We start from the raw sequence: 72,089 nt of genomic DNA on the forward strand, positions 1-72,089 counted from the left end.
TTTCCAGCTCTGATCTCCAGCATCTGCAGTCCTCACATCCTCCAAGACAGAATGAACTCAGGATGGGTGTTCCTGATAACCGGGGTGTCCAGAACCAAGGATCACAGAGTAAGGATATGGGGTAGGCCATTTAGGACTGAGGTGAAGAGAAATTTCTTCACCGTGAGAATGGTAAGCCTGTGGAATTCTCTGCCGCAGAGAATGGTAGAGGCTAAATCATTGAATATTTTCAAGAAGGAGTTAGATATATTTACTTGAGCTGAAGGGATCAAAAGATATGCGGTATAAAATGAAAACAAGATACTGACATAATGATCAGCCATAATCATATTGAATGGCGAAGTATGTCCCAATGGCCCAAATGGCCAACTCCTGTTTCCAAATTCTTGTTTCTGTGGGTTTCTTATTGAAATATTCAAAGCTTTTAACCTGGTCTTGAACCTGTTGTAATTATTTTGCTAGTTCAATTAATTTTCTGGTCAACAGTAAACTCCAAGATGGTGATCGTATAGAGTCCTAGAGTCATGCTGATACAGTATGACAAAAGTAACAGCTAAAAAAGGTCCTCCATTTTTACAATAATTCAATAATAAAAATTACTTTTATAAAAGGCTATGAGAGGTGACTATGAGAATGAATGCATCCTGACAAAGAATCAGTTGTTCTGTTACCAGTCAATTGCCATAACAAGTTGCTATGAAGCTATGTTGCAACAATCAGGATCAGACAGTTCCCTAACTTCTGACGAGCAAAGACTTGAATAGTCAGTTTGTTTAACATGTGTGAAAGAACTCTGATAGAATTAACAGCTTTGTTTCTTATATAATTCCCATACATTTACGTGAATAACAGAAAACGTCAGCGGCTTTGTTTGACATACCAAGTTTATTAATTATCTAATGAGAACCTAATTAATATGGTGTGAATTAGAGGAATAAAAAAGATAATAGAACATGCTAAGGGTGCAAAATGATGCTGTGTTTTACTATGTTTCAGAGATCATTTACTAACATATTCAAGGTAATCTCTGATTGTTAATCTAAATTCATTGTCTATTGATCTCTCAGCCAGTTTGACAATAATAAAAGAGTGCTATTTTGTAACCTACAAGTGCTCGGAGAATTTATAATTTTACATAAGGTGTCATGACTCGCTTTCTATTATAGAGAGGGTCTCTAGGCTGATTCATCAGTAGAGTGCTTGATTCGCACTCAACATTGCGGTTTAGGGTACCTTAGGTTATTTTTAACTCTTTGACTGCCCCTTGGGTCCTTACATATAATTTGTCTCTGGCCTAGTGGGACTAGTACCTTGAAGGAATAGAACTTTACCACTCAGATTTAAATTCGGATTTTCTTCTGCTTTATGTTTATACTGTTTTTTTTTAATCTGGTCCAATTTCTTTTTGCTTATTTTAAATAAGACGTGAACATTTGAGTTTCTTTTCTCTGTATATGGCCTATGTCAATTACAGTTTTTTTTTCTGTTTTGTTTACTGTGGTTGATCTTGGCTTTTCTGTATTCGGTGTAGAGAGCTGACTCCTTCAGATATGACCTGTGGAAATTATGAGATATTAGAAAAAGGATAGGTTCAGTAAATTTCTCACTCCGTCATGTTAATAGGCCAGTGGAAATAATGAGATATTAAGCACACCATTGCGTTAATATGGTCAGTTGAAAATTATGAGGTTATTGACAAAGAAGGATAGGGTCGGCTGATTTTTTTTTTGTAGAGCACAAAGTCATAAGGTACAATGGGACAGTCTCTCGATATAGTTGGAAAGGGTTCTCCCTTAAAGACAATGTGCGTGATAACACCTGATCGGGAAAATGATTTGTAGTGTTTGAAGGCCCCTCAGATAAATTGGACATTTTGTTAAATCTTTTGTGTGAATTGGGCAACTTGTTAAATTTTATTTTACATTTTAAAAGACGTCCTGTTTGAATCATTGAACGATTGTGATTGTGTGTGTGTCAGATACAACTTTAATTGGATGGGGAGCTGATTACAAAACTATGACTTCTTCAAAAAAAACGGGTGAAATGGATCCAATAAACTGAGAAGCCACTTCTCCCTGATGGCACTTTTAATTGTGATCACATAAAACAATTGGAAGGAATTTTGAATTCTTCGATTAGGCTAAGGAAACCCAAAGAGAGAGAGAGAGAGGTAGATAGAGAGAAGTACAGGGAGAGAGAGAGAGAGAGAGGCTGCTAAGTAATACCTCTTTGTTGCTTGTTATGAACATACGTTTTGTTCATTGGCATTTGCATGTGGTCTTATATAATCTTTGTTTTTTGTCCCCTGGAACTCGTCATTTGGGAATGTTTTGATTTAAGCCTGCATTTTGGATATTTTTGGTGATTTTAAAGTGTTGTCTGTGCCTTTTTTATTATGCATGTTTAAGGTTTTTTTTTCCTTTTGAAGGACTTTCTCTACTAATATCTACCAGGAAAGGGTTCATTTAAATAAATTGATTTCTGATCATTGGTTTAATTTGTCTCTTGGAATTTGATTTTCGCACGTTTAGAATTTCATTTCCTGGCCAGAGTGAATTTCCAAAGAAGATTAGCTAATTATGTTTGTCCGGGGAAGCTATCCCTCTTTAACTCGACTTTGGTCAAATTTTCAAATATCTGATAAAACCATTGTAAATGTCAGGGTGATTTTTAACGAGATTTGGGTTCTTGAGGAAGATGTGGGAACGCCTGTGTTGTATGCGCTGTTGCAGGTCTATATTCATTTATGCTATCATAATAAAAATCTCTTCAGGCTATTCCTAAAATAAAACTCTCACTTCTCTGGAAATAAAAGGTAGTCTCTTGCTGTGGTATTAAGATTTCGGTTTTCATCAAGAATTCAGGTATTTTTTTTTTACTTTTTCAGTTGTTTAACATGCAAATATTTCACTTACACAAAATATTTAATTATGATGAATATGATAGCCAATGAAGCAGCTATTTTGTTTTTATTGGTATATTTATACAATTCAATTCCTAGAATGGACAAATTGATGTGATGATTCTAATCATAATCTGTTTAATCACTTGTTTAATTTATTTTCAAATTTATGAGGTGTGTAACATTATTAATCTATTATTTCTTTCTCCATCTCTCTCCTTCACACATTATCCTCCTCAACATGCTCCTGTCCCTCTCTCCTTCTTGCACACACACAGACGCGTGTGCGCGCGCGCACACACACACACTCTCCGTCTGACACCACTTTTCGTTCCTTATATGCACTAAATCTCACTCTTTTCTGTTCGTCGTGGCTTCCCTCCAGTCTGGCAGTCTCTCCAGAATTGAAGGCTTGTTTTCAAGACTTTATTGCACTTTGATTCCACATTCCAGGCTCCATCAATGCTTGGAGTGGTAGAATGTTGAGGAATCTGGGTGCAGCTCAGCATGCTCTCTTGCTGCCTTTACTTTGCCTCATGAAATCCCCGGACCACACCAGTATCTTGTTTGGATTCAGGAGCTGCATCCTATTTAATGAACCTGATTGAAACAAAAGATAAGTCATTCATTTGCACAGGTTTGTTACCAATCTAACCAGAGCACGTTTCTTTTCCAGACCGGCTGCTTATAGGCACTCTGCTGTTAGGAGGAAGCAGGCTGTGATTGGATGAGGAGCTGTACAGCAATTTGTAAAAACACATCATTTTCTGGTTGTCTGTGTATTTTTGGCAGGATCTCACAGGCTGCCCACCCACCCGAGACAGCCCTTGGGGTTTCATGTTCTGAGTGACTTCTATTCACAACAATTCACCATCTGTGCAATCATCCTTCACCAAACTGGAATGACATTGACAGCAATGGGTATCACGGGCCTTTAATTTCCTATGTTCAATTTGGTTTCCTTCATTTCAGCTAGAGTGAAGTGAGCTGGTAGTATCTGATACTGTTGAAATTAGAAATATCAAGCCTTATTTTAATTCAGACATATCATAGTAATGAAAAGGCCCACAGACATTTCACAGTGAGGTGTGAAGTAGCTATTTTACCCTCACTTGCATTCAATATGTTATTGATTCGGAAAGGAAGATGAGAAAAGAGGAAATAAAGATATCGGAATGATCTCTCGTTTTTTATTGAGCACAAGGTATTTTCACTTATTGCTTCTGTTCTGTGTTGTTCTTAAATTCAGGTTGTATGTTATAAACTAATAGAAATTATCAATGCTAAGTAACCTATCAACTTGTGTGAAAATGTTCTCATCAATTCATAGTGGGATTCTGGTTGTGTAAGTTGCCCAATGTAAGATATTTGCCTGAAGAATTCAAAATAGTGCACTCACTTTCATGAAAAACTCATACTGTTATATGGCACTTGTAAGAAATAGGAAAAATGTGCGTCATCCACATGATAACTATTGAAAGATATTCTGCAGATGGATTGTAGGCATGAGCTGTTTCACAGAATGGGTAATTTAATATTAATGCTTCCAATGATATTTAGTCTGTTAGCATTTTTCTTTTTCATTAACAGAGCTGAAAAATAATTATTTCTAAGGTCCCAAGGAAAGGTCATTTGACCCAAACCTTTAACTCTGATTTATCTCGACAGTTTGTGCCAGACCTGCTGAGTTCTTCCAGAAATTTCTGGTTTTGTTTGTGTGTGAGAGAAATAAATATTTCTGTCCATTTGTCATTCAATTTTGAGAATTGGAAACAAAATATGGGTGTAATTACATGAAAAGACATGATAGAAAATACAGTTAACGTTGACCATCATTTTTGAAAGGTTGCTTTAAATTTTTCCTGAAAAAACATTTGTTACTGAATGAAATCTTATGCAATGGGCATTATTACATTGAAATTATTTCATTTAGCAGTGCTCAAATGTAACAGAAAAAAATTATAGAAAGGTCCAAGACTCTTCAGCTGTGACATTATCTTTGCACAGCAGACAATACTTTCAAGAAATGAAAGAATCCTGACAACAGAGCAAGCCTTACACCAAGTCTAATGGTGTTATTTTACGTGTTATTTTATGAAATGCCATAGTGTGGAAACTACTCGCGTTACAGGAATGACTTTGCAAAGGTTCAGTCTTAACATATACATCTCCAGTTGGTATGATCAGTGAAAATGTTCTCAGAAAAGTTGAACATGGAAGCCACATCCAAACATAATTGTAAACACTTTGGTATGTAATTTATAACTTCCAAATTGGTGCAATATTTTTGTGAAATTGAAACTAATGAGACAAGTCACATTATATGAAGTTTTATTTTAATTCTCTCCTAGAGCATGGACATCGTCACTGGACCACCATTTATGACCTGGCCCTGGTTGACTATGAAAGTTTGGTAGTGAGCTGTGTTCTTGAACTACTGCAGGCGGACCCACAATACTGTTTGGGAAGGAAGTCCAGTTACAGCAAAGGAATGGTAGCATATTTTGCAAGTCAGAACAGTGCATGGCTTGGAGGGGTAGGGTTTTCCCATGTATCTGCCCTTTTCCTTCCAGATGGAAAAGATGGTGGATATTGAAGTTGCTATCTAAACAACTTTGATGAATTTCAGCATTGCATCTTGTACATGATACACACTTTTTTGTTACTGAGTGCTAGTGGTAGACAGGGTGGATACAGTGTCAATCAAGTGGGCTGCTTTGTCCTGGTTGGTGTCAAGCTGTTGAAGCTGCACTGATCCAGGCAAATGGGGAATATTCCATCACACTCCTGGTTTGCACCTTGTAATTGGTGGAAAGGCTTTGGAGAATCAGGAGCTGAGTTACACACTGCAGTATCCCTAGCCTCTGATCTGAACTTGTCGTCACTATTTATATGGCTAGCCCAGTTCAGTTTCTGATCAGTAGTAACTCTGAGGGCATTGACATTGGGACTGTCAATGATGGTAATGCCACTGAATTTCAATAGCCAGTGTTTAGATCGTCGCTTCTTGAAGATGTTCATAGCTTGTCATTTGTGCAGTACAAATGTTACAACACGGGTTCAATCCTCCTGCTTAATTTAAACACAGAAAAGATTTATCCCATGCAGTAATTGTGAAAATTCTAGAGATTAAGAACTGTTTAAAGTAAAAATGAACAACTTTATTTCTTAAAGTATAACTGAGAATGATTAACGAACAACTATTTACAACTCCTTCCTCTATCCTATCTTTAACTTTCTCTTTTCTCTGATACGAGTCTAATAAAACCCCCGATTAAAGTTTACTGAAAAATTCAAACTTCAAAACCATCCAGCAGTCGAATCTTCCTCTGTAGAGTTGCTCTCCAGGTCGGTGTTGATGTTTTTTTTCTCTGTGCAAACTTTTTCTCTAGGTATTTACCTCTCAGAGAGTTCTGATGAGCAGCCTACATCTGTTGGTCTTCCGGTTAGTTCCCTCCAAACTGTTCAATCTTTCTCGGTCTTATGCCCCCAAAGCATTTGATTGTGTCATTGGCTTTTAATATTGTCAACATTCAAAATTCATACATGATTGGAGTTCGGATTTTTTTGGGGATGTAATTTAAGTTGATTGGCCGAATTCAATTTGTTTTAGTCTCCAGGCAACCAGCTACCCTGGTTGCTGGACCACATGTTACATGTATCTTATTCAGAACACTTGGTGCTGTCAGGTAGTTCTGCAAACTTCGAACTCTCTGAAAGGTACAGTACACCCACATCTTTATAACATTTGTTAGTCAAAGCCTGGATATAGTCCAGATCTTGTTGCATTTGGGCATTTGCTTCAGCATCTGAGGAGTTGTGAATGGTGCTGAATATTGTGAAATCACTGGAAAATATTCCCAATTCTGAGCATATGATAGAAAGGAAATCATTGGTGAGGCAACTGAATATTTTTAGGCGTTACAACTTTTCAAGCTATTGCCGGTCTTTAATAACCTTTCCTTTCCAATTGTCTTGAACATGCTGTTGTGTCCAAATGTGTTCTCAGTTGCTGAAACAAAAACCTTTAAATCCACCTTAATTAATGTGCCTTCCCTTGGTCCTTCCACTGGTTCAAAACAGCTCTTTTCAAAGTTACATATGAAATTAAATATGACTGTGACAAGTTTCATATTTCTCAGCAATACACTTAAGAATCCTATTTTCATTAACTATTCTAATTTATTGTCCAATTAGTAATGATATCCATTATATTTTCTTATACCATTACTTAGAAAAAAAGAATCCTTTATGCAAAACAGCACTCTTCAATGAGATTCACAGTTATTGAAGTATTTTGATGGATAAACAATTTAGTAGTGGATGGCATACAAGAATTGTATTTTGTTGAACAAGTCCAACAAATCAAGCTGAGATAATATCTGAATGTTGTCTTTATATGCATTGAGGTGCAGATATTTTCCAGGACACTCAAGATAACTGTACTGCTTAGAAAAAATATTGTCAAGGGATAGTTTACAGCCATCCGAGGAGCTTATCAATTAACAACTCAAGAGACTGCATCTCCAATTACGCAAGCTACACTCAATGATGCACATATGGACGGTAACAAATAAAATAGGAATTTAAAGCAATCACAATCATTAGATAATAACTATTAGGAAAACATTTTTTTTTAAAAAGGCCAAATTACCTAAATCCATGTTGTTCAATGGATGGATGCAGAGATAATGGATGCATTGGTTGGAAACTTCCAACATGGACAGTGGAATAGGCCAAATGGATGAGCAAAATGCAAGATAATATTGCTGTGGAGAAGGAGAGAAGCAAGTGAAAAAAACTTATAAATCAGGTTGTCTGAAATAGTAGATTGGTGATCTTCCAAATCAAGTAGAAAAGAGGTTGGAGCCGGACATTTAGAAATTTATACTATAATTCGGCAGTGTTGACATGAGTGTGTGAAAGGAAAATAGCACTGGATAAAGTTATGAAAGCTTTTTTTTCATGTAATGAGTAAGTGGATCAACAAAAATGAATAAATGTGGGATCCCTAAAGTCCAAAATGGCATCTGTGCAGTATCACAGAAAAGATTTAGGCACAAGATATGAGCTTATAGCACTGGAGGTTAAATGTAAGTGTGCATAATTGACTGGCTTATCTACAGGACTCCACACATCAAAATTTCAGCATAATATTTTTTATTTGACAATCTATAAGTAGCAGGGTACTGGTTTGTTTATGACACATTTCACTGGCTTCGATCAGCCAGACTTCTGCATGCATTAAGCAACATGATGTTCCTTAATCTCCTTGTGGAAACTGTCAGAGTGACCTGGTCTTGAAACACCTGGCCTCCACAGGCTTCTGTGGTAATGAAATCCACAGATTCACCACTCTCTGGCTAAAGACGTTTCTCCTTATATCCCTTCTAAAAGGTATCCCTTCACTCTAAGGCTGTGTCCTTGGGTCGTCATCTCTCTTTCCAATGGAAACATCTTCCCAACATCCAATCTGTCCAGACTGTTCAGCATGCTGAAAGCTTCAATCAGATTCCCCCTCATTCTTCTAAACTCCATCAAGCATAGTCCCAGGGTCCTCAGGTATTCCTCATATGTATGTAAGTTAGCTCACTGAGTTGGAAACTGCTATTCCCCATGTGTTAAGTCTTTTATTCCTAGAACAATTCTCCTGAACTTTCTCCAGATCCACTCCAGGGCGAATACATCTTTCCTGAGGTATGGGGCCCAAAAGTGCTCACAAAAATCTAATTGTGGTTTGACCAGAGCTTTATAAGGCCTCAGAAGTATATTCCTGCTTTTATATTCTAATGCTGTCAAAGTGAATGACAACATTGTACTTGCCTTCCTAAGTACCGACTCAACCTGCAAGTGTACCTTAAGAGTATCCTGGACTACAACTCCAAAGTCCCTTGCAGATTTCTGAATTTTTTTCCCTGTTTAGAAAATAGTCCGTGCCTCTAGTCATCTTACCAAAGTTTATTACCTCACACTTTCCCACGTTGTGTTTCATCTGCAACGTATTTGCCAACTCTCCTAAACTGTCTAAATCCTTCTGCCAGCTCCCCATCTCCTCAATGCTACCTGCCCCTCCACCTATCTTTGTATCTTATGCAAACTTAGCTGTAATGCCCTCAGTTCCTTCATCCAGATCATTAATGCATAAAGTGAAAAGTTCTGTATTCAACACTGACCTTTGTGGAACATCACTGGTCACTGGCCTCCATCCTAGAAGGACCCTTTTTTCCCCACTCTCTGCTTTCAGTCAGATAGCCAAGCATCTACCCATGTCATTACCTGGCCTCAAATACCATGGGCCTGAAACATGTCCATTTTTTAAAAAATCCCGTGTAGAACATGGGCATGGCTGACTGGCCAGAATTGTATTGCTCATCACCAGGTGTTCTTGAGCTTCCTTTTGGATTCTTCCAGCCAGCATGTTTTTGTTTGACCCACAATGCTCTGAGAGAGGGAATTCCAGGATTTTGACCCAGTAATACCGAAGAAACAGTGATATATTTCTGGTCAGGATGGTGCATGGTTTGGAGGAGAATTTGTAGGTGGTGTTGTTCCCATGTATCGAATGCCCTCGCCCCTCTAGATGGAACTGGTCATAAGTTTGGCGTGTGCTGTGTCAGGTTCTTTGGTGAATTTCTGCAGTGCATCGCATAGATAGTACACACTGCTACTCCTGAGCATTGGTGGAAGAGCATTTGAATGCATGTAGATGTTGTGTCATTTGAGTAGACTGCTTTGTAATGGATGCTGTCAAGCCTCTTGAGTATTGTTGGAGCTGCATGCATCCTGGCAGGTGGAGAGTATTCAATCACATTGCTGAGTTATGCCTTGTAGATATGGATAGGCTTTGGGGAGTCAGGAGGTGAGTTACTCACTGCAGTTTTCCTAGTTTCTGAACTGCTCTTGGAGCCATTGTGTCAAGTCTAGTTGAATTCTGATCAAGGGTAACCTTAGTTTTCCTAGCCTCTGAAATGCTCTCATAGTCATTGAATTTACGTGTCAAGTCCTGTTGAATTCTAGTCAAGGATAACCACCAGGATGATCATAGTAGTGGATTCAGTAATGGTCACACCATTCACTGTCAAGGGGTTGTGGTTGTGTTGTCTCTTATTGGCGATGGTTATTGCTTGGCATTGTGTGGTGTGAATGTTACTTTCCACATGTCAGTCCAAGCCTGGATCTTATCCAGACTTTGTTGCAGTTGAACATGGACAACTTTGGCATCTTAGGAATCATGAATGGTGCTGAACGTTGTGCAATCATCAGCAAATATCCCCACTTCTGATCTTATGATAGAGGGAAGGTCATTCATGAAGAGATCCCAGCATGGCATCAGATGGAGGAAGACTAAAAATTTGCAACCCCTGAAGCCAGTGAGTTTCCATTCTGACCTTATACGGTGGACACTGCCATCATAGTTCCATCCTTCAGGAACTTGGCACATGCTACTTGATGCCAAGAAATCACTGAAGTTATTGACTGCTGTCAATGATAATGGCACGGAAGCCATTTCCAATCAGGGGACTGAACATGTCTGTTGCAGAACTCACAGGTGAGGAAGGCAAACCTTTCTTCTGCCACAGCATTTCCAATGGAAAATTAGCAACTTACTAATCTCTTCTCAACCATAGGGAAAAAAAACTGAGGGAAGATTCAGTCTATGTAACTCAGACTTCAATAGTGTGATCAGTAATATTTAGTTTGGGATGCACAGGTGACCATTGCAGTTTCGACTTTGCTGCATTTATGGCCCCAGCACAGACAAAATTATATGCAAGATTTAAGACTGACTTCCCTTGACATCAAGGCAGCAATTAGACATCAAGGAATCCTAGATGATTTGAGTTCAATGAATAATAGGTGGACATTTCACTTAGTGCTTGCATTTATACTTCAGGACTAAGGAATATAGTTAAAGAATTTACAGATCAATTATATAAATCCCAAGTTATCACTGCAGAAATGTTTCAAAGGAGTATTCTAAACCAAATAACTTTTAGCTCTTTCTTCAATGATCTTCACTCTGTCTGAAAGTCAGAAGTGGGATTTTCATTAATAATCTCACAAAGATCAATATCATTCATTACTTTTGAAACACTGAAGTGTTCTCTGTTCTCACAAATAAATGGCTGGAAGTTGTTTGATTTTTAAGTGATAGCGGTCAGGCAGCATGACTTTCAGAAAAGTACAAGACAATGGCAATCTCCGATAAAAAATATACAAACAGTCTCCAATAAATTGTTGAACATTATTACGACTATTGAATTCTCAAGTGAGCACACCAAGGTTACCAGTGCATGGAAGTTGACCTGTAATGTACAAACCTTGGCTAAAAGAAAACAGTTAGAAGGTAAGAACTTTGCAATGTCTATGTTACCTCATAACTTTTCTTTGCTAAGTTGGAGATATTTGAGTGTTTCACTGAGCCTGAGACTAATACCATCAGCAGTTCTCAACTCATAGTAAGGTCAGAGGGGAGGAAACAGACAAAATACAACCAAAAACTAGTCCTCAACCGTGAATCAGGTGATAATATTCATATAATATCAATGGCTGCAGTGGCAGACATCAACTCCGGTAGTTAGGAGATCCCCAATCTCTCTCTCTCTCTCTCTCTCTCACACACACACACACACTCACACAGTCAACATAAGCACGCGGTGATTGGCAAGAAGTGACCGGCAAAGGATTTTGAATCTTGGAAATATTGCGCTTCAGACCGGCACAAAGGCTGTGGAGATTCTCTCTTGTAACACAAACAAGCTAGCATTTTGGCAGGTTCCTTCCTAACTGAGCTGCCCTCTTGAAGATCCATTCTGCTCATCCTGCATGTGGAAGGGATAGAGAAGTTACCCTAAAAATAGTCTGTTCGATCACCATCCTAGCTGCAAAACCACATCCAGCACACTCATCAATCTGTGGCCTGAAAATCAAAATCAAATTCAAAATCAGAACCAGGAATTTGCAAACCCTCATGGAGAACAAGCAAAACAACTGTTTAGTCTCACTCTCTCTGAAAAGAATCTTCAAGTTTTTCTTCAAGTCTTCACAGAAGCATACTGTCGAATTGGTCTCAGCCTCAACTTCAAGAAGACTTAAATCCTTACTAACTCATTCTAAGGCAAGTTCTGGTCCATCCCTCCATTAATATCAATGAGGAAATCCTCCTAAATATGAATAATTTCCACCACTGGGGTATCTCCCTGTCATCTAAGGTTGACATTGATGCAGAGGTCAAAAGCCACCTTCAATATGCAAACGTTGCCTTGAGATGTCGAATGATGAAATTTTTTGACAATCATAACAGCAAAGATCCTTATGTAGAAGACAGTTATCCTGTCACTCTTCTATTTGGATCCAAAATTTGAACTATGTAGTGACGCGATCTCAAGATCCTTGAGAAGAGCCATCAATGCTTTTTCCAAATGATTCTTTGCATCATCTGGGAGGACAGACATATTAAGGTCAGCATTCTTGAAACAACCAATGGAAGCAGTGTCAAGGCCATGATCATCCGAAACAAACTTCGCTGGGCTGGCCAAATGCTTAGGATGCCGGAGTTCCAACTGTAGATGCAAATCTTCTTCACCTCAATCAAGTAATGCACCTGAACAAGAGAAGGACAAAGGAAGCATTTTAATGACTCCCTGGTGACTTCCCTCAAGAAATGTTCCATAGATGTTGATGTGTGGGAAAGCCTCATTCAGAAGAAACCAACGTGAAGGAAGATCCTGTGTGAAGGGACACAATATTTTGAGACCACCTGTCGGCAAGAGCAAGTATGGAAAAGGAACCGAGAAAGGAATGCCAATGATAACAAAGTCAGGGACAAATTCCATCTCCCGGAAACACACCTGCCGATTATGTGTTCAGAGATGTGGCTTTTGGAATGGGTTCATTGGCCATGTGAGGACCCAACAGGACCCAGTAATGTGGAATTTCCTAGGCAGACAATCATTGACATTAAAAAGTGATTACTGATAATCTTCTAACTCATCCAATGTCAACTCAGATAAAAAATTCTCCACACTGTTCCAAAAACCTCAACACCATCCAGGAAAAATATCATCTTAAGGTTTCATAAAAAAAGGTTGCATCTCAGCTCAAACAATATATTAATGGTGTGAGGTTAGAGTCTGTCAGTGTCCCAATCTTGTGTAAGCCTGTTTCTATTTCCAAAGTAGGAATATATAAAATGTCACATGCATTGACTGCCTGCAAACTAGAATGTATCTGCAATTACAATTCTGCAAATGCACATTTACCCCATAGACTTATATGTGTTTGTGCATGCATATAAGAGAGAGATAGAGTATGCGTGTGTGTGAGTGAGTGTGTGTGTGAGAGATATGAATATGTGAGGTATGAAGGGGACATAAATTTAACGTGAAGGGTGGAAGGTATAGGGGAGATGTCAGGGGTGGGTTCTTTACCCAGAGAGTGGTGGGGGCATGGAATGCGCTGCCTGTGGGAGTGGTAGAGTCAGAATCTTTGGTGACCTTTAAGCGGCAATTGGATAGGTACATGGATGGGTGCTTAAGCTAGGACAAATGTTCGGCACAACATCGTGGGCCGAAGGGCCTGTTGTGTGCTGTATTGTTCTATGTTCTATGTTCTATTAGGTGTGAGTGTGAGTGCATGTGAGGGTATGAGTTTGTATGTCTCTGTTCTCTTATGTCTCTCAATTTGGTATTTCCCTGCATGACAATTTTAACTAATTAATACCTTGGTGTCGATCTGGCATTAAAAATCTCAAACTATCTAAAGATCACTACTGAAAGTGTAATTTGAACTTTGGAACAGGTGTAGGATATTCAAGCCTGTTCCACCATTCAGTGAGATCATGGTCAATCGGTGGCTGAACTCCACATAGGTGCCTTTGGCCTGTATCCCTGAATAAATTTGCTCAACAAAAATGTTTAGAATTCAAATGTGCATTTAACAACTAATCCAACATCCAATGCTGTTTATGGAAAACAGTTTCAAGCATCTCCCACTCTTTGCTTCAGAAGCTCTTCCTAATATCTCACTTGAATTGCCTGGCTCTAATTTTTAGATTATGCCCTTAGTTTTATAATCCTTAAAGAATTTCCATTGGTTATCTTTTCCAACATGTCTTTTCCTGCTAATATCTTGTAGAATTCAAACACATCACTCCTTAACCTTCTAAATTCCAATGAAAGCTGGCATAATTTATATAATCTCTCCTCGTAACTTAACCTAAAGTCCAGTATCATTCTTCCACCTATTTTTAACCCCCTCCAAGGCCAGTATATCCTTCCCAATATGTGGGAAGGGCTTCAAATGGGGTTGAACCCAGGTTTTATAAAGCTACATAGTAATTAAATATTATGCTACAAGTCTTTGTTAAAAAGCTCATCATTCTTCAGAACCTGTATAGTTAAACTTTATGTTTCTTTCTCTCTGTCTCAAAACAAACAATTATTTAATTATTACAATATGATTTAATTTGCATTCAGCAATGTGAACATTCAGCCGTGCGAGTTTGTAACAGTGATGACCTTTCGATTATGTTTGCTCTGCCAGAAATTTCAAGTTCTTATGAAGTATTGCACAACTTATAAACATATTATGAAGGAGGAAGTGGTTTATTTCCACCTCCACCGACTTATATCATTGCTCCAAAAGTAGCACTGTGGTTCAATGGAAACATCTGACATTGCTATTTCACAACATGTGATGGAACGCTAATAATGACCTACTTGCACCTTTTTGTTTGTGAACTTATTGCTAATTTGAACATTGTTTCCACCATCCTTTAAGTCATGAACAGTTCATTACTGGGAAAAGCTTCATCATGCCATATGATTATTCAGATGCTCATCTCCATTTTATTATCTCATTAACTTGTGTTTTATTTTCAAACACTTCATATTCAGTTTTAAGTAAGTTTGTAAATTCTTTTGGTATATAATGAAATGTCCAATCATAACATTTATGCATATTACAGACCATGCAATTACTGTTAGCGTCCATATTAAAGATATAAATTGTTAATAACTGGTTTTGAACCACATTTGAAATAATTATCCAGAACAGTTGAACAGAATAGTGACTCGTCTGGTATTCAAGTATCAGTTATTAAAATAGTAGAAACACAAAAGGAAGGAACGGGGTTAGACAATTTGACCCTTAGAACCTGCTCACCTTTCAATATGTGCATAATTGATCATTCAAATTAGTACCCTGTTCCTGCTTTCTGTCGATACCCTTTCATTCCCATAGCACAATAAACTATATCTAACTCCTTCTTGAAAAGATTGAATTGTTTGGCCTCAACTGCTTCCTTTGGCAGAGAATTCCACACTCTCACCCCTCTCTTGGTGATGAAATTTCTTCGCAACTCAGGCCTCAAAGACAGAGTCTACATTCCAAGACCGTGACTCCTGGTTCTGGAGCCGAGGTCATTGGGAACATGCTTTTTGCACTTCTCCTGTCTAATCTTGATAGAATTTTGGTTTCTCTGAGATTACCCCTCATTCTTCGAAACTTCAGTCAATGTAATCTAGCCAAACCAGCCTCTCTTCACACATCAGTCCCACCTCCACAGGAATCAGTTTGGTTAACCTTCACTGCACTCCCTCAGAAAAGGAGACCAAAACTGCACACAATCCCCCAGGGTGTGGTCTCATTGAGGACCTATAAGATGCAGCAAAATATCACTGCCCCTGCACTCAAACCCTCTCATTATGAAGGCCAACATACCATTTGCCTTCTTCACCAACTATATGCTTAATTTCAAAGACTGTTGTACAAGACAGAGACCTTGTTGTAGTTCCCCCTTTCTAAATCTATAAGCTTTCAGACAATAATCTCCTTCCTGTCTTTGCGGCCAAAGTGGATAGCCTCACAATTTTCCATATTACATTTTATCTGCAATGCATTTGCCCACTCACACAGCCTATGCAAATCACTCTAAAGCATCCTGCATCTTGTCCCCAGTTAACACTCAGACCCAGCTTTGTATCAACTGCAAATTTGGAGAAAGTATATTGAAGTCTGTCATCTAAATCATTAACATTTATTGTGAATAGTTGGAGTCCAAGTACTTATCTATGCAGTATCCCACTTCAGAAGAATCAGAATCAGAATCCTGACAGTGTGGAAACAGGCCCTTCAGCCCAACATGTCCACACCGACCCTCCAAGCAGTAACCCACCCAGACCCATTTCCCTACCCTATATTTACCCCTGACTAACGCACCTAATCTACATATCCCTGAACACTATGGTCAATTTTAGCATGGCCAATTCACGTAACCTGCACATCTTTGGACTGTGGGAGGAAACCGGAACACCTGGAGGAAACTCACGCACACACGGGGAGAATGTGCAAACTCCACACAGACAGTCGCCCGAGGCTGGAATCAAACCCAGGTCCTGGGACTATGAGGCAGCATTGCTAACCACTGTGCCACCGTGCCACCCCACTTCTGAGTTTGCCACTCAGAAAAAGACCCGTTTATTTCCTAACTTTTGTTTCCGGCCTGCCAATCAGATTTCTATCAATGTTAGTAAACTACATCCAATCAAAAGCACTTTTATTTTACAGGCTAATCTCTTATGTATTTTGTTGTTATACAGCAAGGTATCCACAACCTAGACTGATCACTACTTATAGGGATGACAAGAAACCTGGCTCTGTATGTGCTCTAATCAAAGCATCCAAGGTCATTGGCAAAGAACTGTAAAATGGGATTAGAACAGTTAGGCGCTTATTTATAACTGGCATTTGATTGGCCAAAAGGCCTTTTTCTGTAATGTAGACGTCAATGCGTATGGGACTCAACCATAAGTCAGTATCGCAAGGTGGCGAGCCTTTACGCTCTGGCTCAAGTGCCAATGCACTGAAAGATAAGGTACAGCAAGGCACATAAAGGCATGTAAAGGTAAAGTAAGGCAAGTATGGCATGGCAGGGATGTGGAGCAATCAGTCAGTGCACTCATTCCTGGAAATATTGAGGAAAGGCTAAACAAGCTAGGCCTCTACCCTCTGGAGTTTAGAAGAGATGGAGGTGACTGAATTGAAACATATAAGATTGTGAGGGGACTTGACCAGGTGGATATCGAAAGAATGATTCCTCTTTGTGGGAGAATCTAGAACTAGGGATCAGTCTTTAAAAATAAAGGATTATGGATTTAAGGCAGAGCTGAGGAAACGTTTTTTGTCTTTTACAGGTTTGCGAGTAATTGGAATTCCTTTCTTCCTTTCTGGAGGTCATGGCGCAGAAACTTTAAATATTTCTGAAGGCAGATATAGATAGATTCTGGATGTGGGTTTGCTCGCTGAGCTGCAAGGTTCGTTTCCAGATGTTTCGTTACTCTACGAGGTAACATCTTCAGTGTGCCTCAGGCGAAGCAATTCTATTTACATGTTTGGGTTTCTTTGGATCGGTGGTGTCATTTTCTGTGGTGAGGTTATTTTCTGTGGTGAAATCACTTCCTGTTCCTTTTCTCAGGGATTCTTGTTAGATTCTTGATTACCAAAGTTAAGGTTATCATAGATATACAGGAACGTACAGTAGAGTTGGATAGATAGATAGATAGATAGATAGATAGATAGATAGATAGATAGATAGATAGATAGACAGATCAATAGAAAGAAACTTATTGTTACTTGTGTTTGTGAAAATACAGTAAATATGTATTCATCACTATAATAACAGCACTATTTAGTTATATAAATAATATATAAAAATTAGAAATAAAGTTAAGACAAAGTTAAGTTCATTCCATGGCCTCTGGATTTCACTGCCAAAGACTGGGGCCTGCCCAACAGCAGAGGATGGAGGGCTGCTGTAACTGCTAAGGACGAAAAATCAGTTCAGCTTGAAGCAGCCTTGAAGGATTGAGTGGCCAACCTTGTTCTATGTTTGTACGTTAGATGTGGCACCTTATCAAAACTTTCTGAAAATTTCAAATAAATCACATCTGCTGGGTTCTCCTCATTAACTGTACTATATATATCCTCAAAACAAACCAGTAGATTTGCAAAGCATAAACCTTTCATAAATCCTTTCTGATTCTCTCTGACGCTTTCACTGTTTTCCAAGTACTGTGCTTTTAAATCGTTTGTAATGGACTCTAACATTTTCCTACTAATGGTATAAGTGTGATAATTTCACAGATCATAATTTCCTATAATGTTATTTCTTAAAAACCAACATTTTCCCAGCTGCCATCAGTTCTGAGGAAGGGACACTGGACCTCAAATGTTAACTCTGATTTCTCTCCACAGATCCTGCCAGACCTGCTGAGCTTTGACAACAATTTCTGTTTCTGTTGTTGTGGTTGTATGTAGCTTCCATCTCTTTAAATTCCTTTTTTTTAAAATTGTGGGATATATTGCTGCTCGCCAATTCCTAGAAAGTGTTCCAGGATCCATAAAATCTTGAAGAAATGATCCCCAATGCATCTACTGTTTCAAGGGCCACTTCCTTAAATAATCTGGGTTGTAGATGGTTGACCATTTGGGATCTATCATCCTTAAATCTCATTCAGTTCCCCAGAACTATTTCCCTACTAATGCTTATTTCCTTCAGTCTATTTGTCTCATTAGGCCTGTCTTCCCAACTTTATTGAGACCTTATTCGTGTTCTGCTTTGTGAGGACAGAACCAAACTGTGTATTTAATTGGACTGACATTTCTTTGTTCCCCAATATGACTTTCTCTGTTTCTGACTGTGAGTGACTTAAATTTGAGTGAGCTACTTTTTCTTTCCTCTTCACATAACTCTAGAAACTTTTACAATCATTTAGCATGTGCCATGCGTGCTTACTCTCCAATTCTACTTCCCACTCATGGTCAATCCCTTTGTCCTCCTTTGCTGAAATCTAAAATTTTTCCAGTCCTCAAGTCAGCTAGTTTTTTTGTTTAATTTGTATGCCCTTTATCTGATTATAATATTACCCCTAATTTTCCTTTACAATATATATTAAATTTGAAGGAACAAAATGTAACGTCTCAAAGCTTGCAGATGATACTAAGTTTGGTGACAGGATGAATTATGATGAGGATGCAGAGATCTTTCAGTATGATCTGGAAAAATTGGGTGAGTGGGCAAATCAATGGCAGAAGCAGTATAATTTGTATTAATATAAAGTTGTTCACTTTGGAACCAAAAACAATGTGGCAGACTACTATCTGAGTGTTTGTAAATTGGGAGGGGGAGTGTGCAATGGAACCTGGGTGTCCTTGTGCACAAGTTGCAGAAGTAAGCATGGAGGTACAACTGGCGGTACAGAAATGCAAATCTTATGTTTGTCTTCATTGCAAAACGTTTCACGTACACGAGCAAGGATATGTTGTTGCAGTTATACAGGGCCTTGGTGAGGCCACACCTGGAATATTGTCTGCAGTTTTGGTCTCCTTTTCTGTGAAAGGAAACTCTTGCTCTTGAGGGCGAGTTGTGAAGTTTATCCAGTTGATTCCAATGACGTCGAGACCGACGTATGGGGAGAGATTGACCAGGTTAGGATTGTTTTCACCGAAGTTCAGATGAGTGAGGAGGGATCTCACAGAGACTTATAAAATTTTAACAGGACTAGACAGGGTAGATGCACAGAGATGTTCCCGATGGTGGGTGTGTTCAGAGGTCACAGTCTGAGGATTCAAAGTGGACCATTTAGGATGGAGATAAAGAGACATTTCTTCACCAAAGAGTGGTGACCCTGTGGAATTCATTACTGCAGGAAGTAGTTGATGACAAAGCATTGAATGCATTCAAAATGTGGCTAGATATAACATGTGGGGCGAGTAGGATCAAAAATTATGAGGAGAGAGCAGGATTAGGCTATTGAGTTTTACAATCAGCCATGATTGGGATGAAAGGCAGAGCAGGCTTGAAGGGCCAAATGGCCTCCTCCAGCTCCTATCTTCTATGTTTCTGTGTTTCTGTTTCTGAGCAATGGTTAGGCCCTAGTTCCTGTTTTATTTTCCTGCCATACTTAAATACAACACTGCAGAAATATTTACTACTAATACCAGCAAGCATGTATGTGACAGTACTGCTGTATTTGAGCATCAGAAAAGATCATTTGAGTTCAATACGTTTACAAAGTAAGTTGGAGCGTCATTTGGGGTGGCACGGTGGCCTCAGTGGTTAGCACTGTTGCTTCACTGTACCAGGAACCCAGGTTTGCTTCCAGCCTCAGGCGACTGTCTGTGTGGAGTTTGCACATTCTCCCCGTCTCTGCATGGGTTTCCTCTGGGTGCACTCGTTTCCTTTCACAATCCAAAAGATGTGCAGTAAGGTGGATTGACGATGCTAAATTGCCCACACTGTTCAGGGATGTGTAGGTTAGGTGCATTAGTCAGGAGAAAATGCAGAGTAATCAGGTCGGAGAATGGGTCTGGGTGGGATACTCTTCAGAATGTCAGTGTGGTCGTTTTGGGTCGAATCGCCTGTTTCCACACTGTAGGAACTATTTCTTTGGGTCATTCTTTGTACTGACCCGTCCAGAAGTCATGCTATAAAGTGCTTTTCTCCAAGTTATGTTTGTATACAGAAAATTTTAAAAATATAAAAAAGGTATTACGTACTATAAATACAATTTTCATTGACTGTTTTCATGGAAGTGGAATTTAACTTTTTAGATTAGATTAGATTACTTGCAGTATGGAAACAGGCCCTTCAGCCCAACAAGTCCACATCAACTCGCCGAAGCGCAACCCACCCAGACCAATTCCCCCACGTTTATCCCTTCACCTAACACTACGGGCAATTTAGCATGGCTAATTCACCTAACCTGCACATATTTGGACTGTGGGAGGAATACGGTAAGTCAAAATTATTCTTTTGACCACAGAGAAAGGAATGTTCAGAAATGTGGCAGCATTTCATAAAGTGCATAAAGAAAATTGGTTCCACCGGCAAGGGCAACAGCCATAAGAAGGTACAATATAGTAAACCAAAGAATTACAAAATCAAAGAATGCCCTCAGCATAGCAATAATTCAATTAGCCTTCCATCCCCGCATTGACACTCTGGAGGAGAAATCAAGCAACGTTTTTCAGTTTCACCTGAGTGCTGCAACTTTTTGTGCTCAACAGAAAATAATCCAACTCCGTTTTACATTCATACGTTTCCCTTCTCTGCAAACATATACACTATCTTAGATTACTTACAGTGTGGAAACAGGCCTTTCAGCCCAACAAGTCCACACCAACCCGCTGAAGCGCAACCCACCCAGACCCATTCCCCTACAATTACTCCTTTACCTAACACTATAGCCAACTCACCTAACGTACACATTTTAGGACTGTGGGAGGAAACCAGAGCACGCGGAGAAGACCCACACAGACACGCGGAGAATGTGCAAATGCCACACAGTCACTCGCCTGAGGCAGGAATTGAACCCGGACCTCTGGCACTGTGAGGCAGCAGTGCTAACCACTTTGCCATCGTGCTGCCCATCGCAACGCCAGTTGATGAAGAATCAGAGACTTTATCTCATAAGAAGTATATTGGTATTCTGGTGAAAGCTTAATTCATATATATGTCTTAGCATCTGTCTGCACCATGTAGGCCCATTCTACAATCACACTGTGCCTTCATCCATTTTTTAAAATTATTGTCGAATTGACTGCACCTGACATTCTCACACGTATTTATTTATATTCATCATTCAATCGTAAATTCCCAGGCGAGGCCAGCATTAATGGCCTCCCCAAATGAGCATGAGAAGTTAATGTTGAGGAGAATTCCTGAACTACTAAAGTTCACATGGTGCAAGTAAAATCAGTATTTTGTTCAGTAATTAGTTTTAGGACTTTCAATGCAGAGACAGGGCTGTTTGAGCTGCCAACTTCCAATTCAACATGCTGTGAAAGTTGGAGCTGAACGTACAGGAGATACTGTTCCCAGGTGCCTGTTGTCCTTATTATTCAAATTGGGAGAGGTTTTATATTTAGGAAGTTCCATCATGGGAGAGCAAAGAAATATTAGAACACAAGTGAAAGGAATGGACTATTGGGCCTATCAAGTCTGTTCAGGCTTTCAACTAGATTATAGATGTCATTCCAACCCCACACCATTTTCTGTTGATGTCTTTCACTTAAAAAAAAATCATTTACTGTTATTACCATACTCCATGACTGGCCCTCAATATTGCTCTTTGTGGAGAATTGTGATGGCTCATTATCCTCTGGTAAAGAAATCCTTCCTCTTCTCAGTCTGAAGTATCCTCCTAATACTCCATGATGTTGGTTCAGATCCCTCCTTACCCTCTCCACAACTGCCATAATCAGTGAAGGGGAAATATCCTTCCTGTATGTACCTTGGTGAGTCCTTTAAGGAATTTGCGTGCTTCAACAAGAACACTTTTATATCTTTGAAACTGTAGTGAGCATCAGCTCAATATTTTCAAGCTTTCCTCTTTGGACCATCACATCAGCTAACTCTATGAACTTTCAATACACTACCTTTATGGCAAGTATATCCATCCTAAGCACAGGAGATCAAAACTGTATACAATACACAATAGGTTGGGTGTCTGTACAATTACAGTGAAGCTCTTTTCTCCTGTACCCAAAATACGTTGCAATTGAGGCCCAAATAACACTTAACTTGCTTATTCCTTACTATTCCTCTGAGTTAAATTTCAGTGACTCTTATGATAAAAAATGAACAGATCCCTTTAGGAAGTGATCATTCCCAAACTTCCACCGTTTAAGATGTCCATTTTCTGTTGTATTCCAACCAGAGTAGATAAGTTCACACCAACTTCGCATTTCATCTGCTAACAGTCTTGCCAATTCACTTTTTTCTGTCTAAGATCCCAGAAAGTCCCCTAGCATTCTCCTCATAACTCATAGTTTCATCTAGAATTGCATCATCCACAAACTTGGAGATATTACAATTAGATACTCCACATCTAACTCAGTTATACAGATTGTGAGCAGTTGGCATCACAGCAGTTTTCTTTGTGGTAGCCCATTAGTCTCACACTGTCAAGGCGAGGGTGATCCATTTATTCCTATTTGTTCCCTTTCATTGAAAAAGCAATGCATGCAAAATATTAACACTAATCCCAAGTGTGTGAATTTTATAAAAATCCATTTATATGACACCTGATCAAAAAGCTGCTCAAAATCCCAATACACAACATCCATGAGATGGACTTAAGTTTCCTGGTTGATACATTATCCTAAAACTCCAATAGATTTCATAAACATTTTTTTCCTTTTCTAAATCTACTTTGACTCTGCAAATACAATCATTATCCAAAATGTCCAGCTATCGGAACCTTTACAATAAATACTAACATTTTCATGATGAAGAGTCATCTAGACATGAAACATTGGCTTGCTCTCCCTTCACGAATGCTGTCTAACCTGCTGTGATCTCCAGCATTTGTTGTTGTCAGTACAGAATCCAGCACCAACAATAATTTGCTCCAGCAATCTCAACAGGTGTAGTTCACCGTGGACAGATTAGATCATGGCAGGAGTTGCACCAGGCCCAACTGAAAATGTGCTACTGAACGAGCAGAGCTCTAACACAAACTTACCTGCATCAATTGCTGTAGAGAGTGCCAGGCTTTCACCAAATCAAGGGATTAAAACATTTTCTTCAGTGCAGCTTCAGGTTAATGTTAGTGAAGGAGAACATTTGAAAATGCACTGGCAAGTGAAATCAGAGACAGGTCAAAATTTACATTCTGAAAGCTAGTGGATTCATCTGCATTACCCTAAAATAAAAGTCTTCAGTGGGTAAAACAGCCAGTTCAAAAGAAGCGTCATACTGGACTTGAAATGTTGTTGCTGGTGTGACTTCATTGATGCAGACTGAATTGCTCAGTTCCTTCAGAATTTTGGAAAGCGTGGATGACTGTGGGACCTTGCCGTATTCTGCTGAATCAAATGAACATGTAAGTGTTATTGATAGCCAAAGGTACAGAGTTCTACAGACAAAGAAATGCTCTGAGACCACAGATATCAGTCTTCAGCTAGTTTGATTGACTCCAGGTGATATCAAGAAATGACTGAAGACACTGGATACTGCAAGGTCTATTCCACCACACAATGTTTTGGTAATTGGTCTGAAGACTTATGCCCAGAGCTTTTGACACTCTTAGCCACGTTGTCCCAGTACAGCTGTGCCATTGAAAATGTGAAAAATGTCTTGGTATATACTGTACCCAGAAAACAGGAGAATCTATCTTGTTCAATTCCGGCTGTAATAAGCTACTCTCTTTCTTCAGTATGGTAATGGAAGGGATGATCAACAGTGCAAAAAATCAGCACTTGCCCAGCGATCATATGCCAATGGGTAAGCGATAGTCTAGTGGTATTATCAGTGGACTATCAACCCAGATAATGCCTGGGGAGCCGGGTTCAAATCCGGTCACAGCAGATGACAGAATTTGAATTCAAAACAAAATATGGAGTTAGAAGTCTAATAATGACCAGGATTCCATTGGTGACTGTTGGAAAAACTCGTCAGGGAAGGAAATCGGGCATCCACATGGCTGATCAACATGTGACTCCACTCTCATGGTAATGTGGTTGACTCTTAACTTCTCTTTGGGCAATTGGGAATGGGTAATAATTGTGGCCAGGTTAGTGAAATCCTCATCCCATGAATGAATAAAGAAAAATAGTATATATCCTCTTTTAGGCGAAAGTGAGAACTACAGTGTTGGAGATTAGAGTTGAGAGTGTGGTGCTGGAAAAGCATAGCAGGTCAGGCAGCATCCAAGGAGCAGGAGAGTCAATGTTTCGGGCAAATGCCCTTCATCACGAATATATTGTTTGTTGTTGGGGTAATGTTTGTAACTCCTGCCATTACAGCAGTGTATACTCACATGACTTGGGCTGCAGTAGTGCAAGAAGGCACCTCATACCAACCTCCCAGGGGTAATTAAGGATGTGTAACAAATGTTGACCCAGCCAGCAAAACACAGTTCCCCTGAATTGTGTAAAAAAAATCAAATATTGTTTGTTTGCATTCAAGATTTTTAAAAGGGCAATACACAATCTTATGCTGATCAGAGGAAAGGTATATTTGCATCACAGAAGGGTAAGACACTACTGATTTATCAGAGTACAACAATCTCCTCTTTATATTTAAGCTGGTTACCATTACTGCATAGCCTGAGAGCCAATAACGTCTGGGATAACCATTGCATGTAAACTTATCATTAACTGAGAAACAAATTGAAGTGATAAGTACAGGCAATGAGATTGGAACTGTGAATTTATAAAATCATCTAATGACTCATATAAGATACAGTACATATACAATGAAGTATCTTACCTTTTTCTGAATTCTGCTCCAAATTTTCTGGAGATCATCATCTCTATTCAACAACAAGCAGCCTGTATGATTGGAACATTGTACATTCGCGATGAACATCCTGTTCTTCCATTCTTCCTCATTGCCTATGCAATTGTCCTTTCAGAGCATTTCCCAATCCTGCAACCTCTATCAATAAGAAAAAAAAGGAAGTGAAAGCATAATGGAAAACTAAAGATGGCAAAGCCCCATTCACTTCACTGTCCTTTTAGATCTTTCTGTGGTTCTGCCCACATCAAATGGATTGAAAAATTTAACAAGGTAACTCACCGCCACAAGGCAAAATAGATCCTGATGGGTAGCCTCCTACCAGGAGTCAGGATGTGAGGAAGAAAAAACAATCTGAAGATAGAAAAGGCGTGTAAAGGCATGAAGTGTAAAGTTACATAATCATGGGGGACTCCAATATGCACGTGGACTGAAAAAATCAGGTTGGTAGCAGATCCCAAGAAAAGGAACTTATAGGTTATCACTGAAATGTTTTTGGCAACATTTTATGGTAGACCCAAAGGGGGACCAAGCAATTCTTGATTTGGTAACGTGTAATGCGGCAGACTTAATTGGGAGCTGAAGGTTAAGCAATCCCTAGCAGGGAGAGACCTTAATATGATCAAATTCATCCTGCAACATGAGAGGTAGAAGCTCTCATTGGCAGCACGGTAGTACAGTGGTTAGCACTGCTGCCACGCAGCGCCAGAGACCGGCGTTCAATTCCCGCCTCAGGAATTTGCACATTCTTCCCGTGTCTGCATGGGTTTCCTCCAGGTGCTCCGGTTTCCTCCCACAGTCCAAAAATGTGCAGGTTAGGTGAATTGGCCATGCTAAATTGCCCATAGTGTTAGGTGTATGGGAGTGGGTCTGGGTGGATTGCGCTGTGGGGTGGGTCGTTGTGGACTGGTTGGGCCGAAGGGCCTGTTTCCACGCTGTAAGTAATCTAAAGCTCGAATCAGATGTAATGGCATGACAATTGAGTGAAAGTAAATATAAAGACATGAGGAGGAAGTGGCCAGAGTTGGATGGGGAGCCTAGCAGGGAAGATGTTGGTGCACCAAAGGCAGGAAATTCTGGGCATAGTTTGGGACACACAGCAGAAAGTCATTCCAAGGAAAAAGTGGCATACGAAAAGGAGGATGAGGCAACCAGGGCTCACAATGCAAGGCAGAGACAGCATAAAACCAAAAGAAAAAGCATACAATGTGGTGAAGATTAGTGGGAAAGCAAAACATTGGGAAGCCTTTACAAACAAACAGAGAATAACTGAGAAAGAAATAAATGAGAGAAGATGAAATATTACAGTAAGCTCAGTCATAATATAAAGAGAAGATTACAAGAGGTTTTTATAGATGTGTAAAACAAGAGAGCGGCAAATATGGATATTGGATTGCTGGAAAATGAATTTGGAAAGTTAGTTGGAAGACACAAAGAAATGGCAGAACAACTGAGTAAGTACTTTACATCAGTCTTCAAGGTAGAAGACACCAAAACTTCAAGAGAGTCAGTGAGCAGTGGTGAGTGCAGTGGCCAACAATCAGAAGTGCTGGGGAAGCTGAAAGTTCTGAAGATGGCTTAATTATCCAGACCAGATGCAATACATCACAGAGTTCTGAAGGAAATAGCTCAGGAGATGTTGCAGGCATTAGTGGCGTTCTTTCAGGAGTCACTGGCGCCAGAGAGGGTCTGATGGGACTGGAAAGTGGCTCATGTAACAACACCATTTGAAAAGGGAGGGAAGTATAAGACATGAAACTACAGATAGGTTAGGAGAAAAAGAGGACTGCAGGTGGTGGAGATCAGAATCAAGAGTGTGGTGCTGGAAAAGCACAGCAAGTCAGCAAGCATGTGAGGAGCAGGAGAATAGACCTTTCAGACATAAGTCCTACATCAGGACTGTTTAACCTGACCTTAGTCTTTGGCAAGATTTTAGAGTCCATTCTTAAGGATAAGATTCCGGAGTAGAGTCAAAGAATTATTCAGCATGGAAACAGGCCCTTTGGTTAAACCAGTCCATGCCAACCATGCTCGCAAATTAGCCCTACCTACCTGCACTGGCCCTTATGCCTCCATAACTTTCTTATTCATTAACTTATCCAAATGTTTTTCCAATGTTGTAACTGTACCTGCATCCAAACCTTCTCTGGCAGTTCATTCCACGCATGTGTGTAAACAAGTTGCCCTCATGTTCTTTTTAAATCTTGCTCCTCTCACCTTCAGAATATGTCCACTAGTTTTGAATTCCCCTCACCCCAAGGGAAATGGCCCTAGTTCTTCACCTTGTGCATGCTCCTCACGATTTTGGAAACCTCGACAGGGTCACCCCTCAACTTCCAATGCTCCAGTCAATAAAGTCCCAGCCTTTCCATTCTATTTTTTGTCTCAAATGCCCTACTCCCAGCAATATGTTGATAAATCTTTTCTGAACCCTCTTCACTTTAATAATATCCTTCCTATAACAGTGCAACCAGAACTGCACATTCGAGAAGTGGCTTCACCAACATCCTGCACAACCTCAACATAACATCCTAACTCCTATGCTCAAAGATCTGAGCAATGAAGGCAAGTGTGCTAAATGCCGTCTTAACCATACTGTCCAACTGTGATGCAAATTTCAAAGAACTATGTACCTGAACACCTGGGACTCTATTTTCTGCAACACTATCCAGGGCCCGACAATTAATTGCATATATCCTATCCTTGTTTGCATCACCAAAATGCAATACCTCACATTTATGTAAATTAAACTCTATCTCCCACTCCACAATCCATTTACCAAATTGACCAAGATGTCTTTGTAGTCTCAATGTATGGCAAAATAGGGCTGAGTCTGCACAAGAGAGATCATGTCTGACAAATCTGTTAGAATTCTTTGAGGAGGTAATGAGCAAGTTAGGCAAAGCAGAACCAGTGGACACGATCTACTTGGATTTCCAGGAGAACTTTGTTAAGGTGCTGTGCAGAAGGCCGCTAAATACAATAATATCCCATGGACTTAGGGGCAAGGTACTGGCATAAATGAAGGACTGGTTGACTCACGGGAGGCAGAAAGAGAAAGGTTAAAGTCATATTTATCATCAGAGCTATCAGTAACTTGTTGAGTTCCACGGAGGTCCGTGTTGGTACCCCAAACATTCATGTTCCACAATACAATCTGGATGGAGGAACTGAGGGCATTGCTGCTATGTTTCCAGATGATGACAGGTTGATGGAAGGATAGTGTTCATGAAGCAGGGAGGCTGCAGAAGGACTTGGACAAACCTGGAGAATGTGCAAAGACGTGGCAGATGGAATACAATGTGAGCAGGTGTGAGGTTACGTGCATTATTAGGAAGATTGGAGGCATCGACTGTTTTCTAAATGGGGAAAGGCTTCAGAATTCTGAGCACAAAATGATTTAGGAGTTCTCATTGAGGATTCTCTTAAGGTTAAATGCAGGTCCAGATGGCAATTAACAAAGCAAATGCAACATTAGCATTCATTTAAAGAGAGTTAGAATGCAAGTGCAGTGATGTACTGCTAAGGCTGTGTAAGGCTCTGATCAGACAGCTTTTGGGACATTCTTAGCAGCTTTGGGCCCTCTATATAAGGAAAGATATATTGACATTGGAGGGGTCCAGAGGAAATTTGCATAAATAATCCTGGGGATGAAAGGCCTGTCGTATGACGAGTAGATAAGGATTGTGGATCTATGCTCAGTGGAGTTTAGAATGGTGAGAGGGATGCTCTTTGAAACTTACGGAATACTGAGAGGCCTGAATAGAGTGGACATGGTGAAGAGGTATGCACTAGTCGGAGAGACTTGAACAAGAGGACAGTACTGCAGATTGAAGGGGTGACCTTTTAGAACTGAGATTACGAGGAATTTCTTCAGGCAGAAAGTAATTAATCTGTGGAACACATTCCCTCAGGAGGCTGCAGAGGCCAAGTACATTGAAGACAAAGGTAGGTTCTTGATTAATAAAGGGATCAAGAGACAAGGGGAGAAAGCAGGAAAATGGAGTTGAGAAATGGACCCGCCATAATCAAATGGTGAAGCAGACTTGCTGGGCTGAATGGCCTAATTCTGTTCCGAGATTTTGTGGCCTTCTGGTGTTTAATGCTTAATCCCAATTTAGTTCATAAATTTTCCTCAGTTCTTTATTGTTATATCAAGCAAAAAGCAAGTGCTGTCATGTCTGCATTAAGGGGATTCATTGTTGGACAATGTCCCAATCATCCATGCCGACCATTATCCCAAACTAATCTAGTCCCACCCGCCTGCTTTTGTCTTATAATCCTCCTTTCTTATTCATGTATTTATCAAAATCGCTCTTAACCATTCACCATGATGTGGAGGTACTGATGTTACACTGGGGTGGACAAAGTTAAAAATCACATAACGCCAAGTTAAAGACCATCAAGTTTATGTGGAAGTACTAACTTTCCGAGCGCTGCTCCTTCATCAGGTAGGCTCATCAGAATGCGACAGCAATGTAATGAAGAAGCAGGGCTCTGAAAGCTAGTACTTCCAAATAGACCTGTTGGACTATAACCCGGTAGTGTGATTTCTAACCTTTAAACGTTGTAACTGTACCGGGATCCATCACTTCCTTTGGATGTTCATTCCAAACACAAACCACTCTCTGTGTAAAAAAAAATCAAAAATGCTTGCTTTTAAAATTTTTCTTCCTTTTATATTAAATATTTTACTCGTACCTATATGCATATATTTTATGAATATTAACTCCTCAGGAGGGGTATTTTGTCATATTTTATCTCTTGACAGCATATCCCTTCAAATAATTATTGCAGCGTTCTCCACATCAGCTTTACTTTTTCATGGCTAAAAATGATTAGTCTGCCTTCTTAATGTTCACCCTGTTGTGCCATTTACTTTAAAGTGAAAACTGGTAGCTTTCAGTAACCCCAATCATTCATTGCACACTGTAAAATAATCTCTGACCCCTTTATTCGGTTTTCTCTGTAAAATTGCTTGCACCAGCAACTGATACCGGAGGTAATGTGGTTTGCAAACTTACATTTTCAAACCCCCCCTGTTTTGATGCATGTTCTAATTTCCAATTCAATATGATTACTTAATCTTACTAACCTGTTAATGTAAACTTAATAGCAAAAGCGGCACTATGTTTATCGTGACCTTGTACTCAAGCGCGTTTGGGTGGGACAGTTTCATTCAGTTGCGGAACCAGTCGAGAAAACGTGAAATTATCAATTCGCTATCTTGCCTGCCAATGTTCCGTGTTTGAATGCAAAACGCAAGGAGTTCAGTAATTTGAACTTGACACAATTTACTCGGCCTCTGAATGAATATTTACCCCAGTGCGGATTCCCAACATTACCGGCTAAATAAGGCCAAATTCGGGAATTATTACCTTGTTTTTTCATTTAATTTGACACCAGATGGACCAGAAGTGTCATTGTTTACTGATCGTCGATTAAATGTCATTGATAACTGCATCCTCACCCTCGTTATTTAATGGAATGATGACTCTTTTCTGTGACTTTGGAAGGTCAGTCTGGAGAGAAGCATAAGGAATTCCACGTGATTTATAGTCCGTGCTTTTTTGTTAAAGTTCATTTTTGGTCACTTGGTACACGAGAAGTTGCAAATATCACGTGATTATCTGCTATGACAAAATATAGAGGAAAGTTCCAATGCACACGAATCAGACATGGCAAATTTCAGCGGTTAGCCATTATAAATTCAGCGATTTTAATCTGGAACGTGAATAAAATCTCACAGAAGTCATGGGTCCAACTTAATACTGAACTCTGAGCCACTTCTGCATCAAGCCTGATTTCCACTTGAAACAAGATGCCGAATTATTTCGATTATTGTTCTGCTGGGTGCTGGATAACGTTATTATCTGAGAAGCATTGGCGTTTATAAGATACTCTAGAAACCATACTTATACTATTGTGCCGAGGGAACAGGCAATCGCATAAACTGCATTCATTTCCCGGTGGAATGTCTATCATTATTTCTTATGAAGGAAGTAATAGCACATTTGGAAAATCCTAATAGAATCAAACAAATTCATACGTTATTTTTTCGAAAGATAATAATACTTTACGCAGAATTTAGAGTTATTCGAGGCCTGGTGAAGTCGAGCCACGTGAAAAACCAATCTAAAAGAACATCGAACACGAACATAAGGTGAAACAAGCGGTGGACGGGTTCAGTGAATAGAAAGATGTTAAGCAGGTGGGAGTATCATCTGAGGAATTTGGTGGGGAAAAGAGAAATCAGTAAGTAATTTAACTGGATGTAAACTACAAAATGATGTGGAATATAGGGATGTCCGTGTCTTTATAAGAAAAAAAAGTTAGCACGAAGAAACAGCAAGCATTTGGTAGCAGAATGAGTCTTTATAAGTTGGGCGATCTGGTACAAACAGAGGAAAGGCTCGCTAACAGCTATCAGGGACATTGATGAGATCGGACCTGAAGACTGCGACAATTTTGGTCCCCTGAACCAAGTGATAACCTTCAATTAGAGACAGCTTACAGGAGGTTGTCTGGGTTGTTACTTCCACTGGGAATTGCAAAAAGCTTTCAAAGAAAGAGAGATAAAAAAAGAGCCTTCTATTAATTCAGCATTCAGATATGAGGTGAAGACTTCTAATGCAGTCCAACAGGAATAAATATAAACCGTTTTAAAAATTGACTTTGTTCAGAAGATATCAGTCGAGATCATCTTTAGGATCAACACGTGCTGAAGCATAATCATATTGGACGAAGGAATAATCAATTCTTGCCAATAGACGGACGTTGTGGTGAATTTACAGCAGAGCAGCCTCAGATTGGGTGAGATTCTGCAAAATCTCTGTAAAATTGCATGCATCAACAACTTATACCGGAGATAATGTGGTTTGCAAGCTTACATTTTCAAAATTCCTCCTGTTTTGATCCATGTTCTAATGTCCAATTCAATATGTTTACATTATCTTACTAACCTGTTAATGTAAACTTGCTTGTTGAACCATTTAGGTTCCCGAAGAGTGACTGGATGGATACTAAGTGGGCCTTTGCTCTTCTGAGAGAGCCTACAACTCGAGGTTGGGAGGGGAGGGAACGTTCAAAATAGAGAAAGGCCATCGAACACGGAAATTCGGAGGATTTCTTTTCTTTGGAAAGGTGTTCTTTAGAATCATCTATCTTAGAGAACGATCCGGGTTTTTAAATATGTTGAAAGCAGAACAAGACAATTTTTTGATTTTCAAGTCGTTCAAAGGTTTTGTTTTGGTTGGGTTGGGGGGGGGATGGGTGGTAATATTAAGAGAAAGTGGGAACACAATTCAAGTCCAAAATCAGATGAGTGAATTTATTGAATGGAAGGACGGGCTCGTATGTCCAACTTCTCTACCCCTGATTCTATTCCCTAAGATATATGTTCTTAATATCCAACCTATAACAATCTATCGAAGGGTATAAACATATTACAGAGTCCGTTGATGAAAATCTGAATAAAATTAAACTGAAATCAAATCGAGTCCGGATAAAAAAGACTTCACACTATCACACGAATCAAAGGCAACCCATTAAAAACTTGCTGATTTCACATCGCCTGGTGGAGCAATTGCAGATGCAACGATTCAACTCGATCTCATATTTCTGTTAGTACTCTGTCGCTTTGTTTTATATTTTCAACATCCGCAGTACTTCGCAATTTTCCTTTGGCCTTGACAGCAGCTTGTTGGTTAGTTTCGGCAGAAGTGCCTTTGCTTTCGTTCCTCACCGCTCAATGTTCAAATCCAGGTCATCTACCTCAAAATATTTATATTTCAGGAAACTATTATAATAGAAACCTCAGTAAGCCAATAGGCTGGGTAGAACTTGACTGGTATGATCTTTATTGTAGTTACTTCTCAAACCTTTCAAAGTTCACATGTACCACAGCACTTCACCAGTTCTTTCATGATTGGGTATATGCAAATGTGCAGAACCTCACGCCATCTGAGGCCGCTCTGCTATAAATTCACCACAACGTCCGTCTATTGGCAAGAATTGATTATTCCTTCATCCAGTATGATAATATTTCAGCGCATGTTGGTCCTAGAGATGATTTGGACAGGTATTGTCTGAAAAAAGTCAATTTTTAAAACGGTCTTTATATTTATTCCTGCTCGACTGTACCATTCGACGTATTAGAAGTCTTCAAGTCATATCTGAATGTTGAATTAATAGAATGCATTATTTTTTTCTCTCTCTTTCTTTGAAAGCTTTTTGCTATTCCTATTTCCGGGTGTCACAGGCGCCCCAACACATTATTCAGAATTTCGGTGAAAGTGTAACAGTTACTTGTGCGTTCAACATTCCGCCTGATGATTCCGAGGTCGATGTCTTGTGGTGGAAATTGGGCGATAATACATTTCTGCATCCGACCTCCGACGCTAGGAAACGGTATTTTAAGAGAAAGGGTCAGGGCACCTTACAGCTGCTTGACGTCCGTCTTGAAGATGCTGGAGTTTATTACTGTGGAGTCAGTCAGAATAGAGCGGCGATCAGCAACGGGACTGGAACGAGACTTGTTGTCCACAGTAAGTGTCACTGTAGGCAAAGGAATTGTTAGAAATCTCGATAAGATTATTTCGCTGATTATTAATATTAAAATACATTCTAAAATTGGTTGAAAACAAAAAAAAATTCAAAATCACAGCATGTCAAGCAAGACCAAAGCTAAAGTCTGGAACAAAGAACAAAGAATATTACAGCACAGGAACAGGCCCTTCGGCCCTCCAAGCCTGCTCCAATCCAGATCCTCTATCTAAACCTGTAGCCTAATTTTCAAGAGTCTGTATCTCTCTGCTCCGTGCCCATTCATTCCCTGTCCATCTAGATACATCTTAAAGGAAACTATCATGCCCACCTCTACCACCTCCACTGGCAACACGTTCCAGGCCCCCACCACCCTCTGTGGAAAAAACTTTCCGCCAGTTCTGCTGAAAAGTTTCCACTCTCACCTTGAACTCGTGACCCTAGGAATTGAGTCACTCACTCTGTGAAAAAGCTTCTTGCTATCCATCCTGTCTATACCTCTTATGATTTTGTCGACCTAAATCAGGTCTCCCCTCAACCACCATCTTTCGAATGAAAATCTATTCAATCCTTCTAATCTATTCAACTTCTCTCTTATAGCTAGCCCCTCCATACCAGGCAACATCCAGGTGAACCTCTTCTGTACCCTCTCCAAAGCATCCACCGCCTTTTGATAACGTGCCAATCATAACTGTACGCAGTTTTCCAAATGTGGCTGAACCAAAGTCTTACACAACTGTAACTGTAGTGTGCCAGTTCTTATAATACCCCTTCGGATGAAAGAAAGATTGCCATATGCCTTCTTGACCACTCTATCGACCTGCGTTGCCACCTTCAGGATACAATGGACAAAAACACCCAGATCTCTCTGGACATCAATTTTCCCCAGGGCTTTACCATTTACCATAAAGTTCACTCGAAAACTGGATCTTCCAAAATACATCACCTCGCATGGATTGCACTCCCAGTGGTTCCGACAGACTGATGGATGCTCGACATAAACCTATGAGTATAACTATTCCACCTAAACAGCATATTCCTGTGTGCTGCAGGGCAACTTAACATGGCCAATCCACTTAAGCTGCACATTTTTGGGTTTGTGAGAGGAAACTGTAGCATCCAGAGGAAACCCGTACAGACACAGGGAGAATGCACAAACTCCATACAGAGGCTGGAATTGAATCCTGGTCCCGGCTGCTGTGAAGCAGCTGTGCTAACCACCTTGAAGCCAAATGAATTGCATAAAACTTCTGCACTGAACAGAACAATTGCCTGAGCACAAAGTGACACTTGTGTAACTCTTATTTTTCCAAATTAATTAAACAGAAATACTCAGTATTATTTGTTGGTTATGAGAGGTAATGATGTTCCAAATTGATGGCGTTGAACAATGTTATTCTTAATCCCATTACAGGTCCACCATCTACCCCGACGATACTTTCCAAAATGCCTGATGGAAGTTCAGACATCGATCTACACCTCGTGTGTGAAACAGTTGACTTTTACCCAGAGGGGATTACATTCAACTGGTACAAAAATTCAAGCAAGATAGCCACCGGGATAAAATCTACAGAGTACTTGACCGATGCGGGGCTATACCGAGCTTCCAGTACGCTACAGGAATCACAGCCAGTCCAGAAAGACAACGCTTATATTTGTTTGGTATCTCACAGCACCCTCCAAAGTCCGAAATTATCTGTTTATTTGGAGTCTAGATCTAATTCAGGTAGGAAGCCAATGGCTGGATTCTCATATATAAATATCCAATAATATTACAACTGAAGTCACATAGGAATAAAGCTAGAGCGCCAAATTTTATTTAGGTAGTAATTGGATACCACATATTCCGGTACTGAACAGGCGCATGCAAACTGGGTAAATATCACAGGAACAGGCCATTCAGCCAACCAGTCTGTGCAGATCATGATGTCATTCTAAACTAATCCCATCTGCCTCACATGGTTTGGATTTCTCTATTCCCTGTCTGTTCATGGTCTGTCTAAATGCCTCTTAAACATTGTTGTCATTGTTGACTTCTCCACCTCCTCATGCTGCCTGGATTGCTGTATTCTTCCAGCATCTGCAGCTTTTTGTCTCTTCCACCTAACCTGGCAGAATGTTCCAGGCACTCTCTGTGAAATATTTTCCTCACACAGGTCTTTTAAATGTTGCCCTCTCACCTTAAACTTATTCACCCTAATATTTGACATTTCCACCCGTGGGGAAAAAAGACTCTGACTATCCACCTGTCGCCTCTTAGTGTGCTACGCTTGAGTGAATACAGTTCAAGTTTGTATAACCTCCCCTTGTAGCTAATACAGTCTAAAAGAGGCAGCATCTTGCTAAACTTCTTTTGCAATCTCTGAAAAGTCTGCTGATCCTTCCCACAGTTCGTCAACTAAAATGGCACGCAAGACTTCAAATGGAGATTTAAATAAAGTTTTACACACCTCCAAAATGACTTGCCAAGTTATATACTCAGCACTCTGACTGGCTGAACACCTCATTCCTGATGAAGAGCTTACGCTTGAAACATCAACTCTCCTGCTGCACAGATGCTGCCTGACTGGCTGTGCTTTTCCCGTGCCACACTTTTTCACCCTGACTGATTATGGGAAGCATGCCATATTGCTTCTTTTGTTGCTACTTTCAGGGAGCAATGGACATTGCACCCCAAGATGCCATTGTATAGCAATGCTCAGAAGGTTCCTGACATTTCCTGCATCATTTCCTCTTGTATTTGACCTCTCAAAATGCACACCTCACATTTTTATGGATTAAATTCAATCTGTCACTTCCCTGCTCAACTTTCCAACTATTCTACATCCTTCTGTATTCTTTGAAAACGTCCCTCACTATTCACAATTTTTGTGTCATCAGTGAATTTACTAATCAGACTGCTTACATTTTCACCGAACTCATTATTTATATCACAAATGACAGAGTTCCCAGCAGTGATCCTTCCACAACACTACTGGTCATAGGCATCCAGCCAGTAAAATATTACTGAACAACTAACTTTGTCTTCTATGACCAAGCCAATTTTATATTCAACTTAAAAAGTCACTGTGGAGCCCATGTGATTTAATCTTCAATGCTCGAGGAAAGTCAATGTACACTACTACAACTGTCCTACCCTCATTAATTACCTTTATCATTACCTTTAAACCCACCATCAAATTTCTGAGATAAAACCTCCCCTGCACAAAGCCATGGTGATTATCCCAAACAAGTCTTATTCCCTAATACAGCTCATGCTTTTCTGAATGCAAGTAAAAGTCCCTAAAAGTCCCTGACCCTAAAAGTCTTCTTCAGTAATTTCCTGACTGGAGATGCAAGGTTCAATAGCTTACAATTTCCTGATAATCCTTGTTGTTCTTTTTATACAAAGGAAGAACATTGGCTTTACTTCAGTCTTATGGACCACACCTAAGGCTGAAGAGGATACAAAGACCTCCATCAAGGCAAAACAATCTCCTCCCTTGCCTCCCGTAGTATCTTGGGATAGATCCCATCAGGCGTTGGGTATTTATCCATCATAATGTTTTCAAGACATCCAACATCTCCTCCGTCTCAATATTGGCATGCCATGCGATATCAACAATCTTACAATTGTCCATGTCTTTCTCTTCGGTGAATATCAATGCAGAACACTCAGCAGTTACACTGTGGCTCAGTGGATAGCACTGTTCCCCCTCAGCATCAGGGATCCAGGTTTAATTCCAACCTTGGATGACTGTCTGTTTGGAGTTTGTACATTCTCCCTGTGTGTGCGTGCATTTTCTGCCACAGTCCAAAGATGTGCAGATCAGGTGAATTGGCCTTCTAAATTGCCCATAGCGTTAGGTTCAGAGGAAAATGTGTGTGGGTGAGTGACTCTTTGGAGGGTCTGTGTGGACTTGTTGGGCCAAAGGGCCTGTTTCCACACTGTAGGGAATCTAATCTTAAAGATCTGACTCCTAGCAGAAATCCCTTCCTTCTTTCTTGAGTCGACCTTCCCTTTTCCGAGCTACCCTCCTTGTTCTAATATGGTTATAGATTAGGATTCTCTTGATAAGGACATCTCAAGGCCGCTTTTAGAGCTCCTAATTTAGCATTTTCATTCTTTCCTACTTCTTTTCTATTCCTCAAGGGCCCTGGCAGATTGCAATTTCCTGAACTTTACTTCTGCTTCCTTTTTCTTTTTGACTAAATTTACAATATCTCTTATCATCCAGGGTTCTCACGTTTTGTCATCTTTATCTTTCCTTTTCACACGATCATGCTGGTCCTAAGTTCTGATCTAAAATTTGGGTCAAAATCCTGGAATTCCCTCGCTAATGGCATTTTGGTCAACCTACAACAGGTGGACTAAAACAGTACAAGAAGGCAACTCACCACCACCTTCTCAAGGCCAACTAAGGATGGGCAATAAATGCTGGCTGGCCATTATATCCACATTCCACAAAAATGAATAAATAAAAAGAAAAACTGACCTATAAATGGTTCCCATGTACCAGATATGGATTTACCCTCAAATAGTGGCCCCCAATCTAATTTCTCAACCTCCTGCCTAATGCTGTTGCAATTAACTTCTTCCAATTTCACAATTTCCCCGAAGGACTAGTTTTATCCTTGTTCACAACTACCTTTAAACTTACAGAATTATGATCACTGTTCCCATATGTTCCCCCACGCAAACTTTGAACACCTGGCCAGGCTTATTACCAATTCAAACTCTATTGTGGCCCCTTACCTAGTTGGTATAGCTTCATATTGTTTCATGAAGCCCTTCTGGATGCAATTAAGTTGTTAAATCTTTCCATGACTGGTTTACATATTGGATCTTCGATCTCCTGTTGGCTATTGGGAATCCTATAGTGTAACTCCATCATTGTGACTGCAACTTCCTTATTCCTGATTTCTACCCTTATGGCTTCACCGGATGAGCCTTCCAAATGTTGTCTCTTAGTGCAGTTGTGACATTCTCCTTTGTTAGTAATGTAGATCTCCAACCACTTCTATGTCCCTCTCCATCGTACCTTGTAACCTGAAATGCTGAGCTGCCAGTCCTGTCCTTTTCTCGACCAAGTCTCTGTATTGGCTATAATATGTAGTTCCATAAGCTCAGACTCTAAGCTTATCTACCTTACCTGTTATGAATCTTACATTAAAATATCTACATTTAAGACCACAAGTCCCACCAAGTTTACTAACCTGGTCTTCCCTGTTGTTCCTATTAGACTTACTTGACTTCTGCTTCCTTCTTAATTCCGCCATATGCTGGCCTGCTGCCCTAGTTTGCATCCCCTGTCTCAACAGTTTACATTTCCTGAGTGTACAAGCGAACCAAGCAAAGATACTTATGTCCCTCCAGTTTAAGTTCAACCCATCATTCTTGTACAAGCCCCTCCTACTCTGGAACCAATCCCAATGATCCAGGTATCTGAAGATTTCCACCCTACACCTGCTCCTTAATCATGCATCAACTTTACTATCTTCCTATTTCTGGCCTCACGAGCAGGTATCATGTGGAGTCATCTTTAGCTGACAACCCAATAAACCCTCCATCTTATCTTCCTATCTTACTCTTTAATTTCTCTTTGCTGCACCTCATTTCACTACCTGTCTTTGGCATGTGTTCTAGTATGGAACATGATCTCTGGCTGATCACCTTTCCATTTCAAAATGTCCTATGCCCACTCAGAGGCTACTAGGGAGGCAATTCTGCCACTAGGGAGGCAACACACCATCCTGGAGACTTGCTTGTGGCCACAGAAATGACTCATTTTGCCCTTGACTAAAGAATCCCCTATGACGATCACTTGTACAATGGATCCAATTGTGGTGCCATTGATCTGGCTGCTGCTGTTACGTTCCCTGAGAGGTCGTCCTCCAACTTCAAAAAATATCCAAATGGTGCACCTGTTTGAGAGGGGAATAACCAGAGGGGGCTCCCTCATTGCCTGCCTGTCCCTTCTGGTATTCATCTGGCTGAACCTCAGCCGTGACCACATCCCTGAAACTCCAGGCTATAACAAAGCAGGATTGTGCTGCCTGTGGTAATCTGTGCTCTCAAACACTGCATGATAACCATGTCTTTGCAGATGGGGACTGTGTACATCGACAGATACAATCAAATGCAATAGGAATTTAAGGCAAAAATGCTTTACTCATAAACTAAATTCATATGTGAATTCATTAGCTCAGGAAATGGTTAAGTGAAGTAGAGAAGTGTTTAAAACCAAAATAAAAATAGCAAAATGAATAATAATGTACTGAAAAGTTGGGATCTGGTACTTCAAATGGAGTACAAGGACCAATCATCAGATAGAGCAGGTAGGCCAATTTGAGTTTCAAATACCAAAGGTTGGACCCCGTTTTCTTCATACGTTCGAAATAATCCGATGCAAACTCACAAAAAAGTGATGAGCCTAACCGATACGAGCACTCAGACACAAGAGCAGGAGAAGGGAACAGTTGGAGACAGTCACCATTACCTTAACGAGGAGATGGAAAGGCCTCTGACCTACAGTGGAGCAGTTCGGTCTGGGAAGTTGTTAACTCCTGCGTGAATCTGATCTGCGAAGGAGTGATTTGGGTTGAAGGTTATAAATTGTAAGCAATTCCCGAGGTGTCCCCAATTTAAGAAGCATCTGACCTTCGTCTCAGGGTTGGATGCTATAAATCATGAGTGAGGTCAACGACATTTACCTGGGAGTTGGAAAGACACACCGTTCAGCTGCTATAAACTGGCTAGCAGTGAGTTTGACATCACGCTGTAAAATTAATGAACTGATATGAAACTATATGAGAAGCTGTTCTGAAAATATTATGTCAGGAAAGCACATAGAGCAGCTAAGCGTAGATTTAATGATGAAATAATATGAAGAAGTGTAAGTCAAGACTAAATTAATAAAGTCATGTGAGAAATCCAAAATAGTAAAATGTTAGTGTAAGATAATTTTCAGAGAATGCAACTCAGCTCAGTCATGTCGACTCCGTGCCCTGTAATATGTGGGAAATCAGGCACTATCTCCGAGATGGCACGCTTTTCCCAACTAAATGTACTTCAGGTCAGCTCTGAGGAAGATTAACTATGATTTCTCTCCACACATTCTGCTGGGTCTACTGAGCTTTTCCAGCAATTTCTGTTTTAGTTTGTGCTATACTTCAGGCTTTCTATTTACAAATTCTTTTCTTCTCAACTTCTGTCCATGACCGCTTAGCGATAACTCATTTTCGGTAAACTCATATTTACATAAATTAATCTTTCTGTAATTAATTCCAACTCTTCGCTGATTTCTGAGCAAGTAAGTTTCTTGAAACTTTCTGAGAATAGCCTTGAAACTTTTCCACTCATTAGTTACAGACCCAATGGCTAATGGTCGCACAGTGTCCTCAGGTTTGCTTTGACAATTTCTGTTTGTAGTAAGCACCATTCCACCTGACACAGGGTACACTTCTATTGAAGATGGGCACGCTTTAAGCTCCATATCTAATCAAGCCTCAGAATCTCTTCCATTTTGAAAGGACTTCTCCCATTATGTTAAAAGATTAAGACTGTGAAATGCCTGCAGTGTGCTATCCTATTGTAGGAGGAACTGAGGACTGTAGATACTGGAGATCAGAGTCAAAACGTGTGGCGCTGCTGAAGCACAGCCAGTCAGGCAGCATCCGAGGAGCAGGAGAGTCGATGTTTTGGGATAAGCCATTCATCAGGAACCTAGGGTAGGGGCGAGCAATTTCATGTCAGGGTAAATGATTTCAAAGGCGATATCTAACAGCACAGTTTAACTAACCAAAACATCCACGCTTCAATTCAAAGAAACAAGGCATGACGTAAAAATGAGGAAAGGTTTAATCGCTTCGATCTGTCTTGTGATATATTTTAATTTCACTCTAGTTTTCATGAGCAGTATCCAATTGCTAACTCTACAGCTTTCATGCTGACACAAAATGAATCAATTGTTGTATACATCGATAATTATGGATTTATCTCAGAAATCTTCCCAGCTGCCCTCATTAATCTTCTAGGTATCGACATTAATTTTGATATTTTGGCGATTGGGTGCACAGTCGGCGGACTCGTCTGTCTAGTGCTGGGGGCGGTCATTGGAAAGCGATGCAAGGCACGTTCATGCAAAGGTAGAGGAGGTCTATGTTTACGCTGTCGGAACATTTTCAATGTGTAAAGAAGAAATGCTATTGTCAGTAGCTCCTAAACTGAGTTTAGATCGGAGTGGCGCTGGAAAAGCACAGCAGATCAGGCAGCATCCGAGGAGCAGGTAAATCGACGTTTAATATTTCTGATGAAGGGCTTTTTCCAGAAACGTCGATTTTCCTGCTCCTCGGATGCTGCCTGACCTGCTGTCCTTTTCCAGCACCACTCCGACCTAAACTCTGGTTTCCAGCATCTGCAGTCCTCACTTTTGCCTAGCTCCTAACTTGAGTACAAAAATTTCATCTTAATTTCATCTTAATCGAGGATAGAAAATTGGGTGACACATTGTACTAACATGAATAAATACTTATAATTTTTTTAATGCTATCATCTTTTTCATGTTTATGCTGAAGTATAGCTCCAATTCAGGATCCAAAATTATGAGCGCCTAGTGATTCCAATCCATTATATTTATGTACAATAATGAATTAAGACGATATGTTTCATGGAAGTTGGATGTTTCTGTACCTCTCGCTTGGTCTGTAAAAAGAAAGCACACAATAATGTCTTGCAAATTATATTCCCAATGCACAGGGCCAAATCAAGATATGGCTCGACAATGTGAAGAAACGGTAAGTCCAATTATGTTAACACCCTTATAGAAAGTGTGTTATTTATTTTGTATTGTGGAAGCAGTCTGTCATTTTATCGTACCTCCATTTTTATTCTGTTGCACAGGTTTAGGAGTGGGGAAAGAAGAGACATTGACACTAATCCCCATTGTTGGTAGATTTATTGAATACTGGATTAAAAGCAAAATACCGTTGCAGATCTGAATTAAATCAGAAAGTTTTGGAGAAACTGAGCACGTATAGCAGCCACCAGTGGATAGAGAAGCAAGGTTAGCTGAAGACAACATGCCACTTCTTTGTAACTCTTTTGAAGCCTCAAGAGTTCAAAAGAGCTGTAAATGTTAATCTTGTTGCTGTATCCTGCTGCCAGACCTGTTGAGTTTCTGCTGTACTTTCTGATTGCACATCATCAATTTCAGGAATGACTTTGACTGAAAATTATGTGTAAAATAGCCAAGACTAAGCAACACACATGCACACAAGCATGACTGAAGTTCTGGAAAACCCTTTATATAAATCATCGAATCCCCACAGTGTAGAAACAGGCCATTTGGCCCAATAAGTCTCACTGATCCTCTAAGGGACAAACCACCCAGACTCAATCCCCTATTCTAAATTTCATAATCATTATGGTCCATGTTTAAAGAAAGTACAGTTTGTAATTTTAAGATTGCATTCAAGATCTTACTTCTCTTCCTATCACCTTTCACATAACTGACTTAATCCAGCAGACAAAGTAGCTTATTGGGCTTCCTGGTATTTACTCTAACTGAAAATTCAATGCCATATGTACTGTCTGGTGAAGATATAGCACAGCAAGTGACAACATTGAAATCTTCAGATTGAAATAGTCTAAATCAAACTCCATAGAATATAAATCAAATGCTGTCAAAGAAAAGTCAGATTCCACTGCAGCCTGGAGCTGAACTTTCAGATAATTGTGTAATCAATCATATACTGCTTTTATCTTTCATGGTTGTAGGAGTCATTGGTTTAGAACAAGATATGTCAGTGAGTGCAACAGTACTTTTTCAGATGATCTATTGACAGTGGTGAGATTGAAGTTTTAAAGTGGTGTATGGGTTAAAAATCAAGCAGACTGCTTCAGAATGCATGGAGCTTATATGTGTACTTGAGCTGCACATATCCACAATGTGGTGAATATCCCTTTATAGTCTCAATTTGTGCTTTTTAAGTAGCAGGCATGTTTGAAGAGGCATGAGGTAAGTAGCTCAGAGCTGGCTATTTATCAGCTCAGGCCCGAATGTTATTCCAGTATGGACATGGAGTGTTTCAGTACTTCAGCAACATGACTGGTCATGAGCTCTGTGCATTCAGCTGGAACATTCCAACTTCTTGGTGGAGTTAAGGTCATAGTTCAAGAAGCTCAAAATAATTCCTCCCATGACTCTAATCTTAGTAACTAATGCAATGATGGCCTGAGACTAAAATGATTGCTCTCCAACAACCACAGTCATCTTTACTTGTGATAGACGTAATTAACAGATAGTGTGTTCCCTCATTTTGATTCACTTAGTTTTTCCAGATGTCAAATGTTACCTTGATGTAAATTGCAGTCTTCTCGCCTCACCCCCTCAGTTTGACTGATTTGTCCATCCATGAATGATGAGATCAGTATTTGAGTTGCATTGGCAGTACTGGGCCATAGTGACAGCTTTTTTGATCGTGTAAGTGTTATTTCATAACACTTTACAATGCTAGACGAATTATGGAGATCAGTCTGACAAACGGTTGATTGTTTAAGTTAAATTTGTCCTGATTTCTGTTCACAGAATGTACATTGAAAATGTGGCAGGGGGATGTCTGTATTTTAACTACTCTGAAACAACTGGCTGACTGACTTCAGCTAGTTGGGGAATGTATTTTCATTAGAATTATGCATTGCTTTGGCTCAAAAAGACAGGTCACCTGAACATTCTTAAAGCCAACCAAGGGTGCGAAACAAATACTGATCCAGTGTGTGGGGGCCACATACCACGAATGAATATACATTTTGAAATGTGAGGGTACATAGCCATTGAGCTAATCAAGAGGCTACAATGGTCTTACCAGGCCTAAAGAGTTATAATTGCATGTATCAAGCAATCAATGATAAATCAATTCTGGGACCAAAACAATGATACACACCAAGTATTGAATTTTATCCATAAAACAGTAGAATACAGTAGTAATAATATCAGTTAAACAGGAGATTACTTCTGATAAATTGCATTTTACACATTTCATCAAGGCTAAGAAATGTGAGGGTAATTAAGCAGTGAAAGTGGCACAGGAAACACAATATATTTCTTTTATTGTATGTCCAAGTTCTGATGAATAGTGGAGAAATTTGGTCCTTAAAAGAGGTTGTGGAAAGAAATGATTAGAACACTGTGAACATGATACATTAATTTTAATTAAACTGTGAAAGATGTGTTTTGACATTCACAAAGATGTTTGGTGATCGCTGCAATGTGATTTTCTTCACCAGAAAAACAAACAAGCTAAAGAAACATCTGACCAGTGTAGAGGTCCTGATGAGGTGATTCAGGTTAGAAATTTATATTTGTTTCAGAAACAACTGAATACTGCAATAGAAAAACCTAATGTTTTTCTGTATGATACTGGCAAGGAAAATAAAATCACAGGCCTCAATTTATGATCAATGAGTTTGAATTAGATGCAGATCATTTGCATGAGATTTCTGTGCGGTTGTCATCATACAAATGCAATGTGGACAAAATTAGAAACAGTAGATAAAATTAGTTACAAGCTCAACAGATTCAAAAGTATATGCATTAGTTGTTTTTTTTAAATATAAGCAAAATGAAGGATTTCAGTTTTCTAGGAAATTAATATAATCTGAATCACAGTGAATTGTTAAACTAACAAAGCAATGGTGAATGGTATGAACTGCAAGGAAGCAGATGGATATGGGAAAAGAACCAGACTCCGAAATTGTGTGTTGTTTCCTCCTCTCATCTCACAGAAGGTTTGTTCAGCCCACAAAACTTTAAGTAAAATTCCGGGATTTTGACAAAAATTTGGAGTTACATGAGGCAGATCAGTAAGTTCAACAGTCACAAATGAAGACAACAGTTGTCACCATAATCAGTGTTGTGAGAATCAGCAAACAATGGATGTCATACAAGTAGAACAAGGAGAATAAGTTGGAATTCATAATACACATGGACAAAGATACCAAAACCATAAAACTGACTAGTGGGCAGAGAGCAGAGACACTCAAAATGAGTTAAAAGGTTGAGTTAAAAGTCAGTGAATGGAAGTTGAAATGACTGACAATAGATTCTCAGATATAGTGAGCTTTTCATGTATAATAAAAAAAATGAACAGGGCACCAAAATGGCACCTACTCACATTTAGGGAGTAATTATCATTAATATGTCCACTGCCATTTTGCAGTGCGCACAGGAAAGTATTGATTGCACAAAATAAATAGATATGCATTGATCTTGAATGAAAGTCATCTTCAGCAATTTAGAGACAAGATTTTGTCGACTCCCAGTGGAAGGTAATGCTTTAACTTAAAAGACAAAGAATTGTGTTATGGAATAAAAATACAATGAGAGATGACTTGTTTTAACCTTGTGTGCGAGGTCATGACTCTAAGTTGTACCACCCAAGTTTAACTAAAAGGATTTGAGTCAAGAAAGATACCTGACTGTTGCAATGCTAACATTAACAGATTTTCTTTTGTTTCTGGCTGTGAATGTACCTGAGTTTATGTATTAACCACCAACTAACTGATAAATCTTTCTTGATGCACTGATCATCGAGACTGCAATTTAGGACTTGCGAAATATGAGCAAGTAGTATGTTAATTCCAAAAGATTTCATATTGTTTGATGCAATTATAAAATGTAATGATGTTCTACTTTCAGCATAAGTATCATATTAATAACTAGTTAAACTTAGACCAACATAATGTGATGAACAACAGCTTGCAACCAAAATACTTAATTTTTATATTTAATGATCTAAAAACTAATGGAATAATATTGGACTAATAAAATTCTGAATTGGTACAGATGCTGGAAATGACCGAAGAAAACAACGTGGGTTACGCAGCTCTTAATTTGTTTAGTTCAGAAAAAAGACGGACACACAGGCAACAGGAAGAATGTACACAGTATACTGCAATTAAGACAGGCATGGATGGATCGCGAGATTTATCCAAAAAGACTTAAAGTCAAATGATTAATCATATTAATGTTAATCCTTGTAGAATCCTGAAGTGTATTAACTAGAATTCTGGCACGGACTGAACCCAATATCAGCAAAGTATGAGAAACAGTATTGTCTTCCCTTTTATCAATCTGTTAAAGCATGTACTGATGAGAATATTGTTGATTCCCTTATAATGTACAGTTACTTGAAACTGAATTCTGTGTATTTCTATATCAGTTGACCAAAGCAAGGTAACAAGTATTCTGAAGAACTGATACATCAAGGGATCATGTTGTAAACTTGGGTGCAGTGTGATCATATGTTATCCCATTCAGAGAGTGGGCATTAGTTGTTTGTTCAGTATTCTTCTTTTGTTGTGTTTTATTTACCTTAACAAATCTCATAAATTGCCAGTGTCTTCATTTGATGTAGGACTATATGGAAATTTTAGTTTTCTTCCTTTTGATATATGTACTATAACATAAACATTACATTGGTTTTCAGTATGTCATCACATTTAGCAGGAAGAATTTGGTTATTTAAATATAAAAAATATTGCAGAAAGCTACAAAACCGAGGGATCTGGGTGTCCTTGACGTACAAATCACAAAAACACGCATATCCAAGTTCAGCAAGTGATAGAGAGTGAAATTAAATATTAGCCTTAATTTCAAGAGGAATGGAATATAAACTAAGGAGGTTTTGCAAAAACTAAGGCGGTTTTGCTGAAACTATACAGAGCACTGTTTGGATCACATATGGGATATTGTAAATAGATGCAGGAATAGTGTGGACGTGATGGGCTGAAGTGCCTTTTGCTGCATTGTGGACTCTGTGACTCTATCTATGGAAAGATATACTGACACTGGAGGCAGTCCAGGCAAGTTTCAGTACATTGATACCAGGTAGGAGGTCAAGCGCGCGGGAAGCTGTCTTATGGGGAAAGGTTCAATCAATCAGTCTTGTAATCAATGGAATTTGGAAAAATGAGAGACAACCTGGTTGAAACATGCAAAATCTTTCAGGACTTGACAGGGTCAATGCAGAAAGATAGTTTTCCTTGTGGGCAAGTCTGGGGTCAAAGGACATAACCTCAGAATAAGGAGTCACACATTTAAGATGGAGATAAGCAGGAATTTCTTGTCTCGAAGGGTACTGACTCTGTGGGATTCTTTACCACAGGGACCTGCTGAGGTGGTTAAGTATATTTAATGTTCAGATGAACGGATTTTTAATTAGTAAAAAGGCAGAAAAATGCACTTGATGATTTTCAGATCAGCCGTGATGTCACTGAATAGTGGAGCAGACTTGATGGGCTGAATGATCTACTTCTGTTCCTATGTTTTATGGTTTTATAGTGCTCTCAGATATAACACTGCAAGCAACAATTTTCATTACATATTGTTATGATGGCTTACTTTAGGTTGTCGACTGAAATTAATAATTGAACTAATGCAAAGTCAGACACAATAATTTATAACATAAAACAATGTACAGTGTACTGCAAATTGTTTACAACACCGAAGAAACCATTTAGCCAAAGGTGTCATACATATATTCACTCTACTCAAGAAATTCCTCCAAGCACAACTTCTCAAAGTTTACCAACAAATGAGTCAAGTACTTTCCTCCTCACCTACTGGTACAGCTTCCTACTAAATGTTTAAATATCTTAACTATCCCATGTGCTAGAAAGAATCACTTTCTATTTGTAATTTGGAAGAAAACAACTTTGCAGTTTTTTTATTGTTAGGGCTGCCTTTTCATAATACATTTTAATCCTGAATTCTAATCCTCTAATTTATGGCATCAAAAACAGCTATCATGTCTTTTGTCAGAGTTCCAGCCTGGTGCATATTTCCTGTAAGGTATGATAAGCGTGGTATCAGACTATTTAAATGTAATACCATTGTCAGTACTTCTTTGAGTTATGTTTCTTTGAGTTATGTATAGTAGTGTGGCTAGTCCTTTGGGTTGTGGCATGTCCTCATTCCGTTGTCACAAGGACTAGCCACACTACCATACATCAAGAGCATTTCCGAACTGACAACCAGACTACTGCGACCACTAGGACTCATAACAGCACACAAACCAACAGCCACTCTCAGACAACAACTCACCAGGACGAAGGACCCGATATCCAGCATGAGCAAAGGAAATGTAGTGTACAAAATCCCATGCAAGGACTGCACAAAACACTACATAGGACAAACAGGAAGACAGCTAATGATCCACATCCATGAACACCAACTAGCCACGAAACGACATAACCAGCTATCCTTAGTAGCCACACACTCAGATGACAAGCAACATGAATTCGACTGTGACAACACTATTATTATAGGACAAGCCAAACAGAAAACAGCCAGGGAATTCCTAGAGGCATGGCATGCATCCACAGATTCAATCAATAAGCACATCGACCTGGACCCAATATACCGGCCACTGCAGCGGACAGCTAGAACTGACAACCGGAAGCAGCAGATACAAATCACTATAAATCCCGGAGGAAACATCACAGAAGCGCTTCACAGGAGGGTCCCAAGCACTGAGGCTGTCACCTAGACAGGGGACGAAACGTCTGCAACTCAAATTCCCAGTTCGGTGAACAGAACCACAACAACGAGCACCTGAGCTACAAATCTTCTCACAAACTTTGAATTATAGGAACTAGCCTTAAACCTGTTTGATTCAGTCAACATGATTTCAACAAACAGCTGAAGGCACTAGAAAATTACAAGGGCGATGGGCCCTCATGATACTCCAGAATTAATACTGAAAGTTCCCGTCTTGAAATTGGCACAACATTCTCAAGCTGTTCCAGTACAGCTGTAGTTCTTGTTTCTACACAGCAATGGAGAAAATTGTTAAATATGTCCTGGACACAAACACAGAATAAATCCAATTCAACCAATTCATGCCACATGTGTTGGTCAAAAATCCTTAGGTGCCGTTCAGAAGGTGATGGTGAGCTGGCTTTTTGAATAGCAACAGTCCACCTTAAGGAGGGAATTCAGGGATTTTGACCCAGTGACAGTAAAGGAACAGCAATATATTTCCAAATCAGAAAGGCGAGTGGCTTGAAGGGAAACTTGCAAGTGGTAGCGTTCCCATGTTTCTTGTGCTGTTTTCCTTCTAGATAAAAGTTGTCATGCGTTTGGAAGATGCTGCCTAAGGACCTTTGGTAAATTTCTGCAGTGTATCTTGTAGAAAGTATATACACGATACCGTCACTTGGTGGTGGAGGGAGTGGATGCTTGAGGGTGTGGTGCCAATCAAGGAAGATGTGTTTCACTGGATGGTGTCGAGCTTTCTGAGTGCTGTTGGTGCTGCACCCATATAGGCATGTGTAGGAGCATTTTGTCACACACCAGATTTGTGTTCTGTAAGTAATAGCCAGGCTTTGGAGAGTCAGGAGGTGAGTTACTCACTCCATTATTGTGAAACTCTAACCTGCTCTTTTAGCCACTGTGTTTCGGGGTGGTAGTTAAATAGTCTTTTCTCGTAGACAATCATTTGTGCAGCACAAATGTTAACTGTCATTTGTCAGCCCAAGCCTGGATCGTGTGCAGATCCTGTTGCATTTGAACATGGCATAATAGATTTCCTACATTGTGCAGGTGTCTGCACTGACCCTTTGAAGAGCATCCCACTTGGACCCAGCACCCCCACCCTATTCCTTTAACTCTACATTTCCACCTAGCCTTCACATCCCTGGACACTACAGGGAAATTTAGCATGGCCAATTCACCTAACATGCACAACTTTGGACTGTGGTAGGAAAGCGGAGCACCTGGTAGAAACCCACACAGAGAACAAGCACACTCCACGCAGACAGCCACCCAAGACTGGAATCAAACTCAGGTTCCTGGTACCGTGAGTCCCTGAACCATTGCGCTGCCTCTAGTAGTGTTTCAGTTTCAGAAGAGTTGTGAATGGTACTGAATATTGTGCAATGGTTGGCAAACTTCCCACTTCCGATCTTATGATGGAGGAGAGGTCATTTATGAACCCCAGCTGAAGGTGGTTGGGCCTAGGACACTACCCTGAGGAAATCCTGCAGATATGTCCTGGGGCTGAGATGACTGACCTTCAACAACCATAACCATCTTTGTATGTGCCTAGGCTGACTCCAACCAGCAGAGAGTTCTTCCCAATACCTATTGGTTCCAGATTTGCTCGGGATTCTTGACACCACACTCAGTTACATGGGGCCTTGTTGTCAACAGCTGTCACTCTCATGTCATTCTAATCATCAATTGATAATTAATAGTCTTTCACTATTTCTTCATTACTTTGTTGGCTGAGGATTCCATTATCTATTCTAGAGTTGATATCACTTTTATTACTCTATCGGTAAGCACATTCTCTGATGTTTGTTCTCTCTTCCTCTCTCCAGTTTAATAATATCCTACCTCGAGCAATGTAACCAAAACTGAACACAATACTTCAAGTGCAGCCTCACTGACATCCTGTACAACTGCAACATAACTTCCCAACTTCTATATTAAATGCCCTGACTAATGAAAGCTAGTGTGCCAAAAGCCTTTTTCACTGTCCTGTTTACCTGTGACTGTACTTTCAGAGAACCACGCACGTGAACTGTAAGATCCCTCTGTTCCCCTATGCTCCTTAAGGCCTACCACGAAACTCCTACCTTGATTTTACTTTCCAAAATGCAAGACATCACACTTATCGATATTAAACTCCATTTGCCATTTCTCATCCCACTTCCCCATTGATCAAGTTTCTATCTATTTCTATACAGAGGAACCTTGATTATCCGAAGGACACGGATGGGGAGTATTTCATTCAGTTAATCGAATTCCGGATAATCAAATGCCGAATTATATAGTTTAGCCAAGCATCGGAACCTTGTGTTCTTGTCAGATAGTCCTATATTCAGATAATCAAATGCCAGATAATTGAGGTTCCTTTGCACGTCTCTACGTCTGTCTCTCTCTGTGAATCGTTTCCTGTCTTCTCTATATGTCAATTCCTATTTCGAATTCTCTCTGCCTCTCCCTCTCTCTGTCATATTCATTATTTGCCATATTCTTTCCCAGTTTCTTTGTCACTCTTGCTTAGTCGTGATGTCTAAATCTCTTTTTGCCCGTCCCTGTCTTTGTCTTTCTGATTACTTCATGATCTTGAACTCTCTACTGCTCTCTCTCCTCTGCTGGTCATTCTTGTGTTCTTTCTCTGTGCCTTTCTCCCTTGGTCTCTGTCTTACTATCTCCCTATTATTATCTCTTTCTATTTCTCAATCTCCGTCTCTGTCCCTTTGACTCTCTGTCTCTGCCTCTCTGTCCATCTCTGTGTGGCTCTTTCTCACGATATTCAGCTGGTCCTCTATCTCACACTCTCTTGCTGTAATTCTCTTTATCTGTCATTCTCTCTGTCTGTCTATCTCTTTCTTGCTTTCTTTACCCCTCTATTTCTATATCTCTCTGTTTCTGCCTGTGTCTTTTTGTCTCAATCTGTGTCTCTCATCCCATGTGTCATTCTCTCAATTTCTCAATCTGTCATTTCTCGGTTGGTCTCCCCGTGAAGCTCTCTCTGTTTCTTACTATCTCTCTCTCTATCTCTATCAACTGTTCTAACAGTATTACTGTTTTTCTCTCTCTATCTCTATCAGTCTCTCTAACAATATTCCTGTTTTTCTCTCTCTCTGTCAGTCTTTCTGACATTGTCTCTGTTTCTCTGTCTGTCTCCCTCTCTCTCTCTCACTTTTATTTTGTTTCTTTGTGTCACTCCATTTCTCCTTCTGTGTCTCCACATTTTCTCTCTCGCCTTGCACTCCCTGACCCTGAACCTCTCACTGTATCAATGTCTATCTGTTGGTCCCTCTGATTGTCTCTCTGTCACTATCATTGCATCTCTATATCTGTTTGCCACTCTGTCTGTATCTCTCTGTCCATCTTTGTCGGCATAAATCTCTGTCCCTGCCTCTATCTGCGTCAATTGTTATTTCTGTATTTCTTTCTTTCAGTCTCCCTGTAATTCTCTTTCTACCTTTCTCTGTCCATCTATGTCGCTTTCCAGGGCTCTCTTTGTATTTCTGTCTGTGTGTCTCTCTCTGCCTAGAGTTAGAAATCATTCTGTTTCTAACCCCCTCTGCATTGTTCAGTACTCCTCTATTTTTGCCCTCACTGGATCTCTCACCCCTTGAGAGTCTCTCTCTGCCTCTCAATCTCTATTTCTGTCTGTTTCTTTGTAACTCTGCTTTGTTTATCACTTTGTTGTTCTGTTTCTGTCTCTCCCAATCTCTCTCTGGAGCTAGCTTACATTCTCGAATCTTGCTCCTCTTCTCTTAGTGTTGTTGTCTTTTGTGTCTGTCTCCTTGATTCTGTCTCTCCACCTGTGTAGCTCTCTGTCTTTCCCTATTACTCACTTTCTCTGTCGTTTATTCTCTCCCTCTATTCCACTGTGTTTGTCCCTTGTGTTCTGTGCCTCCATTGCACTCTTTGTTGATTTGTGACTCTGCCTCTTTGTTTCTTTGCCATGTGCTCTGTGCCTCTCAGCTCATGCACTGTCTCTTATTAACTTCATTAAACTCCATCAAAACAACTGTAAGTTCAAGCCCTGAAACTTCTCAAAAATAAGCAATGAGAACCTTCCATATTACATTTTTACAGCATGACTCAAGGATTAAGTTTCAAACTGATGTGGGGCCAACACAAAGTCAATGTCTGTTTCTGCTGAATAAATTGCATCATTGAATATTTCTGTTGAAATGCATTCTGTTTCTTCACAGATATCAGTGTGAATGACTTCTGAACTTGCAGAGGTTGTCAGCTCAGCTTTCAATTTGTCAACATTCTCATGTCTATTCAACTTTTATGCCTTTCTTCAATTAGATTTCGAAAATGATTCCACAATATTAATGTTCATGAGAAACTTGCAATAAAATCCAATTATGTTATCTTCTCACAATTTTCCATTTAGTCTGAGACATGAGAAAATCTAAAACAAGTTTCCCACTCTTTGGATGCTACTTGGCATTGCCCCACTATGAGATCCCAGTAAGTCACTTTTCCTTTGGAAAATTCCCTTTTGGCTATATTTATAGCCAAATCAGCTTTGTAATTGATCAGTCTGGTCAAGTGGTTGCAAATATTTTTTCCAGGTTGTTTGATCACAACAAGTTGCCAATGTAAACTATACTGTTAAACTGTCGCTGAGAGACTTTGTCCATTAATTGTTGCAACATATTGGAACATTTCTGATCCTAGGTGGCATGATTTTTAATCCAATATTGCAAATGCTGATACTTCTCTCTTTGTACCAGGTCATGGAACTTGCCAATATCCTTTAAATAATTCAATTTTGATGAAGAATTGTTCATGTTAAATTCTTTCAATTCAGTCTTCCAAATTTGGTATATGTTATGAGTTAGCTTTCTCTTTACTGCATTGCCATTGCGATAATTCAGAATCTTTCCAGCCAATCTGACATCTGCATCATCACAATACATGAGCTCCAGCTTCTATGACTGGCTCAGTCATGTCATTGTTGATTAGGAACATAATCTATTCTCTTGTCTGGGCTGAATTTCTTGGGATTCATACTGAAAGGATGTTGCTTTAAATGTAACATACCCCTTAAATCAGGTTCTTGGTAAAATATATGCGTGTTTCCTGACCTATTCATATAACTCAATTTCTAAGCCTGTACGAGCCTTTGTAATTCATTCTGTTAGTGATCCCAAGGAGATAATATCATGTTACCAGATTTTTGGTGATCATTGATATTATCCAGTTTAATTGCTGGTGGATAAAGTTGTGCATTTGCAATTTTGACTCATTCTCCAATGCCACGGTAGTTTCATTTCATGCCTCTCAATCGAAACATTTATATCCTGACAATCCCCTTCCCATGATATCACTTTAATACATTGATATTTGCTGTCTTGTCTGTCATAGTCTCTATATTATTAACATCATCCAGCTCCTTTTTGATGTGTAAGATCCAATGAACCTTACTCTCAATAATTTCTCAGAGAGAAGAAACAATACTAACAATTTGTGTCTTGCAACAAAACTTCACATTTTGACATAATTAACTGCCAAAGAGATCTTTGAGCACTCTTCAAAAACTTTTTCTTTAATTCAAGTGCTTTTGCACTCTCTGAAACTTCAAACATAGCCTGGAAATGTAAATGCTTCACTTTTATTAAAGAAATATACAATAACACTCAGGTATTTAGTATGATGGGATTTCTGAGGAGGCTGTTTATTTTAATCCCCTCAATTCAGTATCAGCTTTTTGCATTTCTGTTACTGAAGTTAGAATAAACATGGCAACCTTTAAACAATTTATTTTAGTTTTCGACAGTTGTGCTGGACAAGTGAATTTCCTAATCAGTGGTTTATTTCAAAGATTCTTGTCTAATTTTGCGGGCCTCTGACCTAGTTGAAATCCAAGATATACCTCCTGTAATGTCTTATTTGTGAAGATGGTGGCAGTGGAGTAGGCAGTGTCCAGGCTCCTGTGCCTGGGCTTGTCCTTTTCAGCCACTTATTTTCTTTATCTTTTTCCTTTTTGCCTTTTTCTTTTCTCAGTTTTATTTAGTTTTCACTCAAATGTACTTGATGAAGATAGCTCAAACATACTTGATGAAGAGAGCTGTTAAGTAGGAAGGCGGCTTCAATGGTGTCTGGAGTGGTGGCAGCATCTTCAGAGGCAGTGTGGCTACACAGTCAGTCGGCCTGTGAAGTCTGGAGCTGGACACTTGTTTCTGCATGTAGTGGGTCCCTGGTGGTGCCATGGTATGGGTTGGTGCAGCCTGGAGTGGGACTTTGGAGATTGCTTGGAATGGGCTGAGAAGCTTGGGGCGGGACTCTGGTGGGCGCATGGCAGGGGCTTGGAAGTCTGGAGCAGGATTGCAACAGCAGTATGGTGTAGACTGTGAAATCCAGAGTGGCAGCAACATAAAGTGGGCTGTGAAGCCCTGAGTGGGACTGTCGCAGTGCAGAAGGAAATGTTGGACTCAAAGTTATCTTTCTTTATTTTCATTTTCTTAAAGTTAATGAAATGGCACCTATGCATGGCGACAGTACACACTATTCACTGTATTTTATATTGAATGCACTTGACAATAAGTGATTCAATGACTAAACGCTATATTTTGCGAGACCACTGTTGAAAAGGTCACTATTTTTCAAAAAGCCAGGTAACTTTTTTCAGCTAATATTGTTTCCTTCCATAGGGATTTCATTCAAAAGTCAATAACAATGTCTCCAATTATTAAGTCATTCATTTCCATTCCAGCTTGAATGCGCGATTTATTCTTCAAACAGCTATTTGTTCTTAACTTCTTCAGTCTAAGTTTCTTTCTGTCCAATTCAGGTTACCCAATTGCACTACCCTTTTGTATTTTTAATTTTTTAAATGCCTTCTCTTTTTTCATTATATTTTATTTTTTCTACCTTTGCTTTACATTGCTCTCTGCTGTCTTCATTTTTTCCCCAACTCAAGCATTCTTCTTGCCCATTCTCTTTTACTTTCTATCTCCTGTCTTTCAATTGCTATTAGCTTTTCATTCTCTTCCATTTTAAACCTTTTCAATCACTTTCTGTCTTGCTTCTCTCAAACTCAAATCTTCTTTTCTTTAAAATAACTATTCTCATGGTGTTTTAGTTTTGGCCATGACATCTGAATTTTAGTTTTCCTCACTTGGAGACCAGTATAAGTGATAGCTGACTAGGAATTGGACCAAGATCCTTGAGAGGAGGTTTGTTAATTCTTCTGCAGTGGATCTCATTTGGACTGGAAAGTTGGTGGCAGTTCAGAGGGGAGGGAAGATGAGAATGAATTAAAAGATAATGCATGTAAAAGTAATAAAAAGCTAAAAAGATCAATTGATAAGTTTAACAAGGCTAAATGTTTTAACCAGTAATTTAAATATTTAATGAGAGAAGGCTGAGCAGTACCTCACTAGTTGAATGTAACCAACAAGTGCAATCAATGGAAACATTCCTTCAATGTGATTCTTGCAGATCAGGATGCGAAGAGTGACAACTCTTGGGCAGTAATTTTAAGGAAATGTAGCAATGTATAAGTATGAATTATATTGTTTAACATGTTAAACTGCTTAGAATGACATCAAAATATAACGCATTGACATTTCTAAATATATTATTTTAATTGAAATTGTTGGACAGGACATACTTATAGATGATTATGGTGTTGCCCGGGGAAATTTTCTATTGGCATGATTCTGAATTGACCAGTTTCTTGATGAGTCTGTGCACTGATTAGATTAAATTAGTTTCAATACAATGTAGAAGCAGGCCCTTCGGCCCAACAAATCCACACCAACCCTGTGAAGAGTAACCCACCCAGACCCATTTCTCCCTGAATGATGCACCTAACACTATGGGCAATTTACGCAGACACGGGGAGAATGTGCAAACTCCACACAGACAAGTCAGCTCTTGCAATTTTCATTTAAGCCTCCTGATGGTGCTAAGGTGTACCGTGAGAGGTCAACTGTGTATGATCGCCTATGCCAATTTGGGCACATAGATTATTTTTTAAAAAATCATTCACGGGACCAGGTGGTCACTAACTCGGTCAGCATTTATTTCCCATCCCTAATTGCACAGAGGATATTTTAAAGTCAACCACATTGCTGCGGGTCTGGAGTCACATGTAGGCCAGACCAGGACAGGATGGCAGTTTCTTTCCCTAAAGGGTGTAAGTGAAGTGATTTATTCATTTGATGTGGAGTGGTCTATTCATTTTCATTACATTGTAGCAGTTTTCAACAAATGTGTGACGTCCGAGGCCATTTTAAAACACAGGTGTGAATCAAGCTTGTGACTGTGGACCTGTAGTCACATGTAGGCCAGAGCAGACAGACATGGCAGACTTTCTTCTGTCACATACACTCAATGAAGCAGATCAGTTTGTGCAATAATGAACAACTAATTAGATTAGTTTCTAATTCCAATTTCAAACAAAATGCTACACCATCTCCCATGCTGAGGTTCAAAGCTGGGCCACTTGCAAATTATTTAAGATCAGGATCACGAAGCCATAGCATTATGACACCACTTGCCTTGTCCAACCCAATATGATTTTAATAAGAAGTATCATCCACTTTACATTAGTAAGTAATGTACCACCATGCTAAATCTGAAAACTTAAACCTGCCAATCTTACTGTCCATCATATATCTCATCTTGTTTCCGTTGTCATATGTCTTCAAGGAATTCCATTGCATCACTAAAGGCTTCAGGGTGATATTGTAGTTGCAATACTGATGTGTGCTTTTATTTGTACAGGATTAATTGCATCTTTAGTGCTCTTCTTCACCATAGTGGGTGATAATTTAATCTCTTAAAGCTCCTTGAGTTAGCTTTTGCCTTTTCCTATCTGGAACCAATTCTGTCCTTGGACATATTACTGAGAGTCTTATCCTGTGCAACAACTTATCAGATTATATCCATTTGAGATATTTTTTCTCATGACAAACTCACAATTTCTTTACATGATGTGTGCCTCCATAAAACAACAGATGTATTCGTCTCCTTTTGTATTTATTACTAACAATTTGTCGTTAAAACTATATATTCGAGGTGCCTGGAGTAGCGCATGTGTTGAACTGGTTATAATTTTTGCCATCTACAGATTTACTTCATCTGGTTTAAAACTTACCATGATAACCAAAATCTTCCAAATAGATTATGAATTCAGGTAAAGAGCTGCATAACCATGTGCATACTTTGTCGCCTTCACCTTCATAATGTGCTCGCCTTTATGATGAGTATTAATGCAAGTTTTGTTTTTAAACTAATATGAACGTGAAGTGAAGGATGTGGACTTAGCGCTTCAATGAACCACGCATATCGTCATGGGTACTCACAGGATAATAAAACCGATGATTTCCATATTATGCTTTGTTCAGAAAATCCATTGTGATTGCTCTTCAAAATTGGATTCGTGACTATCATTGACAATTTCCTTCAGTGTGACTTATTGCAATGCGTGTTCTTCCTGCTCATGTTGTTACTAGATTAAACAATAACGCTTGATTGTTATTTTCTTTCCCCAAAAAATACAACAGCCTTCAGTTAAAAATGCACCTCATGATTATATCTCTTTTTTTGGTTGTAGGTAGTTTTACACTTTCTTAAATTTTTTAACTTGTTTTTTCCTGATGGCATTTATTTTCAGCAGAACGGACAACCTTAAGGCAGAAGCTTCTCATTCAGCAAAATAAAGCTTCCACAGCTGTTCCGATAGCGTTGCATGCATCTTCAAGAACGATCATTCGTCCGATATGATAGGTAAAAACAAGGACTGCAGATGCTGGAAACCAGAGTCTAGATTAGAGTGGTGCTGGAAACGCACAGCTGATCAGGCAGCATCCGAGGAACAGGAAAACCAACGTTTCAGGCAAAAGCCCTTAATCAGGAATAGAAGCCGATGTGATAATTATCCGATGGGTATGGTTGTGGCAGCAGATGCTATGTGTCTGTGATATGAACCATTCATTAGAATTTGATTTTTTAAAATCTCCTCGGCAGTTTATCTTGGAGCAGCAAATGAAGGGACTCCAATCAATGATCGCAAGACTTGATACCTCATGTGAAGTTAAATCTTTATTATAAGTGTCATCTGTTTGTCTATCAATTCTCTGGCTATCTGGATTTAAAACTATACAACGCACCAATGCACAGGGACTTTATGAAGTATTCAGCTTATTAACCGAGATGCAACTTCGACACAGCAGTGTAGATTATACCTGCAGATTGTTGCATGTTTCACTCCTGACTCCAGCAATTACCATCTACATATTTTGCACCGAGGTGATGTAATCTTTTTCATGTCGAGCATCTAGTCATTGAAAATAGAACAGATATTCACAAACAAAAAAGTCAGTCTTCAAAAACAGAAAAAGAAATAAAGTTATCGATTTAAAGTTCTTCTGATGCGACGTTCACTAATAATTTAGAAAGAAAGAGGTGGTAGCAGAGTAACCATCAGTGCAATATGCGAGTGACAGTGCAAATAAATTATAGTTTTAATGTTTTGTTATCCACAATGTTCTTGGAGAATGCCTTATGCAATAGACAGATCCACTCCTTGTTTGAGGAGTGTGACTACTAAATTACGCATAAATATAAACATGCCCTCAAACCATGCTTTTGCCGTTTCGCATTTGTTGTTTTGGAAAAACAAATTATTCCATGAAATGTTTGGCATACGTTCCACATTACATGCCGAGTGTCATAGAATGGTAAATTCAGTAAAAAGGTAGCAAACGGTCAGACCACAACAATATAGAGACAGCATGGTCCTGTTAGCTTGAAGGGCAAGGCTGGTAGGTGAAGGGAATGCTGGATGACTAGAGAAATTGAGGTTCTGGTCAAGAAAAAGAAGAAAGGTCATATCAAGCAGAGACAGCAGGGATCACTGAATCCCTAGTGAGTATAAGTGCAGTGGGAGCAAACTTAAGGGGAAATATGATTAGATAGCCTACTTGATGGAAACAGGCCCTTCATCCCAACAAGTCCACACCAACCTTCTGAAGAGGAGTAATCCATACAGACCCCATTCCTCTACATTAACCCCCAACTAAAACTATGGGTAATTTAGCATGGCCAATTCACCTAACTGTGGAAGGAAACCCATGCAGACACAAAGAGAATGCATAAACTTCATACAGATAGTCGCCTGAGGCGGGAATTGAACCGGGTCCATAGCATGGTGATGCAGCAGTCCTAACCACTGAACCACCGTGCCGCCCTAAGGCAAAAAAAAAGTGAGCATGAGATAGCTTTGGCAAATAGGGTTAAGGAGAATCTAACTGGTTTCTACAAATCCATGAAGGTTAAAAGAGGGCAGGAATGTCGCCATGTTTGGAACCACAGGAGATGAATGAGATACCGACGAGTATTTTGCATCAGTGTTTACTGTGGAGTAGGATATAGAAGCAAGTGAACTTGGGAAATAAATAGCATATCCTGAAAAGAGTCCATAATACAGAAGATGTGCTGGACATCTTAAAATGCATGTAGGTGGCTACATCCCTGGGACCGGATCAGGTCTATCTGAGAACTTAGTCAAAAGAGGGGCAAGTGATTACTGGCGCCCTTGTTAAGACATTTCTATCATTGATAGCCACAGGTGAGGTGCCGGAAAACTGGACGTTGGCTAACATGGTGCCATTATTTTAGAAAGTTGGTAAGAAAAAGAAAGTTGGCAAGAATATCCTTCCTCTGAAAAAGTCCATACAATATTCTTCTGAAAATCTGAAATCTGCAGGTGGTACATCAATTCATTTGGTCTTCCCTGCAATCTAACTGTGGCCTTACTTTTCAGTTTTCTTCAACCTTTGATCCCATTCGCCTCACATGTGATGACACAGAGGTTGAATCTCTGTGTTAATTGAAACCAAACACCCAGAAAAGCTCACCTTATCTCATAAAATGTGTGTGAGTGAAAGAGAACTCCTAATTTTCACGACTTAAAGAAAAATAACAATTTATTTTTCTAACTATATTCGTATACACAAAACAAAAATGATTAACAGATCTAAACTTTTTTTGTTTCTTCACTAATCACTATCCGACTCTAATTGTAGAAAAATACTGCTCCAGTAACACAATTATTAAACATAACATTAATTTAATCCCAAGTCCACACAGTCTCTCGTGCTGTCTTCTTTTTGGTCTTCTGGTTCTCCTGTCTTCTCTCTGGGTCTTCTTTCCTTTTACTATGATTATTCTCACAGGAAAAAGTACCTTTAGATAGATAGTGCCTTCTGAAATTTCCTTGCGAGCAAAATGTGTATTTCCTCTGGTGGTCTTTGCTCTTCAGCTCTACAGCAGTTGCCCTGATCAATTTTCAAAATGCCGATGATCTTTATACCCTCAATACCATTCTGTGTCATTTGTCCACTGTTGTCAATACAATAAATTCAAACTCAACTGGGTTTTATTATCCTGGACATAATTTAAGTTAATTAGTTAAATTTGAATTGTTGTCAAAACTGCAACCAACATGCAGGTATCCATTTAACAGCATGTATCTATTTTGGAATAGCCTGTCTCTTAGCTGTTATATTCTCGCAGTGTAGCTGTACTTTAACTTTACTTTACAATTCAGAAAACACTTTTTATCTTAAAGTGAATATGCACACTTTTGACTTTGTAACAAGTGCTGCATCCAGCCGCCTCTTGAATACATCCAATGTTGTTGCATCAACTACTTCCTATGGTAATGAATTCCACATACACATCACTGTTTGAGTTAAGAAATGTCTTCTCATCTCCATTCTAAATGGTCCACTCCGAATCTTCAGAGTGTGACACCAGGTCCTGGATACACCCATCATCAGAATCATCCTCCTTGTCTTTTCATGTTAGGACTTTATAAATGTCAATGAAATCCCCGGTCATTCATCTGCACTCCAGGGAAAACAATCCTCACTTAGTCAATCTCTCCTCTTCCATTCGTCCTGCCATCCCTGGAATCAGCCTGGTAGTCCTTCAGTGGTCTTCCTCAAGAGCACGAGCATCCTTCCTCAGAAAAGGAGACCAAAAGTGCACACAATATTCTAGGTGTGGCCTCATCAATCCCCGTGTAACTACAACGGCACATCCCTGCTCTTGTACACAAAACCTCTCACAATCAAGGCCAACATACCATTTTCCAGCAACTTTACCACTTGGTGCACTGCATGCTAACCTTCAGCGACTGGTGCACACGTCCTGCTGCACACTCCCCTCTCCCAACTTACAGCAATTCATGTAGTCATCTGCCTTCTTGGCATTGCTTTCAAAGTGAATAACTTCACATTTATCCAAATTATACTGCATCTGCCATTGATTTGCTCACTCACCTGACCTGTCGAGATCATTCTGAGGGATCTCTGCATTTTCATAGCAATTTACTCACCCACCCAACTTGGTATCATCTGCAAACTTTGAGATGTTACATTTGTTCTCTCATCCAAATCATTAATATATATTGTGATTTGCTTGGGTCCCAGCACTTATTCCTATGGCACCACATTAGTCAGTGGCTGCCAACCTAAAAAGGACTGATTAATTTCAACACACTGTTTCCTCTCGGCTAATCAGTTTTATATCCATCTCAATAACTTCGTCAATCTCATGCGCTTTAATCTTGCACAATAATCTTTTATGTAGGACATTGTCAAACACTTTCTGAAAATCCAAATGTGCTCAGTGACTGGCTCCACCTAGTCAATTCTACTAATTATATCTGCATGGGCTTCCAACAGATTTGTCAAGCATGATTTCCCCTTTGATAGACAACATCTTTGCCCTTTGATAGACCATGACTTTCTACATATAATCCATTGCCTCCACTATTTAGTTTAAGAGTCTCTCTATTTACCAAGTAATGCCAGCCACAAGAACATTATTCCTAACATGGATAAAAGCAAATTACTGCAGATGCTGGAATCTGAAACCAAAAGAGAGCTTTGACAAAGGGTCAGTTAGACTCGAAACGTCAGCTCTTTTCTCTCCTTACAGATGCTGCCAGATCCCTAACATGGTTCTGGTCAATCACAATGGCAAAGACACCACTTTCCTCAGTACAGCTGGCTGTGACAAATGACCAACTTCTCTCTCAGAATTCTTTGGAAGGATGCCACTGTTAATCACTGATGGTATTTGAGCCTTATTTAGAGATGACCATTGATCTGTCGCACCTTCCCCGAGGGAGAAAAATGCTCGAGACAAGTGCTGTCCATTCAAATGTGGTAGATTGAGTTGGTGCATTTGCTGGTGAATTCCCAAGTATTTTCACCAATCTCAATAGATAAAAAAAAACAGTTTTAGTCGATGGTCTTCATTGGGACCATTCTGAACACCAGCACAACCTGTTGTTTATAGCCCAGGTGAAAATTTGATTCAGCCTGTTGTCAATATGTCCCTTCATCCACAGATAACAGTTTCTATTGTAAAGCACATTCTCATGAAATCCTGCAGTTGTTTAAGTTTCACTTAATACCGAATGTATCTTTCGTCATCAGTTCATGCTAATTGAATTAATTCTAGTTGTCTCCATTCCCCCTTGGAAAAGCACGCTAACTTCACGTTATCTCATTTTTTTTGGAGCCAAGAAGACTGGGTCCAAGTCCCATTTCCTCCAGAGGTATGTAATACATAATGTCAAACATTGTTGTCGCACCTTTTCTGATTTATATGTTTTGAACCAGTTATAGATATTTCAATGATGTATTCATTCCTTACGTAATCGCCAATGCTTAGCCGCTGTCATGCTTTTTAATAAAATTTCATACTTACTGTAGTCAAGTAGGTTCGCTGAATTGGCCATGCTAAATTGCCCATAGTGTTAGATGAAGGGGTAAAATGTAGGGGAATGGGTTTGGGTGGGTTGCTCTTCGAAGGGTCGGTGTGGACTTGTTGGGGCGAAGGGCCTGTTTCTACACTGTAAGTAATCTAATCTAAAAAAGATATCCATCACAATTCTGTGTTTTCCTCTGTTTAGCTATAGGATCCTTACTTTACTACCAATCCCAATAAATAATCAGTTTATTTATTGATGCCATCATAAGATTCTAATTGGATGGCATGGTGACACACTTGCTTCATAGCACTGGGGTCTTGGGTTCGATTCCAGCCTCATTGACTGCCTGTGTACATTCTCCCCGTGTTTGCTTGGGTTTCCTGCGGGTGTTCTGGTTTCCTCCCCCAGCCCAAAGATGTGCAGGTTCAGTGGATTGGTAATGCTAAATTGCCTAGATTGTGTAGGATAGATCGGTGTGCTGTGGTAAACGTGAGGTTACGGATTGGGTAGGATGCCCGTCGGAATGTCGGTGCGGAGGATCAGTAGATGTGCTAATGGGTCTCTCACTGCACTGTAAGAATTCTATGATTCAAAGGCAGACATAATTTAATTAATGTTTGAAATATACCAGGGCTTATTAAATCAGACATTTATTTTCATGAATATTCACCTTGGCTGTTTGTTGAGATGCTGTTCAGAGTGTTGATGCAAACTCGATGGGCCGAATTTCCGCACTGCAGGAATTCTTGTCTAAAATGACAATTAACATTCAGCCATAGTTAATCTTTGAAAGAATAAGCAAATTTCGCAGCTGTTCACAAGGTGCTATTTTTTCTGAAATTTTGAGGTCGACTTCTTCGATAAACTTTGAGCTGGATATTTTCATTCGGTTGCAACGTGAGAGGCTGATTTGGGAAACGTATTGTGATTCTTCCAAGACAACTGCTGCATTGAAACGACTGTTGAAAGGATCTCTGTTAATTAACCGAAAATGCAAAAATGCAGCACATATGCGGACAGAAACTCTGGTCACTTCAAAACACAAACGCATTTATTTTTTATGCACAGCGCATTCAAAAGCGTTGAATGGACGTGTCCGTTCTACAGACTCAGTGTGCAGTCCATGAACCAGCTTTCATCCCACTCAGCCGAGCGGACAAGCAAGTGGAAACATTCTAGAGTTAACCTCAGGTCACGAAATACAACTTCCCTCTACTTCAGATTTCATACTTCTTTTAAACATTTCTAAAAGCTTTTATTTCACACACTTGGTATTGATCAGTTTTAACTTCTGGGTATTTATATTTCGAAATGATAAACAGCAGAATAGCTAAAACTCTGCTCTACACACACACACACAAAAATCTGATCCAACCACCAGTGGATCAGCTCAAAATTTGCCATTTCTCCAATTTAACAACTGATAGAAACAGCTCAATGTTGAAGATCTCGGCTTCAGAACTACACACATGCTTAACCATTGGTCTTTCTATGCAGTTGCAGACGAACCTGTGTCTGATAATATGGAAAAGTCTCAGTTGCGTCCTATCTCAAACAAGCACCGGAAAGAAAGATCACTGGACTCGTTAACTCTGTTTTTTGTCTCCACTGCGTGTATCCAATGATGTCTGTTTTTGTTTCCGATCTCCAGCATCCGCAATTTCTTGTTTGATGTCCTGTCCCAAAATTAGAGCACTACTCATTCCAGCGAATTAATTTCACAGTTTTTGCTCTCATCCACAATCACATGATGGAAGTTTCATTTAACAACGTTATGTGCAAACCAACGCATTAATAGCCCGTGAATCTTTTTTTACTTAGTTTTGTGCTCGGCCTTGTTCTTTATATTCTGCCCATTCATCATTATGGGGTTGGCTTTTGAAACGAAACTGACAATATACCTTTTCATTGTTATTCTTTCCCGGAATTTGGCCGTTGTTGGCTCGGCCAATATGTATTGGACTTACCTAAATACTCCTGAGAAAGCTGTCTCAACCTGCCTCCTTAACCTGCTGTCGTCAATGTGGCTCAGATAAACCCAGTGAGAAGTTGGCGAGGGAATACAGGAGGGTTTCAGAAGCAGAGCAGGGGATTGTTGATACATATCATTGCGTGGAAGTGCATTACTCCTCTCTAAATAATAGAATTCAGGATTTTGCTGAAATCTCTGTACTCTCCTGAATGGCTATAAGCTCTCACAGAATGGAGAAGAACCACGTCATTCCGGACAGAACAGAGACATTGAGGGGCGAGATATTCATTGCCTTAAAGCTTCAAGAAACAAACATTATCTCTTAAGATTAATTGTCAAGGATCACCCAAAATAGAGAATAAACAAGATGGTATTCACTGTTATTTAGTTTCACTGGGCATTGTAATCAAACACTAATCTCAACTTATTTCTAAATGTGGATAGTATTAAAACCGCTACAGCAGACTGAAGCAATCACTGATCTACAACTTTACATACATTCTGTGCCCATTGTGAAGTCTTGGATTTTTTTTTTAGATTTACATTCCTTACTGTGTGGAAACAGGCCACTCAGCCAAACAAGTCCACACTGACCCTCCGAAGAGTAACCCCTTGTTCTAACTAATGCTGTTCACTTAATGGGGCAACATCCTTTCATTAATGAGGCTATAATCAATCGCTTGTTTATCCTTCGGCATCCTCTTACCAAACTGTCTCGGATGGTTGCTTGTCGCGCCCCTCGATGACCTTGGAGTAGCTTTTTTCAGTAGCTCTGTTTACGTTTCACTTAAACGCTGGAGTAGGCTGTTTAATTTGTTTATCTGTTGTCGGCCATTTTATATTTTAATGCTGAAGCAGGCTATCTCATTCTACCTAAACCTTCTCGGCTACTTTGTGTCTTTCAAACATGGGCCGTCCTTACACCCACCAAACCGCAACCCCGCGGTCCCAGGGCGAACCCTTTGCCTGTATATTCTTGGACACCACACACAATGGCCATTCTAGCAAGCTTGTACATCTTTGGATGGTGGGAGTTAACCGGAGGACACGGCAAAAATCCACTCAGACAGGCAGAATGTGCAAACTCCACACTATCACCATCAGGATCCCTGGCACTGTGAGGCAGCAGTGCTAACCACCGAGCCACCGTGCCAAGCCAAGAATGCTTTTTCTTTGAAAGGGAAATTGTTGTATCCTGTGGCTGAATTGAAAGTCTGAAAATTGAAATTCTGAGAAAAATGTTCTCAAAGAAAGTACTGTATATTATTGTTGTGTGTACACCGGTAAAAGAACAACAAGCAATGGGGCTTTGTGGATGTCCAACCGATATTACACCTAAATCTAGTGGATCATGAGTGCACACGGATGATAGCAGTAGTTTCACCATCGAGGCCTAGACTTTGCTATAACCGCAGGTGACTATCAGTGTTAGCATTTCCGCTTGCCATTACGACAACAAGATCCTATTTGAAAACGCATGCATGTTGTCCACTCGGCAAGGAATGGGTCACGTGCTTCTTGACTTCTTTTGGCGCAAGTGATTAATATTGACTCTTAACTGACGTTCCAACGAATGTTCATCAGTTCCCTTTTTATATCAAATGTATGATCTGCACGATTGGCGTTGTCGCTATGTTTGTGAGTGGATCACTGTGGAATATATGGTTTTTGTGCATTTCATATCCAGGTACACGCTCCTTCTTGCAGTGTTTGAAATGTCCTTTATAAGACAGAAGAATAATTGAACTGTTATTTGACGGATAATCTGGCAGTTTTTGTTTTGTATGTTATTTTTCACACCAATGTTCCTTGTCCTAGGAATCCTGTGGTTAAGTAAAAATACATTTACGATAATTCATTTCGGACAGAAATTCAGGTAGTGGAGCAGGATTCAAACAGCAAGGCATGCTAAATTCCTACCGTACAAGTGTACTGAATTAATGATGCTACTTCGTGGTGTAATCCATTCTCCCTGCCGAATCAGTGTATTTGCCTTTTGTTAATAGCTGTTGTGTGCACTTCGGACAATGGTATTCCAGATATTATGCAAATAAAGACCCTGATTACTGCAAGAGTTACCATGCGATGCCCCTTCCCTTATGAACTCAATCATTCAAACATCAATGTTTTATGGTTGAGAGAAGGTAATAAGATGCTTCTGGAGGAGGATGGCAGACTTCTCCTTAATGTAAAGAAAGGTGGAGCCTACCTTCATCTCTTCAATGTGACTGTCCTGGACGCTGGAATATATTATTGTATAGTCAAATATCAACATCAAACAGTTTCTCATAAACCCGCTGCTCAGCTTGTTGTCTACGGTTAATGTCACCACAGTTAAACGTTAGGTTTTCGTTCTATTGAACAGTGAATATGCGTGGGTAGTTACTTTTCAGAAAAAATGCAGTGCATACAAAATTGTTCACTTCTTGCAACGGCATGTTCATTAATTTGGTTAAAACAGCATCATCACCAGCATCAGCATCATCATCATTAAAACAGCAAATGGTATTGAAATTTGTGTTGAATACAAAGTTAATGCAAGACTTCCAAGTGAAGTACGTTTTACAGTTTAAGCGTGAGATAACAGAGGAAATTGCTGCGAGGTTATCGGCATTGTTAAACATTTTAAATGTCATGTTGTTTTCTGCTTTGAAAAACAAAATTCCTATTCCCCTTGTTGGGACTCCGGCTGTCTCGTTTTCCATGATTCAGTTTCCAAACCGTTCATTGCGAGCAGGTTGCAGTATGGCAACTCAAATAGATTTGTATTAATTAATAAAAGAAAATTACTGCGGATGCTGGAATCTGAAACCAAAAGAGAAAATGCTGGAAAATCTCAACAGGTCTAGCAACATCTATAAGGAGAGAAAAGAGCTGACGTTTCGAGTCTAACTGACCCTTTGTCAAAGCTTTGACAAAGGACCAGTTAGACTCAAAACATCAGCTCTTTTCTCTCCTTACAAATGCTGAGATTTTCCAGCATTTTCTCTTTTGGTTTGTATTAATTAATATGGTCCGAAGGTAATATCCAACATACAGATGATGAATCAATTGCATAACGAGGTCGCTACATGGTAAAAGCAATAGCAACCCCTACCAGTATAAATAATAATAATTTGTGCACTGGCCTCCCCAGAAATAAATCTGTTGGATCGTTCAGTAAACCTTTTAAGTATTAGAGTAGAAGTCCAATGCCCACATTTATGTGAATGTTGTTATTTACAATGCAGCTACACCAGCTCCCCTAAAACTTGTATTGGTACGTTCCGAAGATACTCGATCTGCTTCTTCCAAATTACAATGCAGGACATCTGGCTTTTTCCCAGAAGACTATAACCTTACTTGGCACAGACACGGGACACAAATCTTCACTGGGTTTAGAAACATAAAACAGGCAAATGGCGAGGGTCTTTATGAAGTTGTCAGCTCCTTGGACATGTCAAAGTCACCCGGGAACGGCATTGTCTACACGTGTCAAGTATATCACGTTTCGAGCTCATTTCCAGCAAATGCTAGTTACACTGTTATGAATGAAGGTAAGATTCCATGACACGTTGTGCGGGAATCTTTCAAATATCGTTGAAAAAGGAAAAATAAGTACAAAGTGATTACTGCAGTTAGTTACGTCAGATTGTGTCAATCCCGAAGTTTGATACTGTTGTATGATTAAAGATTTCCTTTCTTCGTCTAACTCAGAATTTGTGTGGTATATTGTCACGTGGGTGACATCTAACAGTGGATATTCGTCATCGAGCGTTCCCATCATTTAGGTAAAAACAATGACTGCAGATGCTGGAAACCAGATTCTGGATCAATGGTCTGGAAGAGCACAGCAATTCAGGCAGCATCGAGGAGCTTCAGCAAAATCGACGTTTCGGGCAAAAGCCCTTCATCAGGAATCCTGATGAAGGGCTTTTGCCCGAAACGTCGATTTTGCTGAAGCTCCTCGATGCTGCCTGAATTGCTGTGCTCTTCCAGACCATTGATCCAGAATCTGGTTCCCATCATTTATTTAAAGATATAATGTTGAAATTCACTCTCGAAGATAGTGTTAAATTCAATAACTGGAAATGTTACAGAGGGACAAAGAGATGGATGGAATACCATCACTTTATACAGCACGGAAGAAGCCGTTCAGTCTATTGAGTGCAGCCCACCTATTTACGATAATCATACTTCTCAGCATTTGGCCGATCACCTTGAATGTTTTGACATTTTAAGTGCTCGACCATGTACATTTCTTAAAAAGGTTTACCACCTGTATTACCTTCTCAGGAGTGTATTCCTGATACCCAACAGCCGCTCAGTGAAAAATCAATCCTCAATTTTGCTCTGAACCTCTTACCTTTCCTGTAAAATACCTCTCATTGTCCACCCTTCACCTAAAGAGAACAGTTGCTTTTAATCCACCCTGTCTATGCTTTCATAATTATGGACACCTCAGTCAAGGTTTCCCACAACCGTCTTTGTTCCAAAGAAAACAATCTATGCTTCTCCAAACTTTTCCGAGCTAAAATGCTCCGATCCTGACAGCATCCTGGTGACTCTCCCCAACGTAAACAAATCTTTCCGTATTGTTATGCTGAAAATACCTAACGGACTGTGTGTTAAGATCAGATTGAAACGATTGCAAGAAGACGTGTACACATTGTTTGGTTAATTTATTTGGTCAATACCTCATGCATCTATCAACCAATAGTTGACACTTTCAATTATGGATAAGTATTAACGATAAATGGTTAGTTTAAAATACTCAGATATATGTTCGGCTCGTTGGGGACTTTGGCGATGGCAACACTTGGAGCTGTATCTCAGACTCCACCGTGATGGTTTCACGAACTCCAGCCTAATGGTGAAAGTTCACCGAATTGGATAAAGTCCCGATATTAATACTATTTTGGATCTACTGTTACATGCTATGTCAGTACTTCAGAGTCCTTCCAGTACTTTTTCAGGTTTTCCACTGGGAGAAAACACGCTGAAAAAAGATCTTTCAGGTGGCTCCTTTTTAACTGCACAATATTCTGTTCCCCACCCAGTCAAGCCCATACAGTTACCTCCCAGTCAAAGAAGGTTGTTTTTACACTTGTCATTTTCCACTTGTTTTCAATTGCTGATTTTCATGTCGAATTAGCCCTTAGTGATTAACCCTCAATGGTTTAGTTTCAAGGAATCACTTTAAGCACACGCGACACACATTGATATCTTCAAAGCCTTATCCAAACACGCACATACTGCTAAATATCTCCAAGTTGGTTAAACATGCGATATAGTTCACAGGCCATTACACAAATACATAAAGATGAAAAACAATTATCAATCGTGTAACAATTGGAGACCATAAGAGTGAGAGTACTGGTGAAGCTTTTGATGACCACCTTCTTAAAGATAACCCATCAATGACGCAGAGGAAGGGTTCCTACATTGTCTGATTTGCCAACCTATTGATTATGGTTGGAAGCGATGGCCCTTTCTTGCCATAAGAAACCATGGTGTATTGTTGCCAAATGAGAACGAATCTGCTGATGCTGTGCAAGGAAAGCCTGAAATTTCTTAAATATCGCTTCTGGACATAAACTAGTCAATCGATTAGTCATGCAATGCATAGTTATCTTCTCCCATTCCTCGATTATGTAGTGTTTAAACCTAACTTCATCATGGATAACATATCTTTTGTCCTGAAATGAGTTGGCGGGTGGTTCCTCTCTCTTATCATTAAGGTGGACACTGTGAGGGCTGGCTAAACACGTGGGGTTCAGGCCAATTTCATGGATATTGTATCATTGATTGGCAACTTTCTCCCTGTGCAAAGACCCCTGCTACGCTGCAAAACAAAATGATTCAAAGGTCGTAGAATATAAGGGGCATATGAGGCATTCTCGCTATTGTTCCTATTGGGTCCAATTGCTGTTATCCAGCCATTTTCCATGAATTCCCCAAACAGATGAGGTAGAGAGCTAAACGGGAAACATAATTCCAGGTATATGCTATTAAAAAGAAACAGCATTACATGCCGTGGCATTGCAATTACTCTTTATTTTTTTATTTCAAAAATATACTTTATTCATAAAATACTTTGATGATCTGTACAATGGACATGCCATACA

General features: G+C 39.6%; 2 protein-coding genes and 1 long non-coding RNA gene across 6 annotated transcripts in view; 2 read left to right on the plus strand and 1 right to left on the minus strand.

Annotated features, from left to right (window-relative positions):
- Window positions 1–22,965: 22,965 nt before the first annotated feature.
- LOC122558694 (uncharacterized) lies at window positions 22,966–30,976 on the minus strand. The gene is made up of 5 exons (XR_015759892.1): window positions 30,584–30,976; window positions 29,764–29,833; window positions 25,179–25,346; window positions 24,727–24,830; window positions 22,966–23,770 (listed from the first exon to the last, which is right to left on the minus strand). It is a non-coding gene; the product is annotated as an uncharacterized LOC122558694 (long non-coding RNA).
- Window positions 30,977–33,214: 2,238 nt separating this feature from the next.
- LOC122558695 (CD276 antigen homolog) lies at window positions 33,215–47,316 on the plus strand. 4 transcript variants are annotated; one of them, XM_087995581.1, is made up of 7 exons: window positions 33,215–33,285; window positions 33,434–33,751; window positions 35,164–35,475; window positions 41,766–41,876; window positions 42,487–42,524; window positions 45,016–45,075; window positions 46,574–47,316. In XM_087995581.1, the coding sequence occupies exons 1-7, from the start codon at window positions 33,240–33,242 to the stop codon at window positions 46,730–46,732; spliced, it is 1,044 nt and encodes a 347-aa protein (XP_087851707.1). In that variant the 5' UTR covers window positions 33,215–33,239; the 3' UTR covers window positions 46,733–47,316. The 4 variants fall into 4 exon arrangements, with proteins under 4 accessions (XP_087851707.1, XP_043563424.2, XP_087851708.1 ...); XM_043707489.2 differs by lacking the exon at window positions 45,016–45,075; XM_087995582.1 differs by lacking the exon at window positions 41,766–41,876.
- A 20,746-nt stretch (window positions 47,317–68,062) lies between these two features.
- LOC148147412 (natural cytotoxicity triggering receptor 3 ligand 1-like) overlaps window positions 68,063–72,089 on the plus strand; it is a 13,297-nt gene continuing 9,270 nt past the window's right edge. The window contains exons 1-2 of the mRNA XM_087995621.1: window positions 68,063–68,300; window positions 69,213–69,518. Of these exons, the coding sequence (XP_087851747.1) occupies window positions 68,063–68,300; window positions 69,213–69,518 (544 nt within the window). The remainder of the gene's footprint in view (window positions 68,301–69,212; window positions 69,519–72,089) is intronic.

This window comes from Chiloscyllium plagiosum, unplaced genomic scaffold (genome assembly GCF_037043375.1).
Source record: "Chiloscyllium plagiosum isolate Xiang-an unplaced genomic scaffold, Cpla_swu_hap1 HiC_scaffold_17, whole genome shotgun sequence".
NCBI classification, from domain to species: Eukaryota; Metazoa; Chordata; class Chondrichthyes; order Orectolobiformes; family Hemiscylliidae; genus Chiloscyllium; species Chiloscyllium plagiosum.

What these genes read in the sequence shown, in the direction of transcription:
- LOC122558695 (XM_087995581.1), top strand. Translation starts at nt 33,240, where the DNA reads ATGATAATATTTCAGCGCATGTTGGTCCTAGAGATGATTTGGACAG. An exon ending in AACGAGACTTGTTGTCCACA is followed by an intron (nt 33,752 to 35,163) that starts GTAAGTGTCACT and finishes ATCCCATTACAG; the next exon opens with GTCCACCATCTACCCCGACG. An exon ending in CTCGACAATGTGAAGAAACG is followed by an intron (nt 42,525 to 45,015) that starts GTAAGTCCAATT and finishes TTTCTTCACCAG; the next exon opens with AAAAACAAACAAGCTAAAGA.